This window comes from Arachis ipaensis, chromosome B6, assembly GCF_059453495.1.
Source record: "Arachis ipaensis isolate K30076 ecotype BB chromosome B6, ASM5945349v1, whole genome shotgun sequence".
Lineage (NCBI taxonomy): Eukaryota > Viridiplantae > Streptophyta > Magnoliopsida > Fabales > Fabaceae > Arachis > Arachis ipaensis.
The window spans coordinates 6,793,448-6,858,619 of record NC_142441.1 but is presented as its reverse complement, the minus strand read 5'-3'; the positions used below and the strand labels follow the sequence as shown (position 1 = coordinate 6,858,619).

Here is a 65,172-nt window from a genome sequence, read left to right as displayed (position 1 = left end):
TATCCTGTTGTTAACCGCTGGTGTTTCGGGTGATGATCAAAAGTTGGATCAGATTCCGGTAGTGTGTGAGTTTCCGGAAGTGTTTCCCGATGATATTGAGGAATTTCCACCTAACCGAGAGGTCGAGTTTGCTATTGAGTTGGTGCCTGGGGCGGGACCAATCTCAAGTGCTCCTTATAGGATGTCACCGTTAGAGATGGCCGAGCTAAAGTCTCAGTTAGAGGAATTGTTGGGTAAGAACTTTATCCGACCAAGTGTTTCCCCGTGGGGTGCTCCAGTATTACTGGTAAAGAAGAAAGATGGAAGTATGCGGCTCTGTGTGGATTACAGGCAGCTGAACAAGGTCACCATAAAGAATAAATACCCATTGCCGAGGATTGATGATCTCATGGATCAATTACAAGGAGCTGGGGTTTTCTCCAAGATCGATTTGCGATCCGGTTATCACCAGATAAGGGTGAGGGGTGAGGATATCCCTAAGACTGCTTTCAGGACTCGTTATGGTCATTACGAGTATACTGTAATGTCTTTTGGGTTGACGAACGCTCCTGCAGTGTTTATGGATTACATGAATAGAGTGTTCCGTCCGTTTCTGGATAAATTTGTTGTTGTCTTCATTGACGACATATTAATTTACTCCAAGACCGAAGAAGAGCATGCGGAACACTTGCGGACCGTGTTGCAAATTTTAAAGGAGAAGAAACTCTATGCGAAATTGTCTAAGTGTGAGTTTTGGAAGGATGAGGTAAAGTTTTTGGGTCACGTGGTGAGTAAGAGGGGAATAGCCGTAGATCCAACTAAGGTAGAGGCTGTGATGGAATGGAAGCAACCAACCACAGTAACTGAGATAAGGAGTTTTCTGGGTTTAGCTGGCTATTACCGAAGGTTCATCAAAGGCTTTTCACAATTAGCTTTGCCGTTGACAAAGTTAACTCGCAAAGACACTCTGTTTGTTTGGACTCCTGAGTGCGAGGAGAGCTTTCAGGCATTGAAGAAAAAGTTGACCACTGCACCTGTGTTAGTGTTACCTGAGCCGAACAAGCCTTTTGAGGTGTACTGTGATGCATCGTTGAAGGGTCTAGGGTGTGTGCTGATGCAGCATCATAATGTGGTGGCGTATGCCTCACGACAGTTGAGACCTCATGAAGTTAGTTACCCTACGCACGATCTGGAACTTGCTGCGGTCGTATTTGCCTTGAAGGTGTGGAGGCATTATCTCTATGGGGTTAAGTTCCAAGTCTTTTCCGATCACAAGAGTTTGAAATACCTCTTTGATCAGAAAGAGCTTAATATGAGGCAAAGGAGGTGGATGGAATTATTGAAGGACTACGACTTTGAGTTGAATTACCATCCGGGAAAAGCGAATATAGTGGCGGATGCGTTAAGTCGGAAGTCGTTATATGCGTCTTGGATGATGCTTCAAGAGGAGAAGTTGCTCAAGGGATTCGAGAGTCTAAAAATTGGTGCTCGAGAAGTATCTGGAAACTTGTGTTTGAGCCGATTAGAAATCTCAAGTGACTTTAAGTCCGAACTCCTAAAGGCTCATGAAAATGATGAAGCATTATGGAAGGTGTTACCGGCTATCGAGCAAGGAAAACAGTGGAGAGTGTCGGAAGAAAAAGATGGGTTATGGAGATTCAAGGGTAGGATCATTGTGCCGGATGTTGGTACTTTGAGACAAGATATCTTAAGGGAGGCACACAAAAGTGGATTCTCCATTCACCCGGGAAGTACTAAGATGTACCATGATTTAAAGGTGATGTTTTGGTGGCCAGGTATGAAGAATGATGTGGCGGAATATATTTCAAAGTGCTTAACTTGTCAAAAGGTAAAGATTGAACATCAAAGACCTTCCGGGATGTTGCAACCTTTAGAGGTTCCGCAATGGAAGTGGGAAAGTATTGCAATGGACTTTGTGTCGGGATTGCCAAGGACTAGGACTGCTTTTGATGCTATCTGGGTGATTGTGGACCGACTGACGAAGTCAGCTCACTTTTTGCCCATTCGGATGACTTACACCCTTGAGGAGCTAGCTCGGTTATACATAAAGGAGATTGTGAGACTCCATGGTGTACCTGCTACTATAATCTCTGATAGAGATCCTCGTTTCACTTCGAGGTTCTGGGGTACATTTCAGAAAGCTTTTGGAACCCGATTAAGCTTGAGTACAGCTTACCATCCTCAAACAGATGGTCAATCTGAGAGGACGATCCAAACACTAGAGGATATGTTGAGAGCTTGTGTTTTGGACCAACCGACGAGTTGGGATCGGTATATGCCGTTAGTGGAGTTTGCATACAATAATAGTTACCATGCGAGCATCGGAATGGCTCCGTATGAGGCATTGTATGGGAGGAAATGTCAATCTCCACTATGTTGGTATGAAGCTGGAGAGAAAGGCTTGTTGGGGCCAGAAATGATAGCTGAAACCACTGAACAAGTCAAGAAAATCCGAGACAGGATGCTTACGGCGCAGAGTCGCCAAAAGAGTTACGCCGATCAGAGGCGGAAGCCCTTGGAATTTGAGGAAGGAGATCATGTTTTCCTGAAGGTTACTCCGACCACAGGAGTAGGTAGAGCGATTAAAGCAAAGAAGTTGAATCCTCGATACATTGGTCCATTTCAGATCCTGGAGAGGATTGGGCCGGTGGCGTATCGGGTGGCTCTACCACCTCATCTTTCGAACTTGCACGATGTGTTTCACGTGTCACAGCTTCGGAAGTACACTCCTGATGCTAGCCATGTGTTAGAACCTGAATCAGTTCAGTTAAGAGAAGATTTGACGCTTCCAGTGGCTCCAGTTAGAATTGACGATACTAGTATCAAACGATTGCGTGGAAAAGAGGTTTCATTAGTCAAAGTGGCTTGGAGTCGAGGCGGTGTTGAAGAACACACTTGGGAACTTGAGTCGGAGATACGAACGGATTATCCGCACTTATTCTCAGGTAATTGAATTTGAATTTTGTGGGCAAAATTCCCAATTAGGTGGGTAGAATGTAAGACCCGGTTAATTAATGGCTAATTAACCCATAAATGAGAATTTATTCTAGAAAGCCAAAAATGTTATTTTTATGGCTAAATGTGATAGAGGAAATTGAAACGAGAATTTCGGTACCAATTTTATAGAAATCGGACCAAGATTGGACCGAACGGGCCAAACCGGACCAACCGGACCCAAAGTGGGCCCTTGGCCCAACATAACTAAACCAAAACCCTAGTTTTCAGCACTCTCTCTCCTCACACAACACCAAAACACGCTGAAAATTGAGATGGAAGGGGGAAGAACACTCTCTCAACTTCCTTCTCTCACTTGATCTTCAAACCACCATAACTTTTGATCTAGAGCTCCGATTGCCGCTCCGTTTGCGGCCACGCGTTCACCGCGGAGAGCTCTACAAAACCCATACAATCAATCTTGAGGTAAGCCACGTTTTACTGTTCGAAATTCCAGCCCTTGATTTCGAGTTTCATGAGCAAAAATGTTGAGATTTTGGGTTCTTTGATGTTATAGGACCCAACTCTCTTGAAGGAGAAGGTTAATCTTGTCTCCTTGGACCTTGGGTGTGGTAAGATTCTCAACCCTAGTATAATTTGTTGTTCTATGATGTTTGGGTATTGAGATGTTGTGTATGGGTATGATGATTGTGGCTTAGGTTGTGTATATGTGAATATTGGAGCTTGATTGGTGATTTTGGAAAGCTTGGAAGAGGGTTTTGTGTGATAAAATCTATTCTTGGAGGTGTTGATACCTTGAGAGCTTGTGGACAAGTGGTTTGGAAGTGCTCCGGTTGAGCTTGGGGAATCGGCTAAGGTATGGTTTTGGTTTCCCGTATCTAATATGTAATGTGGTAGGAAATACTTAGGCTAGAGGCCCTAAGATAGGCATTGAATTGTTGGTGTTGTTGAATGGTTGAAATATATGATGTGTTCATATATGTGATTATGAATATTGATGCCTTGATTGTGTGAAATATGAGAAATGCATGTTGTGATATATGCTTGATGGATGATTGAGGTTGAATTGATGGGTGGTACCATGTTGATGGTGAGTATGATGTTGATTATGTATAATGATGGTTAATTGGAAATGGTATTATTGGAAATTGGGATGAGGAAGGATGTATGACATGATATTGTGTTTGTCCTTTAGCCATTTGATTGAGAAGTGTTAAAATGGTTGGATGTGGTTTTGGAAACCTTGGTAAAGTGTCAATGTGTGAGTTGAGGATGGCTTGTTGTTGATTTTGGTACATTTTGAATGATTTCAAAGAGAAGGGTTGAAATTGGCATGTTTGATTGATTTTGAAAAGAGTTGAAAGTGGCTTGTTTTGAAAATGGCACCTTGTGGTTTTGTATGAAAACATGGTTTTTGGGCATACTTTGACGGGACATAACTTGGACTACGGATCTCTGATTTGTGCCAAATCTGTTTAGAAATGAAATTGGATTCGGGATGTCCATGCCGTTCAAAGAACGGGTGAAAAACGATTTAAAATGAGGGAGTTATGTCCGTCGGAAGATTGGGGTTTGAATCTGTAAATTCTGCAGCTTTTAACTTAGAAAATTTTTAGCAGAATGACCCCTCGCGCGTAGGCGCACTTGGTGCGTACGCGCCGTTCTTCGAGAAAGCGTCATCCACGCGTGCGCGTGGAGTGCGCGTACGCGTGGACCTGTTTTCATCCCAAAGTTGATTTTTGAGTTTTAAAAGCCAAATTTCATACTTCTAAGCCTCCGATCTCACCACTTATGTCTTAAATCATTATGATATGCCTAGCATGAGAAAAAGGGCTAGTGAATGTGGTAACTTGCGAGTGAAGCAAGGGAAAAATGAATGATCATTGAGGATCAAAGATGATTATGTGAGATGCGGAGAATGGCGGTGGAAGTGCTTGTTGTGCCATGGGCCGAAGGGCCGTAATTGTTAATGAATTGGCTGGTTATGGATTTAACCATGAGCCGGATGGCTAGATTATTGCCGTGTTACGGCGGAGCCATGTTTATGGCCAAGTATAAATGCATATATGATGTTGATTGAATTGTGAAGGTTTGCACTTCCACCATTGGAGATGAGGGTTTCCCTGGGTAGTAGCAATAGCTAGCCACCATGTGCTCCAGGTTGAGACTCGAAGCTCTTTTGACCCTATGTCGTAAGTGTGGCCGGGCACTGTGAAAGGCCCGGATGAGCTCGCCCCCATAAATATTCACCAGTGATGGTGATGGATAAATATTCACCAGTGAGGGTGATGGATATGGATCATGATTATGATCAAGTTTATGATGAGTATAACTCGAGTTGGGGATGCACGACAGAGGGACAGTCCAATGGCTAGCTACCAGGACTTGTCGGGTTGGCTCTATAACCGACAGATGATATCATCAGCCACTAGGGACAGGCATGCATCATAAGCATACTACATGAATTGTTTGAGATTGCCTATTTGACTGCATATTACTTGCTAATTGCCTAAATGCCTTATTTGTTCCTATTTGTAAATCTCTTGTCTGATATAACTGTGTTTGCTATATTATACTCCTGCTGGTTGTTGGGAGGTCTGAAGGAAGTAGAAAGGGAAGTATTAGTTAGACTGAAGGATCTTTAGTTAGTTGCCGCTTACGGTTTAGCTTGTTTATAAGCTTTGATATTTTCTGGAGGAAGTTCTAGGATTGCCTTCGGCTTTCCTCTATTATTACGTATTATATATGTGGAAGCTGTTACCGTACTGGGGACCTCTGGTTCTCACCCATGCGGATTTTGTGGTTTTCAGATGCAGGACGCGAGGCTTCTCGTTGAGGCATGCTGGGGACTTCTGGATTAGCGAAGATTCTTGTTCTCGGGACTCTATCTTGATTTATATATCTTGTTTAGATACTTTTATCTCCATTAAATAATACAAACTGTGATGACTCCTTCTAGAGGGGATTTTGGAGATTAGGTTTTCGGTATTTGTGTCCCTTTGGGTTTTCCTTGGGGTTTTCCTTATTTTATTATATGTATATATTGCTATGCTCGAACCGGTTACCTTCGCAGCCGGATTTTGAGTCTTGATATTCCTGTTTTTGATACTCTTTATATATATGATCTTGCGTTAGCTTATCCTTGCTCGTTGTGTTAGTGATCGGAGTGTTGCGCTTTTGAGTTGCGGTTTTTGTTTACCCCTTTTTTCCACAAGGCTCCTAGTTATAATCAATCATTCATACTACTATACGTACTAAATTTTTGTTTTAGAGGTCGTAATACCTTGCCATCTCTGAATTATGACTTAAGCATAAGTCTCTGTATGGTAGGGTGTTACATTATGGTATCAGAGCAGTTCGTTCCTGTAGAGCCTGAGGAATGGACTGACTATGCTTCTGTGCATTCTCTGTATGTGTGTTATGTGCTGTTAGTATATCTACTTGATATAGTTGGCATAAACGTTCATGAGCATGCATTTGGGACTTTAAAGTACTAAACTTCCGATATTGAGACTGATCAACTTAATATCGATTGTTTGGTGTGTATAGGAACCAGATGGCGCCTCGTGGACGCGGTAGAGGCCGTGGGAGAGGTCGTACTAATGCTCGTGCGCCGGAGACTAACCCTAATGACCCGGTGAACTTTATGACTGCGTTGGAGAATATGGCTGCTGCTATGCAAGCCACTGCTGAGGCTCTTGGTCAACAGATGAACAACCATGGTAATGACGGAAGTGGAGTTCAGGGCCCGATGACACTGGCGAACTTTTTGAAGGTTAATCCACCTAAGTTCAAGGGAACTACTAGCCCGACTGAGGCCGATACATGGTTTCAGGCTATAGAGCGAGCACTGCAAGCACAAGTGGTACCTGAAGGACAGCGTGTCGAGTTCGCTACCTATATGCTCACAGGTGAAGCGTCGCATTGGTGGCAAGGTATCCGTCGTCTTCTGCAGCAGGGTGATGATTATATCACCTGGGATGTCTTCCAAGAGGAGTTCTATAAGAAGTACTTTCTGACTTCTGCTAGGACGGCCAAGGAGCTTGAATTGTTGCAGCTGAAGCAGGGTACTATGTCCGTATCTGAGTATACTGACAAGTTTGAGGAGCTGTTCAGATTCTCTCGTATGTGTCAAGGGACTCCGGTGGAATATGAGGAATGGAAGTGTGTTAAGTACGAGGGAGGACTCCGGAGTGATATTTTTGGTTTTGCTACTGCGATCGTCTCCTGGAACTTCCCGGGTCGGAGGCTGCTTTTAATTGCGTGCAGATGGACCTCGGGGTGGAGATCTGGTATGCTGATCGCGACCTTGGTAAAGCGAGTCATATATTCCTTTAAGCTTTCGTTTGGTCCTTGCTTGATAGTGTTCAGGTAATCGAAATCGTGCAAGTATATTGCAGATCCAGCGAAATGTTCTTCAAATAACTTCGCCAACTGATGAAAGCGCGAAATGGAACCTGCAGGCAAAGCACACAACCAATCAAGTGCAGGACCGTCTAAATAATTCGGAAAACAACGACATAAAACTGTATCTGATGCACCATTGACGATCATTATTGATCGGAATTTCTTTAGGAACTTCCTCGGGTCTCCGAGTCCATCATAAGGCGTGAGAGTCAACGGCAGAGTGAACCTCTTCGGTAGTTCGAAGTTCATTACTTCTTCTGTAAAGGGGCCTACAGGGTCCTCGGACTCTTCTTTCTCGTCTTTGGGCTGCTGCCCTTCGTGTCGAGCAGTTTCTGAAACATGAGTCGGTTGGGACTGATGTTCCTCGTCTTCTGCCTGTTGGCGGTGAGTATCGTTGTGCTCAATCCGAGCATGATTTAGCTCAGCAATTTGAGCAGCCATTATTTGGTTCTCGTCAGCCATTCGCTGATTGGCTTGTTGTAGCTCAGCTACCATTCGCATGAGTTCGGACAGTGAAGGAGGCGGTACGTCAGCCATGGATGCGGATGGAAGTGATGGGACCAAAAGAAAAAATATGATTTTCTCGGCCCCACGGTGGGCGCCAATTGATCTTGCCTGGGAAATAGGTCGGCTTCAACTCCTCGAGATCAGCCGAGCTATATGCTATGAGGTTAAACGTCCGCTCCTCTGGGTCCGAGTTCCTTATGTTCGTTGTAGATGTGAGAGTGCGAGCAATACAAAGGGGGTGGAGTGTACCTGCAAAGGCACTCCAATGCTTAAGTCAGTTATGATGTCCAGTTCAGAATTGTTTCTTAAAAAATACACTTTACCTTTCTTTTATAGATATATGTTCGTCCGTTACATTCTAGGTGATAAAATTGATTTCGTAACCGATTTTACCTTTCCGTTTGGGACGTCGGTTTTGATAATATTAATGCCACCGAGTTATAGCTCATAAGGGCCGAGCAATAACGGCAAATGGCGAGTTATGGTGATGGACAGTAACGGTTACGAGGCCGAGTTATAGCTCGTATTAATGGTGACCATATCACTTCCCATAAAATCTATTCTCATTTGTAGATGTGTTTGTAAGGATTGGAACACATTCATTTCTGATCCAAATTTTGCCAAGTTACTCTTTACTTATACACCTCCTACTATCATGATCCGACACTACCATTCAAAAATCTTTCACCTTATTGAATATGACCGAATTGAATGGCATGAAAGGAGAAACAATCTATTCTGCCTCCGTTTGTTTGAGGTCCTGGAACCCAATAATAGTAGCAGCATAAAACTTGATCCTTAAATTTGAAATTCCTCTCCCTAATCCAAAATCAATCCAGAGTAGAAGAATTCTTGTTCATGTGCGTTCTTGTAATGGTCTTTTTCTCATGAGTTCTACAAAGGAAAGTGACTTTTCACTTGTTTGCAACCCAATAACAGGTGAATTCATAAGACTTCCAAAACAACCTCCAATTTTAACACACTGTGAGCAAATATCTTGGTGTTTTGGTTTTCACCCAAAAACAAACCAATACATGGTAATGAGAATTCATATATTTAAACATGATCATCGTATGGTTGTTCAAATGCACACAGTTGGAACATCGACTTGGATAAATATTGAGGTAGATTATCCCAGGCATTTGACATATGTGTTCAAACCTCCTACTTATTTTAATGGGGCACTTCATTGGATTGGTAGAGATGTTGATAGAAATGCCTTGATATGGATTTTTGATTTTGACACAGAGCAGTTTCAATTCTTCTCTAACACGCCCGAGGGTCAAGGTAAAGGCACCATATTAAAATTCAGGGATTCTCTTTGCTTCATGTATTTTAATGAGCTGCTTATCTCAATGTGGATGATGGAAAGATATGGAGTTAGAGAATCTTGGACTCCCATTTTCCAGTATTCCATAACCAGATCTCAGTTACCTAGTTGCATGGCCTACCTTGATCGTGAAAGTCAAGAGTTTATGATTTTTGCGACTCCTTGGTATGATTTCAAGGCTCATGGCAAGTTTCAAATGCTCGAACATGTTCCTACTCTTATCCCACTGAACAATATTATCATCGTAGATAATGTGAAGGTGCAGAATATTTACTCATTGGATAATTCAAATTGAATTCTACTGTTTATTAGTTATAGAAAAAAATCTTTCATTTTGATTTTTTTTTAATTAATAACAAATTTATGCTTAATTGTTTTAGATTCATACTATAATGCTCACATTTTATTTTGGATGCTTAATTATTGTCTATAACTTCTCAGTAGTGTTTATAAACTGTTAGCAAAATTTCTTTTTCTAAACTATTATAATTTGAAATATAATTTAAATTAATTCAATGTAATTTATAATCCCTATTTTAATTTTATTGGTTTAATCATCTTTAACAAAATAAAATTTTAAATTTTGAATATTAAAAAATAATGAACTAAATAATTCAGTTATTAGAATAATCAAATTTGTTTATAGTAATATAAAAAAATATTTTATAAAATGTAAAATATATATTTGTATATAAAATGGTTAATTAGTAATTCACCAAAAAAAATGGTTAATTAGTGACTAATTTTTAGTATATTTATAACATAATTAAATAATTATATATTAACCTCGTTTACTACATGCACATTAAAATTCAATCATCGAATTAATAAAGAATGATGATGGTTTCAGTGGCTAAGAGAAGGGGGTTGAATCTTAGCCCCCTTTTTATGTTGTTAACACTTGCTGAACTCAGAGGATGCTTTTCTGTTTCGTTCGTCTCTGGACACGAGACTTTTTGTTTTTGCTCGTCACTTGCCACGAGACTTTTTGTTTTGTCTCATCACTTGGCACGAGACATTTTAGTTTTTGCTCCTGTGCAGTAGAAAACAGAAATGAAGTAGGAGAGAAGAAATATTGCACCCAGATATATCCTGGTTCAGCTGCTAAGTGCAGTGCAGCCTACATCCAGTCTCCATCACAACCATGATGGAATTTCACTATAATCAATCTGATTACAACTTGTAAAGTGCTAACCTAACTTACAAGGGGATTCCCACAGAATCATGAAACATAACATAGATGAACAAAGGAACTCTAAGATATCTATGGCTTTTTCTTTTAATTTTGCACTCTCTGCCTTTTTCCGCTCTATGGCTTTTTCATACAAACCTCACTGTTTGCCTTTTTCCATGAGACTCAAGACATGACAAAATTAAACAGAAAAATACAAAACAGAATACATTGAAGGAGAAGAGAAAACTATTAGCTCAGGTAGCTCTGAGAACTCTGTGCCTTGCACTCTCAAATTTTCTCCTTGCTTCAAACAGTGGTTGTCCACCCTTATTATAGAAGAGGGGAGCCTCCACTTATTAAAGCCAAAACCGAACCAACTTCTTCCTCCTTCAACACAGAACCGGTTCGGCCACATAGAGAGAGAAGAAATAATCATGTAAAACCCAACATGCAATTACCTCTGGACCTTTCTTGATCATCACCCTTCATCAATCCGAGCTCTCTATCCTTGGCTTGCTCTCCAAGATGGATTTCTGGCCCTTGATGCTTCATGATGATTATGACTTCATCTGCTTCAATCTCTGCCTCAACCATCACTTCGCCACTCTAGCTACTTGCTGTGGTGGTTGAGCAGAATCAAAGACAAGCCATGCTTCAAGAATCTCCCTTGCTGGCCGAATCTTCATCGTCTATTTTTGAGCATGAAAGGCTCAAGATACCTCACCAAATCTAACCAAATATGGTGAATATCTCAGCCACAGCTCATTTTTATTTTAGTATGTTTTCTTGCCATCATTAGCTTGATGGTCTTGATGCATGCAACTTCTTCCTTTTCTTGGTTGATGAGCACAGCGTTCATAGTTTTCTGGACAAGGACCGAAGGAAGAAGAAGAAAGAGATGAGAGAGAATGTGTAGTTAAAGTAAAAGCAATTAAATGAAAATGAAACATATTGATAGATTGCTTTTACTTCCCTTGCTTTGAGTAGCGTATAGCATTAATCATAATGATTCCCATCAAATCAAAGTCAAGTTATCTCTCATGTTTCCAATGCTAACATATTAAAATTTGAAATCCATTCTTAATAAAGAGATGGAATCCGTTGGAAAGCATGAAACCATTTAGCTTTCATTTAACCTTGGTTTCGGACCAAGCTTGGAAACTTTCATCAAAATAATGTTGGGCTTGGTAGCATTAAGATTTAATCTGGCCCAAATGATAACATTTGCTTTCCTGATGAAGATTGGATTCGGATCATGCATGGAAACATTCATCAAAATTCAAATTGGGCTTGGTAGCAATAAAGCTTAATCTGACCCAATGAAATTTTGATTCCTTCAAACTAATTGGGCTTTTGAGTTCTGGCCCAATTAATTACAACAATTCAGCCACATTATGTAGGGAACATATAGCAAGGTCTGATTGTGTATTTTGATTTGGGCCTGCTGCAGTTTTTTTATTTTTCGGCCCAAATTAAAATCTGCACAACAAAATTATTAATTTTAGAAAGTATGAATTAAGATCAAATTAATAATTTTGTAATTAAATATTTTAATAATATTTGTTCATCATCAAAATTAAATAGGAGTTTTCCAAACTCATCAATCTCCCCCTTGATGACAAACATTATTAAAATTGAAATGGAAAAGAAATTTAGATATTGAGTAAAAAAATACTCCCTTTGAGTTTGAATTTCTCCCCCTTTCTAAATGTCACATTGCTCCCCCTTGATGTGTGCTTATTTTACCAAGGGAAATATTAATCCTGTAACATTTGAATCAAGCTTCAAGTAACAATGTTATTTAGCATATTTTATGATGCTAAATGCTTGATTTATGAGCAGTTTTAATTGATATTCAAAACTCATTTGATATCATAACTGATTTACTGCTCAAACATGAACAAAAACTTATTCAAATATTTTCCAAACATTTCTTGTTAGAAAATCAGAGCAAAACAAAATGATGGGAAAATTATTTGAGCAAACAAACAGGGCAGTTTTAATCTATTACACAGTTTAAAGGAACTGCCAAAAAATAAGTTTTCCAAACCAACAAGTTTATCAATGATATGTTAACAGCTAGGCATCTCAATACATCAAACATAATTATAAATGCCAAATGAGAATTAACTAATCATGATAAACCAAATGCAGTTTAAGCAACAACTATAGCGAATGCAATATCAACATGCATTCTTTGAACAAGGGTGATCATGAATTTTCAGTTTGAAAATTTCAACCCCTGTTCCCCTGTTTTTCTAGCTCTCCCCTGTTTCGTTCCAATTTCAATTTTGGAACCTTAAATTCCTCCCCCTTTTGTCATCATGGGGGCACCTGCACAAAACATTGTTATAGAAAACAGAATATGCCATATAACAGTCCAAAACATAACCAAACGGTGTCATCAAAGTATCACCTAGGTAGCTATTGTCAATTGCAACCCTAACAAAAAACAAAAAAACTAATTGAGCCAAATTGTGCCAATATCAAATAGTAACCAGAGAGTTAATCATCAAAAAGATTAAAGTCAGGCTCCTCCTCGACGCCATCACTGCCAGCTTCTTTTTCAAGACTTTCCAACATTAGACTGACCCTCTCTTGGCATTTCTTCCATGCCAATTCATTCTCATAAGCAAGTTTGCGAGCAGACTTGTGAAATTGAACCATGAGATCGGACATATTGGTGAATTCTGTGAGAATTTCTCTGAGGGAACCAGTCGTCTTTGAGGATTCTGGGCGGCCTTCAAAGTCATCATCAGATGCTATTGATTTCTTTCCCCTTTTTGCAGCTCCGCCTGCTCTGATCATGGAAACCTGGTTCTCTACATCCTCATTAGTTAAATCTACCTTAAAGTACTCAAAAATGCATGTAAGAAACATTCCATAAGGTAGATTAGCCTTTTTTGTACTTTTCACAGACTCCCACATGTGACGAATCATAATATAGCTAAATGAAATAGAAGTTGAAGTAACTAAAGCAAATATTATGAGACAATCAGATACAGTTACCCTGTTGTGAGAACCACTTTGAGGAGTGAGAATGTGAGTTATGATGCGGTGCAGCAGAGAGTTAGTTGGACCCAAAGCCTTATGATTCGGAACAGTTCCATCTAGGCCAGACAAATTTTCACAGATTTGATGAATCACCTGTTTGTATGTAACTCCTACTTGTGAGTCCCATTTATCACTCATATAAACCTTTGGCCCTTCATCAATGTATCCAAGGGCAGAAGAGATGGTTTCAGAATCCAGGATGATCTGAACCCGTTTCACATAAGAGTGAAGGCTACCATCAATAAACCTTAGATTTGCATAGAACTGTCTGACCAGCCCTGGGTACACCATTTTATGAATATGAAGCAGAGGTGACCATTTTAGACCTTCAAACATGGGTTGTAAATCAATTCCTTTGGAGGCCAGAGATTTTAAATTCACTAGGTAGGAGAGACACAAGTGTCGTTTCTCTAGGACTTCATTGTGGAATTCAAAAGCAGCACACGTAGAGAACCTGGAAGGATCGAAATGTGAGTGTGGTTTGTGAAACTTGTTCTTGAACTCCATTGACCCAAGGTTCGTGGGTTCTCTGGTCTCATGGAACTCGAAACCCTTCGTCTTCTTGGAACTCTTTCTGGATGCATGTGGGGTGGTTCTTTTCGGCGATGATGGAGAGGGTGAGGTATGAGACTCCTCTACTTCTTCTTCAATGCTGGGCTCCTTCGTCTTCTCGCTCTTCCTTCTTCCAGAAGATTTTTGAGCGATAACTTTGCGCCTCATAGTCTCGGTTCGCTTGGAGGGGGGTGAAAGAGAAGAGGAAGAGGTGGAATGGATGTGAATGTGGGTATGTGATTGGGGTGTAGATGGTTTCTGAGATTGGCGAATTCTCTCACTCTTCCTTGGGGCTGTTTTCTTTTTCATAATGAAGAAGATCAATGGAGATGGAAGTTGGAGAGGAAAAGGTGGCCGAATAGTGAGGTGAGTGATAGGAGGTTAGAGAAGCATTAAATGCTTAATTGGAAAGAGAATAAGAGAAGTTATTACCCATTAAGAGAGTGGTTATTATCCAAGGGGGTTTCAAAAACTGAAAAGAGGTTTCCCTAAATCAAGGGATTAGTTGGAGGGAAAGATTTGATTTGACAACATGCTTCTTCCAACAAGATTTGATGAGACAACCAAGGGATTTTGTTGATTTAATTTTTCAAAAGAAATGAAACTAACAAAACTGTCATGGTGGGGTCAAGGAATTTTGGTGGGGCCCATAAAATTTGAATTCTGCGTTGCCTCCCCCTTGACCACAGCTCTTCCATTATGTCATTTATTGTTTCTCGTCCAAACCTACGAGCAAAAACTGAGCAGAGTCAAATATTCACAAATTTTCAATGAAGCTTAAATCAAACATTCCCAAACTTTTTCTCAAGGTACAGAATCTGTCTTCACAGAGGGGTTTTGTAAAAATATCAGCAATTTGATCTTCAGATTTTACAAATTGAATATCAATAGTACCCTTTTGCACATGTTCTCTAATGAAATGATATTTAATTTCAATGTGCTTTGTTCTTGAGTGCAAAACAGGATTTTTTGAAATATTTATTGCACTCATATTATCACAAAATAGGGGTATACTATTGATTTTTAATTTGTAATCTTTCAATTGTGTTTTTAACCAAATTAATTTAGTGCAACATGCAGATGCGGAAATGTATTCTGCTTCAGCGGTGGATAAAGGCACTGTGGCTTGTTTCTTGCTTGACCACATGTTGAGTGAGCTTCCAAGGAAGCAACACATGCCGGACGTGCTTCTTCTATCCACTCTATCTCCCACATAATCTGCATCACAAAACCCTACTGCACAAAATTTATCAGATTTAGGATACCACAAGCCATAATCACAAGTTTCCTTAATGTATCTAATGATGCGTTTAACGGCCTAAGATGGGATTCTTTTGGGTGAGATTAAAATCTTGAACATACACCCACACTTTGAACAATATCCGGTCTAGAGGAGGTAAGGTACATGAGTGAACCTATCATTCCTCTATACCTTATTTCATCCACATCTTGGCCATCATCATCCTTTTCAAGTTTTGTGTTAGGATGCATTGGAGTGCCCATTGCTTTGGAATTTTCTAGGCCAAACTTTTTAATAAGTTCTTTTGCATATTTTCCTTGGTAAATAAAAGTACCACTAGGAGTTTGTTTAATTTGGAGGCCAAGAAAGAAAGTAAGTTCTCCCATTAAACTCATTTCAAACTCACTAGTCATGAGTTTTCCAAACTCTTCACACAAGGAAATGTTGGCCGAACCAAATACAATGTCATCAACATAAACTTGAACAAGGAGTATATCATCATTAGATGCTTTAATGAATAAAGTAGTGTCGGTGGTACCCCTTTGAAATTTATTTTCCAATAAGAAGGCACTAAGCCTTTCATACCAAGCTCTTGGAGCTTGTCTAAGACCATAAAGAGCCTTAGTTAATTTGAAAACATGATTTGGAAACTCTTTATGTTCAAAACTGGGGGGTTGTGCCACATACACTTCTCTATCAATAAATCCATTAAGGAAAGCACATTTAACATCCATTTGAAACATTTTGAAACCTTTATGGGCGGCATAGGCAAGAAGCAATCGAATTGCTTCCATTCTAGCTACCGGAGCAAAAGACTCATCAAAATCTATACCTTCTTCTTGATCGTAACCTTGGGCCACTAATCTAGCCTTGTTACGAACAACTTGTCCATCCTCACCAAGTTTATTTTTAAAAACCCACTTAGTACCCGTTACCTTCATATCATCCGAATAAGGTACTAATGTCCAAACCTCATTCTTGTCAAATTGAGCTAGCTCCTCTTGCATGGCCTTGACCCATGATGGATCTTCAAGAGCTTGTTTGACATTGTTGGGCTCCATTTGTGACAAGAAAGCAAAGTTTCTAGGTTCGGTTTGCCTTTTGGTGGAGGATCTTGTTGTTACGCCATGAGAAGGATCACCAATGATGAAATCATGAGGATAACCCTTCATAGACTTCCATTCTCTAGGCTTTCGGACAGGTGTAGAACTTTGATGAACTTCTGGTGGTCTCACTGTTTTAGTTGCTCGTGCCTGTTCAGGAGACAAAATGGAAGTGTCTCCTCCAATCTGACGAGACAGAACAGGGCTGACAGATTCTTCATTCTGGACAGATTTGGGATTTTCTTTGCTTGTTCCATTCTCTTCACAATCTGAATCAATATCCTTCACAATACTGGGAATTAAGTTAGAATCACAAAAAGTAACATGTATGGATTCCTCTATTGTCCTATGCTCCTTGAGATAAACTCTATAGGCCTTGCTTGTGGTGGAATATCCAACAAACATTCCTTCATATGATTTTGGATCAAATTTTCCAAGGTTTTCCTTATTATTAAGCACAAAACATTTGCATCCAAAAACATGAAAGTACTTAAGATTTGGAGGGGTTCCTTTCCATAGCTCATAAGGTGTTTTCTTTAACCCTTTTCTAATAATTGTTCTATTCAAAATATAGCATGCTGTGTTCACAGCCTCAGCCCATAGGAATTTAGGAATTTCATTCTCACATAACATAGCCCTAGTCATTTCTTAAAGGCTTCTATTCCTTCTTTCAACCACCCCCATTTTGTTGGGGGGTTCTAGGGCATGAAAAATTATGAGAAATCCCTAAGTCATCACAGAATTTTTCAAAATCTTGATTTTCAAATTCTCTTCCATGATCACTTCTCAAATGGGCAACTTTCAAATTCTTTTCATTTTGAATTTTCTTACAAATGGTGGAAAAAGCATGAAAGGCATCATTCTTATGAGCAAGGAAAAGTACCCAACCAAATCTAGAGTAATCATCTACCACCACAAGACCATAATGTTTACCTCCTAAACTTTGAGTTCTAGTAGGACCAAAAATATCAATATGTAACATTTCCAATGGCCTTTTGGTTGAGATTCCATCTTTTGATTTAAAAGAGGATTTTACTTGTTTGCCTAATTGACAAGCGTCACAAGTAAGATCCTTATCAAACTTGATGTTTGGGATTCCTCTAACCAAATCTCTTTTGACTAGCTTAGAAATTTGATACATGCTAGCATGTCCCAACTTTCTATGCCAAAGCCATTTTTCAGATTCATAAGATGTGAAGCATGTTACATTTTGTTCCTTTAAATCCTCAAGAGTTAATCCATACACATTGATACATCTTTTAGCTTCAAGAAGAACATCCCCAGTTTTCTCACACACAACTAAACAAACAAATTTCTTAAAGATAACTTCAAAACCCAAATCACAAAGTTGACTAACACTAAGCAAATTATGTTTCAAGCCATGTACAAGGAGAACATCATTTATACAAGAAGAAAAGTTTTTACCAACTTTCCCAACAGCCACAATTTTTCCTTTTGCATCATCACCGAAAGTGACAAGTCCTCCATCATAGTCATCAAGTTTTATGAAGAAGGTTGCCTTTCCGGTCATATAAACTTTTATAAACTTTATAAACTTTGTCACCAACCATTCTTTCACCGAAAAAGCATTGAATGGGAAAGTGTCCATTCTGATTGCATAGTCTACAAAACCTTGGAGTTGCCTTTTTGTTAAAGTAGGTGGGATCTTGAAATCTTGTGTCATTAGAAGATGAAGCAATATTTTCAAAATGTGAATTTTCAGATTTATAAAACCCCAACCCAGCCTTATCATAAAGAGGTTTTTGACTAGCCAAGATGTGATTTAAACTTTCAGAACTTTGTGTAAACTTGGCCAGGTCTTCCTTAAGTCTTTTAACCTCTTTAAGAAACTCTTCATTTTGCTTAAAACAGTCCACATATGCAAGAACACAATGGTTACTTTCACAGCTCCTAACTTGGGCTCTTAACTGTTTATTTTCTTCAACAAGATCACAAGCAGTTTCGGCCTCTCTCACTTTTTCTTTTAGAAAACTATTTTCGGCCTTAAGAATGATAATTTGTTGTTCAAGTTCTTGATTTTCCAGCAGAAAACATCTTATTTTTTCAGAAAGGTGGTCTATCATAAGATGAAGATCTTCAGTGTTAGGGTTATGAAAGACTACCTGATCTATGTGGTCTGCCATGAGACATGTTTGTGACTTGGTCTCGGTTTCTTCATCATTATCATCAGAGTCATTCTCCAAGTCTTCCCATGTGGCCATCAGTCCTTTCTTCTTTCCTCTTTTCGGCTTTTTCTCCTTCTTCAGCTTGGGACAATCAGATTTGAAATGCCCCATTTCCTTGCAATTATAGCAAGTTACCTTGCTAAGGTCTTTCTTTACTCTCCTTGTGCTGCTGCTTTGCCTTTGAGCTTAGCCATTTTCCTGAATTTTTTTGCAAATAAAACAAACTTATTTTCAGAAGAGTTATCACTAGATTCATCATCCAGAGGGTTAGTCATAGAAGAAAATGCAATTCCTTTCTTTTTTGTATCCTTTTTTAAATAGGTATTTTCAAAAGCAAGAAGATTTTCTCTCAAATCATCAAGTGTCATGGAGTCTAAGCTATTGCTCTCAGAAATAATTAAAGCTTTAGTTTCCCACTCTTTTGTGAGACATCTCAACACTCTTCTCACTAGCACAGATTCAGAATGTGTAATTCCAAGAGCATCTAAGCCAACAATGATAGCATTGAACCGTTCGAACAGTTCATCAATGGACTCTCCTTCCTTCATTGCAAACATTTCATACTCTCTATTCAACATGTCTGTCCGAGTCTTCTTTACAATGGTGGTTCCTTCATGGGTGATTTGCAACTTATCCCAGATTTCCTTTGCCGTTGTGCATCTTGATACCCGTCGGTACTCCTCAAAGCTGATAGCACAATTGAGTAGGTTTACTGCCTTGGCATTTAACTCCACCTTCTTCCTATCTTCCTCGGTCCAGCTTGCTTCTGGTTTAAGAGAAACAACTCCTTCGGCACTTGTAACAGTTGGATATTGAGGTCCTTCCAAGATGATTTTCCACAGTCTGTAGTCCACTGCTTGCACAAATATCTTCATCCTCTCCTTCCAATAGGTATAATTTTTTCCATTGAAAAGAGGAGGTCTATTGCTTGATTGACCTTCAGTCAGATTGTAGGACACCACATTTGCGCCACTGTTTTCTGCCATAAGGATCTTTACTCCAAGCTGCAAAGCTTGATCTCTTTGAGACCAAGCTCTGATACCAATTGATGGTTTCAGTGGCTAAGAGAAGGGGGGGTTGAATCTTAGCCCCCTTTTTATGTTGTTAACACTTGCTGAACTCAGAGGAGGCTTTTCTGTTTCGTTCGTCTCTAGACACGAGACTTTTTGTTTTTGCTCGTCACTTGCCATGAGACTTTTTGTTTTGTCTCGTCACTTGGCACGAGACATTTTAGTTTTTGCTCCTGTGCAGTAGAAAACAGAAATGAAGTAGGAGAGAAGAAATATTGCACCCAGATATATCCTGGTTCAGCTGCTAAGTGCAGTGCAGCCTACATCCAGTCTCCATCACAACCATGATGGAATTTCACTATAATCAATCTGATTACAACTTGTAAAGTGCTAACCCAACTTACAAGGGGATTCCCACAGAATCATGAAACACAACATAGATGAACAAAGGAACTCTAAGACATTTATGGCTTTTTCTTTTAATTTTGCATTCTCTGCCTTTTTTCGCTCTATGGCTTTTTCATACAAACCTCACTGTTTGCCTTTTTCCATGAGACTCAAGACATGACAAAATTAAACAGAAAAATACAAAACAGAATACATTGAAGGAGAAGAGAAAAATATTAGCTCAGGTAGCTCTGAGAACTCTGTGCCTTGCACTCTCAAATTTTCTCCTTGCTTCAAACAGTGGCTGTCCACCCTTATTATAGAAGAGGGGAGCCTCCACTTATTGAAGCCAAAACCGAACCAACTTCTTCCTCCTTCAACACAGAACCGGTTCGGCCACATAGAGAGAGAAGAGATAATCATGTAAAACCCAACATGCAATTACCTCTGGACCTTTCTTGATCATCACCCTTCATCAATCCGAGCTCTCCATCCTTGGCTTGCTCTCCAAGATGGATTTTTGGCCCTTGATGCTTCATGATGATTATGACTTCATCTGCTTCAATCTCTGCCTCAACCATCACTTCGCCACTCTAGCTACTTGCTGTGGTGGTTGAGCAGAATCAAAGACAAGCCATGCTTCAAGAATCTCCCTTGCTGGCCGAATCTTCATCGTCCATTTTTGAGCATGAAAGGCTCAAGATACCTTACCAAATCTAACCAAATATGGTGAATATCTCAGCCACAGCTCATTTTTATTTTAGTATGTTTTCTTGCCATCATTAGCTTGATGGTCTTGATGCATGCAACTTCTTCCTTTTCTTGGTTGATGAGCACAGCGTTCATAGTTTCCTGGACAAGGACCGAAGGAAGAAGAAGAAAGAGATGAGAGAGAATGTGTAGTTAAAGTAAAAGCAATTAAATGAAAATGAAACATATTGATAGATTGCTTTTACTTCCCTTGCTTTGAGTAGCGTATAGCATTAATCATAATGATTCCCATCAAATCAAAGTCAAGTTCTCTCTCATGTTTCCAATGCTAACATATTAAAACTTGAAATCCATTCTTAACAAAGAGATGGAATCCGTTGGAAAGCATGAAACCATTTAGCTTTCATTTAACCTTGGTTTCGGACCAAGCTTGGAAACTTTCATCAAAATAATGTTGGGCTTGGTAGCATTAAGATTAAATCTGGCCCAAATGATAACATTTGCTTTCCTGATGAAGATTGGATTCGGATCATGCATGGAAACATTCATCAAAATTCAAATTGGGCTTGGTAGCAATAAAGCTTAATCTGACCCAATAAAATTTTGATTCTTTCAAACTAATTGGGCTTTTGAGTTCTGGCCCAATTAATTACAACAATTCAGCCACATTATGTAGGGAACATATAGCAAGGTCTGATTGTGTATTTTGATTTGGGCCTGCTGCAGTTTTTTTATTTTTTCGGCCCAAATTAAAATCTGCACAACAAAATTATTAATTTTAGAAAATATGAATTAAGATCAAATTAATAATTTTATAATTAAATATTTTAATAATGTTTGTTCATCATCAAAATTAAATAGGAGTTTTCCAAACTCATCAAATGAGGTACAAGAAATTAAGATCAAGAGATTCATTACTAAATGAAGAACTAGGCATCAATCTACTGTCCTTCCATATTAAGTACATACTCCATATATAATAATCTGATTTATATAGCTAGATATATTATTGTAACAATTGCATTATACCGAGGCAAAATAATTAAAGCAAATTAACGAAGATTTATCTTGATAATTGAGTACCAGAATAATAATACTAATGCTAATAAGAGATGGCTTAAAGTCAATCTTTTTTTTTTAAAATAATCTTAACGTAGAAAGAAAGAAAAAAAAAAGGTGGTTTGTTGGCATAAAGCCATAAACAGATTGATTAATTGGTGTTTACTTAATTTAAGGTTTATGTCACGAGGCCTACTCTAAAAAATATCAAAAATATTTTTTTAGAATAGTATTTATTTAGTCTCACTTTAAAAATATAATTTATACAAAAAAATAATGATTTAATTAAAAGAAATAATATTGTTTTTAGATAAAAATTACATTTTTATAATAAGTCAAAATTAAATTCTATGATCCACTATTTAATAGTAAAACAAAACACTTTTATATAAAGACAATTTTAGAGTTTTGATTGGAGTATAATATGATTGTATTTAATATAATCGTGTATGATTAATTAATAATTCATCAAGATTATTAGCATTTACATTCTATTTATATATCATTTGTAGTAATTACTTCATTCTTAAATAGGGGCGGAGTTTATTTGAAACAATGGGAGGTTATCCTCCCAAATTTTTTATAAAAAAATTAGTAGTAATTCTTCAAAAAATAAAAAAATAGTTCAGTTGATTCAAATATTTTATTATGACTTAAAGCATTTAAGTTTAATTCTCATTTCTTATTTTTATTGCACAATAATTTTTAATTTTAAACATTAAAAATATGTTAGATTTGGACTGAATTGAGTGGGTCTTTGTTAGCTTTCACAACACATCAAAATTAAAAGATAAAATTAAATCAAATAAAAAAAAAGTTATCTAACAAAATAAAAGATAAGAATAAAAAAAATCATCTAATAAAATAAAAGATAAAAATTATCGTTATAAAAACAAGCTGCTTTGTTAGTAGCTTCTCTATTCGCATTTCGCAGCTCTCTATTCAACAAGCAACACTCTCTCTACTTTTGAGTTCAAATATAAAAAATTAGGTATTTTTTATTTATTTCATTTAATATTATTTTATATTTTATTATTTATTTAATTTATTTTTTTATATGATAAAAAATATTAAAATATCTAATAAGTATTGATATTATTGTATTTGTATAAATTAATAAAAAAATTCAATAAATATTATAAATTACTGAAAAATTTAGTTCTAATTCAATTATTAAAGATTTCAAATCACTAAAAATTTGAAAAATACTATTATAAATTATTTTATATTTTTTATTTATAAAATTATTTATTTATTATCTTATTAGTAATAAATATAAAGAACAATTATATTTATAAATTTAATTTTAATATAAATATTATTATTAAATTTTCGACCTTTCTAAAATTTTGTTTTAAGTTTTGCCACTGTTTCCAAAAGAAGATGAAGCTAATACTACTAATCATGTAATCATATCATCTTTAAATTGATTCTAATCATTAGCTAAATCGAGTCTTGTAGTTTCTTAATTCAATTCAAGTCAAAGAAAGAAAGAATCTTCAATTCCAAGATCATAGTTAACAATAATAATGATTGAACTGAACGTGGCGGCAACAAGCTTCAAAATAATTAAAGGAAATTAACAAAGATGTATCTTGATAATTGAATACTAGTATTATTGTACTAGTGCTAATAAGACATGGCTTAGAATTTTTTTTTTTTTTTTAATAATCTTGATGTAGAAAGAAAGAAAAAGGGCTGGTTGTTGGCATAAACAAGTTGATTAATTGGTGTTTAATTAATTTAGGGTTTATTTCATGATACTTAATCCAATAAAAATGTCTAAAATATCTTTTTATGCTGATATTTATTTAACCTCATTTTAAAAACGTGATTTACAATAGTTTATACTTTTACTTGTTATAATATTTAATTTTAGTTTAGGTTTGTTTATATTTTTCTTTCTATGATATTTAATTGAATTTAAATATTTTTAATTTAGTTAAAGGATTGAATTTTATATTTATATATTTATGATTAGATTTTTTCTCGACCTAATATAAAATCTATAAATACTACTTATCAAACTATTGTAGTATTTATCAATGAGTTATAACTCAAATGACATAATCTCTCTATATTCATTTAAGAGGTTGCAGGTTCGAGTCTTCTTATTTTTGGTAAAAAGAAGAAATTCTCTATTAGATATTTAAAGAATTTGTCTTTGACAACCTAGATCAAAGGATTAAAATTGAAGAAACCACCACACAGAATTATCTTAAGTTGAATCCTTTAATCTTTTTCATGCAACAAGCTAAGTAAATCACTCACCTCACTTAATCCCACAATAAAGCAACTAAAAATTGTATTCATTAAAAAAATTGTTTAGAAAGACTCACAAAAGTATTTAAATAGATCCCCAACAAACTAACTAAAAGATAAAATAACTTATTTAAATTTCTTAAAAATAAAATAACTAATTTAAATAGATTTAATCTTATTATATTAGATCAAGTTTGATTTAAACTTAAAATTCATAAAAATATCATTAGCAGAACTAAATCAAATCTTTTAACAAATCCTAACAATAAAGTAAACTAAAATATATGCCTAATAATTTCGAAAATTAATATTAAATTGGTGTCTTTCACCGGACCTTTTGCTATAAATTGTCGTTATTTTAGTACTACGACGAACTCTTAGTCTCCTTAATATTTAAGACTGGCATGATAGTATTCATATCTTCGAATGTGATAAAATTATTATTCTGTCGTTTATCTCTAAAATAACAAAAATACTCTCCTAAGCATATATTTTCTAAACACTTATCACTAACAACCCTATTTAACATGTTTTTTGGTGAGCCTCAAGTTAGTTTATATTTTTACTTTTGTTATAATATTTAATTTTAGTTTAGGTTAGTTTATATTTTTACTTGTTATGATATTTAATTTAATTTAATCTATTTTTTATTTGTTTAGTATATTTTTATTTAGATAAAGGATTCGTTTTTATATTTATGGGTTTATAATTAGATTTTTTCTCGATCTAATATAAAATCGAATAATTTTACACATTCAAAATTTTTTGTTTAATTTAATTAGACTTGAATCATAAAAAAATTTAAATATATAATATTACTCTTTAAAATTTATACATATTAGTATACTACTTATGAAACTATTGTAGTATTTGTGATCAAGTATACAATACACAAATAAAATTAAATGAATCATTTTTAATGATATAAATTGATTTCTTTCTATTTAATTTTATCTTATGTTTATTTTAATTTATTTCATTCTTTTTATTATGGTATTCTATTGTATATCCATGACCTAGGATTAGTCTCATCTTATTCTCAAGATGTAACTTGATTATTAAAAACAAAAAATAATGTGACCGATGTGATTGATTGTGGTTTTTTATAAAATTTAGGGTAAAGTACTAAATTGGTCCCTAGGTTTGGGCGTAATTCTGTTTTAGTCCTTAAGGTTTAAAATGTTCTATTTGAATCCAAAAAAGTTTCATTTAGCATCAATTTAGTCCCACAGTGAGGTCAAAATTAAATAATTAACAAGATGTCCTACATAACAACAGTACAAGAACAAAATCGATAATCTGAAGAACAAGTATAAGTTCCAGAGGCATAAAATCAACCATTGATACATCAATACATTTATTTATTATTTTTTTATAATATAAATAAAATATTTTCTATAAAACTAAAGAAAATGATAAATAAATGTATTGATGCATCAATGGTTGATTTTGTGCCTCTGGAGCTTGTACTTGTTCTCCAGATTATCGATTTTGTTCTTGAACTGTTGTTATGTATGATATTTTGTTAATTATTTAATTTTGACCTCACTGTGGGACTAAATTGATGCTAAATGGAACTTTTTTGGATTCAAATAGAACACTTTAAATCTTAAGGACCAAAACAGAATTATGCCCAAACCTAGGGAACCAATTTAGTACTTTATCCTAAAATTTATTTAAAAGTTTATTTACAAATTATATTCATAACTAATTTTCACATTAAGCTAGCAATCCTAGTATAATTATTATGTAGATTTCATCCTTAAAAGTCGGCATTAATGTGCGCAATATTTACCGTATTTTTTATAATAGAAATAGATTGAATTAAATAAATTTTTTGTATAACCTCGTATTATGTATTTACCAATATAAATTTTTTTCATTATTATTACTCAACATTGCATCAAATAGAAAAAAAATCTTCATATTCTCACCAACATCATAGTTGCCTCGGCAAATAAAAAAATTAATAAAAATTTATTTATTAGGCTCTTTTAGGATTTGAATCCTTTGAAAATTTTTAATATTTTTTTTAGAGAATATACATAATTTTATCAAAATAGTCTTATTTTCTATGGGTATATATAATCGTATAAGATAAATTTTATTTTTATTATAAATATCTTTATATTTTGAATATTTGTAAACAAAGATAATAATTTATCCATAAACAAAAACCAATTGCAACAAATCCATACACATCATACTCAACAACTTTTCCTATTATTTTACACCCACCTACACGCATATTCCCTATTCTTTAGCTTCAGTAACCCTCAATTTTCTTTGTTGGCCTACATTCCTTTATCCAAATTACTACCCATTGCACCACTTCTTGTCATAACTGGTACTTCCTTAAAAATCGAAGCAAGCATAACAAATTAACAACCCTATTTAACATGTTTTTTGGAGGGTAAGGAAACTATCCCTAAATGCATAACTACTTTGTAATAACCGATATCACTCTTAACCATTTTCTGTATTATTGCATACAGTACCTGTTCCGTCCTGAATGATCCGAGAAGTGTGCTTGTCCTTGAGATCTGCTTGGTCTGGACGAACTTATACGTCGGCCGGGGCAAGCGCAGTAGCTGATCCTCGGATACCTCTGAAACACGGCGGCGGGAGTATCTGCAAAAAGCACTCCGACGCTCAAGTAAGAATATGCGCTGATTATAGAAAGAAAATACAATAATCAGGAGTGAAAGTTGTGTCCTGTGATGGGTTACGTTTCCTTGTGTTTTATAGGCGAGTAGGGTGGAGTGGCTCCGATATTTACGGTTAGAGTTGTTATTAGTATCTTTCTGTTGAGAGGAGTTACCGTCCATTCAGTTTAGTGGATTCTGTTGTTATGGGTCATCATTGGAAGATAAGGCTGACTCAGCCAGAGGATACTGCGGCCGAGATTATAGGTCGGTTTTAGTTCCGAGAATGTCGTACACATCATAGCCCCCAAGCTCGGCTGGTGTTGCATCTAGGAACGGCAGCGGAGCTTTTGAGTGTTTTGAATATTTGGTTTCTCCTTTTGCGCGGTAAATGCTTGGTGGGCCTGCTTGTTGTGTCGAAGGTGTTTTTTGGGTTTTTGGTGTTTAGAAAACTGTGTCGCTTTTATTGTGCGTTGATGTCGTTTTGGTTCCCCACGTTTGTAGTGGGTATGGATTTAAGTTGCCCACTAAAATAGTGGGCTTGCAATAAACGCCTCTTTTGGAACTTACGCCTTGCTATTTCGTCTTCCTTCCCATTTTATCTCGCTATGTCTTCGAAAGGTTAGTGCTTTCTATCTTTTACTGTTACAGTTTCTATGAGTCCATGGCAGGGGAGAAATTGAAAGAGAAGTTAAAGGTTGTAGAGGTTAGGGAAGACAATCCTTACCACTGGGTTAATGAGGACGTTAGGACCCGGTCGTCCTCCTTCACTAGTGTTGACTCCCTTTCTGAGTTAAGAGGAGTAGATTTCGTAAGGAGAGGTTCTGAGGTCACTGTTAAACTCCTCCCGTGCTCTAGTGATGATAGGGTTTACGAGAGAAGGGGAGATTGGTTGTATTTTTATATGTATACTCCATGCATGGTTGAGCTTGGTGTGAGATTTCCGTTTTCTCCCTTTGAATGTGATGTTCTTACCCAACTGAACTGCGCTCCTTCGCAGTTACACCCTAACTCCTGGGCGTTTCTTCACGCTTTTCAGGTTTTAATGGATTATCTATCTTTCCCTTGTTCTTTGACATTGTTCTTCTCATTGTTTCAAGCAAAGGGTACTCGAAAGGGTTTGTGGGTTTGTTTTAGTAGCTTTCCTGGTCATTCTGTATTCCTTCTTTACAAATTCTCCTTTAAAAACTTCAAATCTCTTTTTGTCAAAGTCCGGTCGGTTGAGTCCGAGTATCCGTTTTATCTGGATGACGAGCTTTGTGAAAAATTTTCCCTTTATTGGTGCTCTGAGCCGAGTCAGATTCTTGAGGCTTCTGAGCGGAGTGAAGAGGAGGAGTTTTTGTTGGATTTTTTGGTTGAGAGTGTTGCTGCTGGGGAGTGTATGTCTATTGCTGATATTCTGCGTTTTTATGATTCTGGCGATGTTGAGGGTTTGAAAATGTATATAGGTAATGTTTCGTTTGCTTTTTATTTGTATAACTGTTTGTATGGTTTTACTGATGTTGGTGATTATCCTGTAGGTGGGCGAGTACCTCTCTTGGACCCTCTGAAGTTACAGACCTTTTTAAACAAGAAAAAGGATAAAACTGTTGGTCCCGCTGACGATTGGATTTTTGATGGTATAGAATTTCACAAATGAATTCTCGTTGCAAGTATAGTTTCTAAACCAATCACTAATCCTTTCATACAAAAAGTTGTTTGTCACTAGTACAAACCCCTAAAATTTATAAACCGAAGTATTGGACCTCGGGTCGTTCTCCCTAGGAATTACAATAAAGTGTCTTGTTATTGGTTATGAGTTATTTTGGGGTTTTGGATAAGAAGCATGAAAAGTAAATGGCAAGAAAGTAAACTAATGGCTAAAAAGGTCTTGGCAAGGGTTGGTGATCAAGGATCTCTATCCTAATCACTAACCACAATATGAGAATTGGCAAGGATTAATCTCATTAAATCATCCTCTAACTAGTAGTAAAGGAAAGTCAAATGAGCTATATCAATCCTACTCCATAAGTCCTAACTCTCCACTAATTCAATTAGTGAGAACTAGAGTTAATGGATCCCAATCATCAATTACTTGGACATTAATAACTCAAGAGTTCCTAAGTTACCTTTCCAAGCCAAGAACATAAAACTCTACTCTAAAATCCAACCAAGCATTTCATCAAACACTTGGAAGGCACAAAAGGAAAACATAGTAAATCAATCACAAGAATTAATTCTAACTACAATCAAATGTAAAGAATTAACAACAATTAAAGGAAACAAGATCTACATGAATTACCTCTTACTGAATTGAAAGAAAATGGAATGAACAATAGTAGGTCTACAACAAAACATAAGAACAACATAAAGGAAATTGCAATGTAACAACAAAGAATTGAAAGGTAGAAGTAGAAGAAAGCAAAGATTAAAACCTAGATCTAAGATTATTGAACTAAACCTAATCCTAATTCTAGAGAGAAGTGAGAGCTTCTCTCTCTAGAAACTAACTCTCACTACTAAACTAAGCTAAAACTAAACTAATGATAACTAACTTCTAAAGTATGAAAGTATGTAAAAGTATGTTGATTCCCCTTCAATCCTTGGCTTAAATAGCATTAGAAATGAGTTGGATTGGGCCCACAAGGCTTCTAAAATCGCTGGCCACGTTTGCATTAAGTGGGTCATGTGCCACCATCGGTGCGTCCGCGTAACGTGCGCGTGCGCGCCCCTATGCGCGATGCAACTATGGCAAATCTTATATCGTTTCGAAGCCCCGGATGTTAGCTTTCCAACCCAACTGGAACCGCATCAATTGGACATCTGTAGCTCAAGTTATGGTCGTTTAAGTGCAAAGAGGTCGGCTTGACAGCTTTCCGGTTCTTTCATTTCTTCATGAGTTCTCCAACTTTTCATGCTTTCTTTCTTCATTCCCTTGATCCAATCTTTGCCTCCTAAACCTTAAATCACTTAACAAACATATCAAGGCATCTAATAGAATCAAGGTGAAATAAATTTAGCTATTTTGAGTCCTAAAAAGCATGTTTTCACATTCAAGCACAATTAAAGGAGAATATACAAAACCATGCTATTTCTTGAATAAATATGGGTAAAAGGTGATAAAATCCCCAAAAATCAATACAAGATAAACCGTCAAAATAGGGTTTGTCAACCTCCCCACACTTAAACCAAGCATGTCCTCATGCTTAAGCCAAGAGAGAAACAAAGGGTATCAACATTTATTCAATGTAAATAAACTTTATGCAACCTAAACTATATGCAATTATCTAAATGGATGCAACTAAATGCAAAAAATGGTTTTACCTACTTGGTTAAAAATCAATCCTCCAAGTCATACATGCACAAGTAGGGTCAAGATCATATAACGATTCATGAATCCTACCAATTCGAATATCAAAATGAAGTTCAAGTAGACTTGCAAGAAGAACGCTCGTGAAAGCCGGAAATAAAGGAGTCGAGCATCGAACCCTCACTGGAAGTGTTTGCACTCTAGTCGCTCAAGTGTGTAGGGTCAATTCTCTCAATTCTCCCCTAATCATGCCTTCCAAGATTTGTTTTTCATCTAACAATCAACAATTATTCAATGCATGCATACATGTATCATGAGGTCTTTTCTTTAGGTTGTAATGGAGTTAGGGTCAAGGTAGGATCATATATGGCTAGTGGACTTAGGATTTGAATCTTTGATTAACTTAAACTTTTCCACCTAACCTATATAATGACCTATACAATTAAGTACTAATCTAACTACCCCTTCCTCACTTTTTCACATACTCATGCATCCCTTTTCATTTCACAATACTTATGCATTGATCTTTATTGGACTTTACTTTGGGACATTTTGTCCCCTTTTTATTTCTTTCTTTTTCTTCTTTTTCTTTTCTTTTCTTTTTCTCTTTTTTTTTTCACATTTATTTTTTTTTCTTTTTTTTTCTTTTTCTTTTATTTTTTTCTTTTTTTTTCAAGAATATCAATGCATAAGGTCTTACATTTAATTAACGCATGAGTATGTACCCAATTCCCAATATTTACAATAATAATACAAAACTACCCTTTTATTCACCCAATGTCCCAAGGTTCCCACACTTGAATGATACTCACACACACTAGCCTAAGCTAATCAAAGATCCAAATAAGGACTTTTATTGTTTTCCGCTTTAAGGCTTGTAATGTGCTAAATTAAGAACAAAGTGGGTTAATCGTAGGCTCAAATTTGGCTAACAAAGGAAGATAGAAGGTAAGGCCATTTGGGTGAGTGAGCTAATGAAATGATGGCCTCAATCATATAAATGCATGAATACACCAAATAATGGACATAGAGAATCAAACAAATCAAAGATCACAATCATAGGAAGAAAATAATGCACACAAGAAGGAAAAATAAGTGGTTATAAGATGTAACCACGCAATTAGGCACAAATCTCACTTGCTTATGTTTTTAGCTCAAAAACCATGTTCCAAAATAAATTCTTTCAAGCAAGTTCAACAAAAATTTTCAAATTGGTAGGTTACCCTAAAACGGTTTCTTGGAAAGAAAATCATCACCCTAACCAAGTAGTCCTAATAACAAAGAAGTGGTAAAAATATGTACAAATTCTAACTAACATGCAACCTATCATGCAATGCAATAGCTAATCTAATTAAAGAAAATAAAAAATTTGGTGTTGAAAAGGAAATTTTTACCCATGGAGATCGGTCAGACGACCTCCCCACACTTGAAGATTGCACCGTCCTCGGTGCATGCAAAGAAGAGCAAGGTGGACGGGTTGCTACAATTGATGAGCTTCTTCACAAGGCTACGCGGAGGACTTGTTTGGTGCCCCATTTAAAAGCTTTTCCTTTCTCCCTTCTTGGTGGCCAACCTAAAAGGAAAGAAAAGGAAAGAAAATTAAGCCTATAACAAAGATATCAAGGCAATTAGAACATAGGCGGGGCTAATGCCAAATAAGAGTATGATTTCCTACTACATGTTAGCTAAGCATGTGAGTGAGAAAATAATGTAAGCTAAGGCATATCATTAAGCTCGATGCAAGAGTAAAGTTAAAGTATGAAGAGTGTGTTGAGCATCAAGTTCAAATGAGAAGAAGTGGGTCATGAAAGACAATATGAGGTCATATCAATGCATAAAGACACAAAAGTCGTACAAGATGAAGCATTGATTTAAAAGTTTCATCACCCAACAATATCAAACAAGTCAAGAAGCACCAAAATAATGTAAGAAAGTCTCAACAATTGAGTAGGAAAGTTCAACACCATTATTAAAATGGAAAACTTAGAAAATAAAATGAGAACAAGGTAAAAAAAAACAAAATTAAAATGCAATGAATGAAAATAAGCAAATGCAATAAAAGAAAATGGAGGAAAAGAGAAAAATTTTTTTTTTTTTTTGTTTTTTTTGTATTTTATTTATTTATTTATTTATTTATTATATTATTATTTTTTTTATTAAAAAAAAATTTTCATTTATATTAAAAGAAAAAAATTTTCTAAGAGAGGAAGAAGAAGAAAAAAAAATTAGAAAGAAAGAAGAAGAGAAGAGGAAAGAGGAAGGAGAAAAGAGGAAGGAGAAAAGCAGGGAGCAAATCCGCACGCGCGCGCACAGCGCGCTTACGCGTGGATGCAGCAGGGACGATCCGCGCGCGCGCGCACAGCGCGCTTACGCGTGGATGAGCTTGTGCTCCCAGCACAATGCTGGCACAACGCGCGCACAACTCTCTGGTTTTTGTACCAGAAGTTGCGGAAGTGCAATGTGCGCGCGCGCGCACAGCGTGCTAACGCGCCGATGGCCGTTTTTTTTTTTTTTTTTTTGCACCAATCTCAGCATTCTAAACCTCCAAGCATCTACCAAAACACCCTAAAACCTTATTTAACATACTAAACTACCAATTAAACTCAACTATCTAAACAAAACATGAAATTAAACTAATTCTATCAATATGTACAAAAGAGAAAATGAAAGGATTTTACCATGGTGGGTTGTCTCCCACCTAGCACTTTTGTTTATTGTCCTTAAGTTGGACTTATGGAGAGCTCCTCATCAAGGTGGCTTGTGCTTGTATTCATCTTGGAACTCCCACCAATGCTTAGTTTTCCATTGTGCCCCAAGATTCTTCATGGATTGAGCCAAGTCTTGATGGAGTTCTTCACAAGCTTGGGGCTCCCAAAGTTGATCCTCTTCTTGTAATCCGGGATCCCACACTTTGTTTTCATACCCGTCTTGAGGTTGATTATCATTATTAGTCCAACCGGGTGGTGAGTAAGGTGAATTCTCTATATAGTGGCCAACAATCCTCCTAGACCCATCTATTTGAGCACTACTCCAACCTTTATATCTCATGTTTGATGCATCAACCATAATGAGCCTTGATTTGCAACGCCAACCACAAAACCTTTTTCGTTTACGCTTCATCCCACAAAGCTCCCTAAGTTGGCCATCCGTTTCAAGCAAACCATATTCAAGTGGGATAATAAAGCTAATAGAAATAAATTTCACCCACTCAAATGAAGGAGTAGATGGCAACCTAGGCAAAGACAACTCCAAGAGTTTTGATAAAGCGTATTCAATTCCCATCCTCCTTTTTCTAAGGATTTCCACCTCTTCACAAGACTTCTCAATTATAATCCTTTGTTCAACAATTTTATATAAACCTTTTCTCCTACTCAAGTCATAGATGGGAGGGTAAGAAAAATTTACCTCCACATTGCTTTCCATCTTGTTGGGAGAAGGTTCTTCATGCTCAAAGGATTCTTCACCACTAAGGTTTGATGCTTGATCTTCATCACCAAGGGAACTCACTTCTTGCTCTATCCCATCCAAATCTTCATATGGAATATGTCTTGGAAGGTGTGCACTTTCCTTCCTAGCATCAATTTCAATCATCTTGGAGGGGTTTTCTTCAATTCTAGATTTCCATGGAGGCTCCGCATCTCCTAAGTCTTCAACCAATTCTTCCCTTTCTTCAATAATCATAGCTTCCTCCAATTGTTCCAATACAAAGCAACTTCTCTCATTCTCCACCAATCTCTCTTTTATGTTATGCTCTTCATTTGATTCCCCACATGTAGCCATGGGAGTTCCTTGAGAGTTCAAGCATTGGGATGCTAACCGGTTTACCACCTCATCCAAGGCGGCCGTGAATTGTTGCACATCCCTTTTCATTTCCTCTTGTCCTTGAACAAGAACATCAAGGATGTCATCCATTGGAGGTTGGGGTGGATGGAAGGGTTCATCAATTTGGGGGAAGGGTTCATAGTAGGAAGGTGGTTCTTCTTGGTAGAGTTGTGGTGGTTCAATAATTTCCACTCTTTCCACTTGTTGCACAACACGCTCCATGGTTGCTTGAAGTTGATCCAATGTTTCCTTGAGATGATCCCTTGACTCTTGTTCCTCTTGGATAATATGATTAGGATCATATGGCTCTTGGATTGATGGACATGAATATTCTTCCATGGGAGGTTGTGGTGGAAAGTGGTATTCATCTTGTGGTTGAAAATTTTCATACATTTGTGGTTGAAAATTTTCATACAATTGAGGTGGTTCATCTTGGTAATAACATGGAGGGGGTGGCTCTTGGAAGTGGTGATGTTGAGATGGTGGTGGCTCTATATGTGGTTCATATGGCTCATACGGTTGTTGTAATGGTGGATATGGATGAGGGTCATATGAAGGTGGTTGGTGAAAAGTGGCTTTTGAGTATGGTTGAGGGTTATGTTGAGGGTATGGCTCACAGGCATATGGTGGTGGTTCTTGAAAGTCACAAGGGAGTTCACCATAGCCATTAGATTGATATGCATCAAAGAATGGCTCTTCTTCATAGTGTATTGGTGGAGGTTGTTGCCATGAAGATTGATCATGTGCATGTGGCTCTTCCCACCTTTGGTTATCCCATTCTTGATACACATCTTCATTGTAGCCCCCATTACCTACAACATAGTTGTAATCACACTCATAGCCAAAGTGAGAATTCATGATAGCAAGAGAAAATAAAAATAAAATCAAATAAGAAGCAAGAAAATTAAATCCTAAAAACTAGTAAGAACTAACAAAGAAGCAAAAGGCAAACATATTCACATATATACAATAACCAATAACATAACACCATTGCAATTCTCCGGCAACGGCGCCATTTTGACGAATGGGTTTTTGATGGTATAGAATTTCACAAATGAATTCTCGTTGCAAGTATAGTTTCTAAACCAATCACTAATCCTTTCATACAAAAAGTTGTTTGTCACTAGTACAAACCCCTAAAATTTATAAACCGAAGTATTGGACCTCGGGTCGTTCTCCCTAGGAATTACAATAAAGTGTCTTGTTATTGGTTATGAGTTATTTTGGGGTTTTGGATAAGAAGCATGAAAAGTAAATGGCAAGAAAGTAAACTAATGGCTAAAAAGGTCTTGGCAAGGGTTGGTGGTCAAGGATCTCTATCCTAATCACTAACCACAATATGAGAATTGGTAAGGATTAATCTCATTAAATCATCCTCTAACTAGTAGTAAAGGAAAGTCAAATGAGCTATATCAATCCTACTCCATAAGTCCTAACTCTCCACTAATTCAATTAGTGAGAACTAGAGTTAATGGATCCCAATCATCAATTACTTGGACATTAATAACTCAAGAGTTCCTAAGTTACCTTTCCAAGCTAAGAACATAAAACTCTACTCTAAAATCCAACCAAGCATTTCATCAAACACTTGGAAGGCACAAAAGAAAAACATAGTAAATCAATCACAAGAATTAATTCTAACTACAATCAAATGTAAAGAATTAACAACAATTAAAGGAAACAAGATCTACATGAATTACCTCTTATTGAATTGAAAGAAAATGGAATGAACAATAGTAGGTCTACAACAAAACATAAGAACAACATAAAGAAAATTGCAATGTAACAACAAAGAATTGAAAGGTAGAAGTAGAAGAAAGCAAAGATTAAAACCTAGATCTAAGATTATTGAACTAAACCTAATCCTAATTCTAGAGAGAAGTGAGAGCTTCTCTCTCTAGAAACTAACTCTCACTACTAAACTAAGCTAAAACTAAACTAATGATAACTAACTTCTAAAGTATGAAAGTATGTAAAAGTATGTTGATTCCCCTTCAATCCTTGGCTTAAATAGCATTAGAAATGAGTTGGATTGGGCCCACAAGGCTTCTAAAATCGCTGGCCACGTTTGCATTAAGTGGGTCATGTGCCACCATCGGCGCGTCCGCGTACCGTGCGCGTGCGCGCCCCTATGCGCGATGCAACTATGGCAAATCTTATATCGTTTTGAAGCCCCGGATGTTAGCTTTCCAACCCAACTGGAACCGCATCAATTGAACCTCTGTAGCTCAAGTTATGGTCGTTTAAGTGCAAAGAGGTCGGCTTGACAGCTTTCCGGTTCTTTCATTTCTTCATGAGTTCTCCAACTTTTCATGCTTTCTTTCTTCATTCCCTTGATCCAATCTTTGCCTCCTAAACCTTAAATCACTTAACAAACATATCAAGGCATCTAATAGAATCAAGGTGAAATAAATTTAGCTATTTTGAGTCCTAAAAAGCATGTTTTCACATTCAAGCACAATTAAAGGAGAATATACAAAACTATGCTATTTCTTGAATAAATATGGGTAAAAGGTGATAAAATCCCCAAAAATCAATACAAGATAAACCGTCAAAATAGGGTTTGTCACCCGCCGAGCATAAGGAAGGTGGCAGGCAAGCTTTTTCTTCTGTTGGTTGTCCGGCGTCTTCGTTCAAAAGAAAGAGGGATGACATATCTTTGGAGGTTATTTCTGAGGCTGACCAGGAAGTCGTTGGTGGTAGTGATTCTGTCTTTGATCGACAGAAGAAACTTCATGGCTTTATTCCGGGGTCGAACTCTCATTCTCTCTGGAGTGAACAGTTCAACTTTGCTGAGCTTTCTGACCGGGCTTCTCAATACCCGGGGGATATGCTTATGACTCGTCGTATCGGTATGGAAAGTCTTGGCAAATTTGTTCAGGTTTGTTTGCATTATTGAATTTTACTTTGATCTTTCTTTAGGGCTTTGTTCTTATTTTGGTGTGATGGTTGTAGATCATTGGTTCTCGCTTGATGTGTGTTGGTCGCACTACCGAGCTCATTGGTTCCGAACAGCAGGGGGTTGTAGAAAAGGCTGCCGCTGTTGAGAGGACATATAAGGCTAAGATTGATGAATTAGAAAAGTCGGTAAAAGAGAGGGATGATGTTGTTGTTAGTGCTGTTGCGAAGGCAAAGGAATCAGAGGAAGAGGTAACTCGGCTGAGAGATCAGATTCGATTATTGCAGTCTGAGGTGATGGAAAATGATGTCGCCAAGGGTGGTCTTACGGCTCGTATTCTTGAGTTGGAGGAAAATAACATGGAGATGTTTTCTTATGGATTCGACCGAGCTGTGAGCCAGATTTCTTTGTTGGCTCCGGAGTTTGATATTGGTCGTCTTGATATGACGAAGGTAGTAACAAATGGGAAGTTAGTCGTTGACGGGACGGCGGAGGAGCACGATGAGAATGTCCCCCCTCCCTCTTGGTTTGGTTATTTGCTTTCTTTATAGATTGACTTATGTAGTTGGGAACGAGGTATTTTGAGTTTGAACTTGTTGACTGGTTTCGACCATGTTTAGGTCGGCTTATGTTTTGTGTTTGTTATTTTGCTTTATTATAGTAGTAAGTGCGATAATTGGTAACGGTATCATTTGTGTTTTTTGAATATTTTGACGAAGTATGACGTCTTTGATTGAATTTGAATATTGATAATAGAGTATATTGTGCGTCAGGCCTCATTAAAACCCTCTTTAGGCAAAAAAATCCTATTTTTCGGGGAAAAAAGGCTCTAAAGGGGAAAAAGAGTACCCTCATCCGCAATTTGTACAACTTAAGATTGGTACATCTTTAAAGAAGAGATGTTCCAGGTTCCAGATATTGGGTTGCCTTGTAATGTTTGCAGCTGGTAAGCTCCCATGCCGAGCACCTTGTTTACTCGGAATGGACCTTCCCAGTTTGCGGTGAGCTTCCCGTGAGCTGGGGGACGTCTAGCTTCTTCTGTTCGTCTGAGGACCAAGTCACCTTCCGTGAATGTCTTCGGCAATACCCTTTTGTTGTGTTTTCTTTCGATTATTTGTTTTACTGCTCTTTGTCTAATGGCTGCTAGCTCCCTGGTCTCTTCGGCTAGATCAAGTTCGGCATTCCTTGCCTGTAAGTTGTGTTGTTCGTCGTATAGCTCGGTTCTCAGGGTGGGGACTCCGACCTCAATGGGGATTAGTGCTTCGGACCCATAGACTAGTTTGAAAGGTGTTTCGCCCGTAGTTGTTTGTATTATTGTGTTGTATCCCCACAATATTTCTGGGATCAGTTCCGCCCATTCTCCTTTTGCGTCATTTAGTTTTTTCTTTATTGCCTGCAATATTACTCGGTTAGTAGCCTCGGCCTGCCCGTTGGTTTGTGGGTGCTCGACCGAGCTAAAATGATGCTTTATGTAAAAGTTTTTTAGAAATGAGCTGAGTTTATTATCTGTAAACTGCCTACCATTATCAGATATTATCTCCCTGGGTATTCCAAATCGGCATATAATGTTTTTCCATATAAATGATCGTACCTTTTCGGTTGTTATCCGTGCTAATGGTTGCGCCTCTATCCATTTTGAGAAATAATCGATTGCTACTAAAAGAAATTTTACCTGGCCCGGCGCTATTGGGAATGGACCGAGGATATCGAGCCCCCATTTGTGAAATGGCCAGCTTACCTCCATGCTATGTAGTAGCTCGGCTGGCTTTGTGGAAATAGCTGCATGTTTCTGACAGTTGTCACATGTTTTGACTTTTGTTATGCAATCCCTTTTTATGGTTGGCCAGTAATATCCGGTTCGGACGATCTTAGCTGCCAGTGCTCGTCCCCCGATGTGGTTTCCACAGACTCCCTCGTGGACTTCGTCCATTACTTCTTTTGCTTCGTCTTTGCTTAAGCATTTTAGCAGGGGTTGTGAGAGCCCTCATCTATATAGTTTTCCTTCTATGCTCGTGTAAAAGCTTGCCTTTCGTCTGAAGTGCTGTGGTTTGAGTTCGTCTCTTGGTATAGCGCCTGTATTAATGTATTCAAGGAAAGGAGTCCTCCAATCATGGAGGCGGTTAATGTTCGTCACATGTAATAAATCAGTGCTCGGCTTTTTTAGTGAGAGTTGTGTTAGTGTGGATGCTTGTGTGTCTGCCCTAGTGGCTGCGAGCTTGGATAGTACATCCGCTCTCACATTTTTTCCTCTATAAACATGCAGTATGCTAAATGCGTCGAATTTTGAAATAAGATCCTTTGCTATGAGCCAGTATTGCTCTAGCAAAGGATCTTTTAGCTGAAATTCTCCTTGGATTTGTTGGACTACGAGGAGGGAGTCGCAATGTGTTGTCAAGCTTCGTACTTGGAGGCTCAAGGCGAGTTTGAGTCCTGCAATGAGGGCTTCATATTCGGCTTGGTTGTTGCTGGCTGGGAAGTGGAACTGGAGTGCTTGTTCGGCTATTACCTTGTCTCCCTCTTTGAGGATTACCCCTGCTCCACTTCCTTCTCGGCTGGATGCTCCGTCAACATGAAGTTCCCAAGACTTGTCGTGTTCATTAGTCGTTAGTTCTGAGATGAAGTCGGCCAGCACTTGTGCTTTGAGTGCCGACCTAGGTTGGAACTGGATGTCGAACTCTGAAAGTTCAATGGACCATTTGGTGAGGCGTCCGGCCAGTTCTAGCTTCGTCAGTATCTGTCTTAGTGGTTGGTTTGTCCTCACTATGATTGTGTGGCTTTGGAAGTAGTGTCTAAGTCTCCTTGCTGTGATTACCAGTGCTAGGGCGAGTTGTTCTATCCTCGGATATCGTTGCTCTGTTGGTTGCATGACTCTGCTGACGAAGTACACTGGCTGTTGTGTTTTCCCTGTCTCACGCACAAGGGCCGAGCTTATAGAATAATTTGAAATAGACAAGTATAAATATAATGGTTTACCGATTTTTGGTCTTTGCAGCACGGGTGGTGTTGATAGGATTGCTTTAAGCTCGGAGAAAGCTTTCTCGCCTTCTTCTGTCCAGTGAAACTTTTTGTTCTTCGATATTGTTTGGAAAAGGTGATATGCTCGATTTGATGCCGCGGGTAAAAATCGAGATAACGCCGCTATCCTTCCGGCCAGTTGTTGCACTTCTTTTATTGTTTTAGGGCTCGTCATATTGAGGACTGCCGAACACTTCTCGGGGTTCGCCTCGATTCCTCGTGAGGTAAGCATGAATCCGAGGAACTTTCCTCCTTTTACCCCGAAGGCACACTTTTCTGGGTTTAGTCTCATATTATAAGCTCGGATTTGTTCGAATATCTCGCCGAGGTCTTCGCAATGTGATTCTTCTCTTCTGGTCTTGGCGACCATGTTGTCTACGTAGATTTTCATGTTGCGTCCTATTTGGTGATGGAAGACTTTGTCCATTAAGCGTTGATAGGTTGCCCCTGCATTCTTTAAGCCAAATGGCATTACTCGGTAACAAAAGTTTCCGTGCTCGGTTATAAATGCTGTTTTGCTTTGGTCTTCAGGATGCATGAGTATCTGATTATACCCAGAGTATGCATCCATGAAGCTTAAGCTTTCGAAACCTGATGCGTTGTCGACGAGCTTGTCAATGCATGGTAAAGGGTAGGCATCTTTAGGGCATACTTTATTTAAATCTGTAAAATCGACGCACATGCGCCATTTACCTGAGTTCTTTCTTACCATTACCACATTTGAGAGCCATGTGGTGAAGCGGATCTCCCTGATGAAATTGGCTTGTAAGAGTTTAGTGGTTTCCTCTAAGGCTGCCTTTGATTTCTCCGCTCCGAGGTTTCTTTTCCTCTGAGCTATAGGTCGGCTTGATAGGTTGGTGGCGAGTTTATGACAGATGACGTCCGAATTTATTCCTGGCATGTCCGCTGGGGTCCAAGCGAACAGGTCAGAGTTGGCTTGTAGTAACTTGATGAGATCTGCCCTGTCTTGCCCTTGTAGTGCTTGACCGGTGTATGTTACTTGTTCTGACTTTGATGTTAGTTGGATTTTCTGAAGTTCGTCCGTTGGTTGGGATCTTTCCTGCGTGTCTCCCCGGGGGTCAAGTTCGGCTAGGGATAGGATTTCCTCTCTAGTTTGGACTGCTTTAACCTCGTGTTGCCTCTGTCTCGTGTCCGATCTTTTTAGGCTAGAGTTGTAGCATTGCCGAGCTTGTTGTCGGTCCGAGTGGATCGTTGCTATCCTGCCGTCCTGTGCCTGAAACTTAACGCATAGATGAAAAGTTGATATCACTGCTCTGAACATGTTCAGAGCAGGTCTCCCGAGAATAATATTATAAGGACTAATGCAGTCAACTATCAGGTATTGTATATCAAGGGTTCGGGATAACGGATTTTCACCTATTGTCGTTTTTAGCCATAGATACCCTTTTATTGGTACCCTTTCTCCGGAGAACCCCACTAGTTCTCCAGATGAGGGTTGTATCAGTTTTTCAGATAAGTTCATTTTTAAGAAGGTAGAATAAAAGAGAACGTCTGCACTACTACCTGGGTCTAAAAGGACTTTTCTTACCAAAAGATCGCCTGTTTGGATGGAGATTACCACTGGATCGTCTAGGTGTGGGACGGCCGAGCATATGTCTGTTTTGTTGAAAGTGATTTCTAGATCTGGTGTCTCCTGATTGTTTAGTGATGCTGTCCCTTCGATGGCCAGCATAGCTCGGTAACTGCGTTTCCTTGCCGATGTTGTTTCGCCGCCTCCGGTGAATCCTCCAGATATGCAATTTATGACTGCTTTGGGTTGGTTACCATTTGACCATTTGTTAGTTTCTTTGTTGACTGAGGTCGGTTGTCGTTCCTCCTTGTCTCTATTATCCCCTTTATGTTTTCTTCCTTCAATGTACTTGTCTAGTAGGCCTTGTCGAGCAAGTCTCTCCAAGAGGTCTTTGGCTATTATGCATTCGTCGGTCGTGTGTCCGTATTTCTGGTGGAAAGCACAGTGTTTACTTTTGTCTACGAACCTCTGGTCTTGATAGCTACCTGCTCTTGCTGGAGGTTTTATGATTTTGGCGTTGAGTATTTCTTTGATTATCCTTTCCCTTCTCGTGTTGAATCTGGTGTAATTGTCGAATTTCGGAGTAAGTTTGAATGGTTTGCCGAGGTCTTTGTTATGGGGCGACCTTGGTGTTCGGTCCTCTTCTCTCCTGGATCTTCTTTTCGTTTTGTTGGCCTCGCGTAGTTCTTCGATTTCCATTTGTCCTGCCGCCCTCTCCCTGAACTCTTCCAATGTCCGCGGTTTGGTGATCGCGATGGTTTCCCTAAACTTTCCAGGTCGGAGGCCGGCCTTAAGTGCGTGTAGGTGGACGGCGGGGTCCAGGTCGGGTATCTCCATTGTCGCCTCTGCAAATCTGGTCAGATAGTCCTTCAAACTCTCCTGAGGACCTTGGCAAATTGTGCCAAGATAATCCGATCCGTGGACGTATATTCGTGCCGCAGCAAAATAGTCGATGAAAGACTTTGCCAATTCTTCGAAAGAGGAGATCGAACCTGCAGGTAATTTCGAAAACCAAAGTAAAGCGGCCTCGTCAAGGTAAGTCGGGAAAGCTCGGCAAAGTACAGGTTCATTGTTAGGGCCGTTAAAAAACATCATAGACTGAAATTTCTTAATGTGAGCCCGGGGGTCACCAATCCCCTTATAGGGCTCGAGTGAGGAGGGTAGTGTGAAGTGTTTTGGCATTTGGAAATTTGTGATTTCCTCAGAGAAGGGATTATCCAACGTCAGTCTCTCCTTCGGGGGGTTGGCGATTAACAAGTCAGCCGCACTCTGGGGTGAGCTTTTGGGATTGCCTTCATCTTGTTTGTTGGCGCTGTTTTGTGCCGACAGCTCGGCCAGTCTCTTGACCTCCGCTTGAAGTTCAGCCATCTGGGCCATAAGGTCGGCCTGTGTGAGCTGAGGGACTCCGTTGTCGGCCATACCTATGGTCAGGGTAATCCTGCAAAGAAAAACTCAAGAGACAGAAATATAGTAGAAATGAGTGGGGTTAGCTTGACTTCGGCCCCACGGTGGGCGCCAAATGTTCCGTCCTGAATGATCCAAGGAGTGTGCTTGTCCTTGAGATCTCCTTGGCCTGGACGAACTTATACGTCGGCCGGGGCAAGCGCAGTAGCCGATCCTCGGATACCTCTGAAACACGGCGGCGGGAGTACCTGCAAAAAGCACTCCGACGCTCAAGTAAGAATATGCGCTGATTATAGAAAGAAAATACAATAATCAGGAGTGAAAGTTGTGTCCTGTGATGGGTTACGTTTCCTTGTGTTTTATAGGCGAGTAGGGTGGAGTGGCTCCGATATTTACGGTTAGAGTTGTTATTAGTATCTTTCTGTTGAGAGGAGTTACCGTCCATTCAGTTTAGTGGATTCTGTTGTTATGGGTCATCATTGGAAGATAAGGCTGACTCAGCCAGAGGATACTGCGGCCGAAATTATAGGTCGGTTTTAGTTCCGAGAATATCGTACACATCAGTACCTATTATACCCTTATCACTTTATTATAGTAGATTTAAGTTATTATCATTAAGCTGTTTCATTTATTTCATGGATTATATATATATATATATATATATATATATATATATATATATATATATATATATGAACATAAAAGGAGTAAACTTGATTTTTTTTTTTACTTTTATTTAGTCTTGTATTAACTCATGTTAGTTTTATTTTTTTTAAAAGAAAAAATTTAAAATTTAAAAGGTTTATATAATAATTAAATTTAGAGTATATACCCATTTTGGTCCTCAAAGAATTTCAGACTGGACACTTTAGTCCCCAACTAAAATTAATTATTCGATTGGTCCCTAACAATTAATTCCGTCAGTCACTTTGGTCCTTTACTCAGTTAACTCTAACGGAGGACAAAATAGTCCCTGACAACTCTAATAGGAGACAAAATGGTCCCTGACAACTCTAACAAGGAACAAAATGATCCCGAACCTCTTTATTCGAAAACGACACTGTTCTTCCCCAATTTTTATCATATTTCACATAACCCTAACATTCATACTCTCCTTCTTCACCTTCATTGTCTTCTTTTCCATCTTTTTCTTCCCCCTCTTTAGCTCCAAGATTAAGCTATAGTGTAATTGTCACACGTGTCGCACCTACCTCAACATGTCATGGACCGCACACTTCCTAAATCTTTGTGACTGGTACATCCACCTCCTCTGCACTTCACCCTCCAAAAGCATCCACTTCCACGCCTTTGATAATATCACCTCTAACCCCGACACATCAACGACATCCTCAAAACCAAGTTCTAAAACTACTCCAAGGGCATGCCTTTCTCCACTCTTCGGCAAGCAATATAGATTGTTGGACATTAGGACATCATGAGAAGATTCTCCTTCGACATCATATGCAAATTCTCATTTGAAATAGACACCGAGTGCTTCATTCCTTCTTTTCCAAAGTCAAAGTTGGCAGACAATTTCGATCTCGCATCCAAGCTATCAGTATAACGAGCAATGTCGCTATTGCCGCTCATATGGAAACAGAAGCGATTACTGAATATTAGTTCGGAGAAGAAGCTGAAGGAAGCGATCGGAGTGGTGGACAATGTGGTCATAGAGATGCTAGGGCAGAGGAGGAGGGAGATGGCAACGATGACAACGAGTCTTAACAAATCAGACTTACTGTCTAGATTCATGGGATCTATCGAAGACGATAACTAGTTGAGAGGCATAGGCATTAGTTTCCTAAGTATGAATTGGTTGAGAACAAGTTGAGGATTTTTTTTCTTGTGAACATTAAATTTATAGAGTGTGTATTGTGTAGTTTGAAGTTACAGTGTTAGACTGCTAGTGTTATACGAGATATGATAGAAATTGGGAGAGAACAGTGTCGTTTCCGAACAGAGGAGATTAGGGACCATTTTGTCTTCCGTTAGAGTTATCAGGGACTATTTTGTCCTCCGTTAGAGTTAACGGAGTAAAGGACCTAAGTGACTGACGGAATTAATTGTTAGGGACCAATCGAGTAATTAATTTTAGTTGGGGACTAAAGTGTCCAGTCTAAAATTTTTTGAGGACCAAAATGAGTATATACTCTTAAATTTAAAAGTAAAATCAAAATCAAGTAATTTGATTTGAAGTTTGAATTACTTCGTAAAAAATCGAAGCCGCAACCTTATTTAACATACTTTTTCGAATTTTATATTTACAGGTTTAAGATTAGATTTTCTCTCAAATAATTTTTTTTAAAAGTTAGGATTGAAACTCGAACCCGCGATTTTTAGATGAATGTGAAAAGACTATGCCATTTGAGGTAAAGTGATTTCTTTTAATCCAATTTTATTTTATTTTTATTTTGATTTACCTTTTTTTTTAAATCAAAGATAAAAAAGACTTGAAACTGCAACTTCTTATTTTTATTTTAGTATTTGGCATTTGTATATATCCTTGATCTAAGGTTAGTCCGATCTTGTTCTTATTTGATTAATGAGAATAGAAAATAATGTGGCCGATGCTATTGTTTGTGGTTTTTTAAAAAGTTTATTTAAAAGTTTCTTTACAAATTATATTTATTCGTAACTGATTTTCTCATTCAACTAGCATGATTTTTATAAGAATCAGTAAACTCTCCTTGAAAGCATCAACTTTACTTGCTTCAATCATCAGGTGCTTGCCTTTTTCCAGCAATCATTGCCACGTGAGAGTGATGGAAAAAATGATCAAATCTCTCTTCCAATGCTTCTTTGCATGCTGCGTGAGGTAAGCCATATTTTGTTTCTTCACGGAGTAACACAAAATAACATCGTGAATTTCTCCTTTCTCTTTCTCTGAATTATTTTGTACTTAATTGATAGGAAATCCCAAATACGCAATTCTTGTTTTGCCAGTCTTCTAGTCGATATAATTACCGACATCTTTCTTAGACTTCTCATGAAATCTGTTCTCATTTGTAGATGTGTTTGCAAGCATTGGAACACATTGATTTCTGATTCAAACTTTGCCAAGTTATTCTTTACTTATACACCTCCTGCTACCATGATCTGACATTGTTATTCAAAAATCTTTCACCTTGTTGAATATGACGGAATTGCATGGCATGAAAGGAGAAACAATCCATTCTGCCTTAATTTGTTTGAGGTCCTAGAACCCAATAATAGTAGCAGCATAAAACTTCATCCTAAATTTGAGATTCCTCTTCCTATTCCCAAATCATTCCAGTGTAAAAGAGTTTATGTTGACGTGCATTCTTGTAATGGTCTTTTTCACATGAGGTGGTCAATAGATCGAGACATTTCATTTGTTTGCAACCCAATAACAGGCGAGTTCATAAGACTTCCAAAACACCCTCCAATCTTGACACCCTGCGAGCAAATATCTTGGTGTTTTGGTTTTCACCCCAAAACAAACCAATACAAGATAATGAGAATCCATATATTTAAACATGATCATCGAATAGTTGTTCAAATGCACACAGTTGGAACATCGACATGGATAAATATTGAGGTAGATTATCCCAATCATTTGATATATGTGTTCGAACATCCTACTTGTTTTAATGGGGCACTTCATTGGATTGGTAGAGATGTTGATAGAAATGCCACAGTATGGACTTTTAATTTTGACACCGAGCAGTTCCAATTCTTCTCTAACACGCCCAGGGGTCAAGGTAAAGACTGCATAGTAGATTTCAAGGATTCTCTTTGTTTCATGTATTTTAATGAGTTGCTTGTCTCAATGTGGATGATGGAAAGATATAGAGTTGGAGAATCTTGGACTCCCATTTTTCAGTATTCCATAACCACATCTCAATTACCTAGCTGCATTGCCTACCATGATAGTGAAAATCAAGAGTTTTGGATTTTTGGGACTCCTTGGCATGATATCAAAATTCATGGCAAGTTTCAAATGGTTCGTCTTGTTCCTACTCTTATCCCACTTAAAAATATTATTATTGGAGATAATGTGAAAGTGCAAAATATTTACTCATTGGATAATCTAAATTGAGTTTTACTGTTGTTAGTTGAAAAAAAAAACCTCTCATTTTGATTTTCTTATTAATAGCAAATTTATGCTTAATTATTTTAGATTCACATTATAAATTATAATGCTCACATCTTATTTAATTGTTTAATTATATATTGTCTCTAGCTATTCAATAGTGTTTGCAAAACTGTTAAAAAAATATATGATACCATATTAGAGATCTTGATTACCAAGATCAGAATGTACAATAAAAAAGAACATGAATTTTGTTATATCTAGATTGTACAAATACATTACTATTAGTGTAACTAAGTCACACGAGGACCACTACCATTCCTCCAAACACTAACAGAATTAACTAAGTCACATTAACTAACTAACCACTCATAAAAACTAACCCTCTCACTCTCCCAATAGCAAAATTCCTTTTTCTAAACTATTATAATTTGAAATATAATTTAAATTAATTCAATTTAATTTGTAATTCCTATTTTAATTTTATTGGTTTAATCATCTTTAACAAAATAAAATTTTAAATTTTGAATATTAAAAAATAAAGAACTAAATAATTCAGTTACTAAAATAATTAAATTTATTTACAGCAATATAAAAAAATATTTTATAAAATACGAAATATATATTTGTATATAAAATAGTTAATTAAAGACTAATTTTTAGTATATATTTATAATATGATTGAATAATTATATATTAATCATTGTCGTTTATTATATACACATTAAAATTCAACCATCAAATTAATAAAAAAACACTTAAAAAATAGTAGATTATAAACAAATTTTTCTAATAAAATTTTACTGTAAAAGATATCAACGAACTTTTGATAAATTTTTGATAACTTTTTTTACAAAATTTACTGACAAATTCTAACATTTCTCGATAATTTTGTCGATAAAATTGAAATTGAAATTTAAAACTATCATCACAAAAAAATCCTTCAATAATCATTAATAAAGCCCTCCAAAATTAAGCCCTGATTGCATAAACACAAAGTCCGCTGGCACAAAACACACCATATTCGATGATGAAACTTCATTCAACACAAAATCACCGTTCATTTTCTCCGATCCTTCCTTTAAGCTTGCTCTTCTTCTTCTCTCTCTCTCTCTGATTCGAGTTGAAATTAGGGCAAAACTCGCGTTGAAAATGTGACTTCTCCGTCGCTTCTGCTTTGTCGCCGCTCGCTTGCACGAGCTCCCTCCGTCACTGCTCGCTTGCACGAGCTCCCTCCGCCGCCGCTCGCTCGCATGAGCTCCCTCCTCTGCTGCTCGCGTTACACGAGCTCCCTCTGCCGCCTCTCAGCTTATGTCTCTCTCTGTCTCGCGCCATCCATCCTCGCCGTTCACAGCCTCGTCGAGTCATCGTGTCACCAGATCTAAAACCTACATGTATGTCTTTATCTATTTTAGATTCTGGAATTTCTATTGATCTATATTTTGTTTGGAATTCAAATGTTCATACGTTATTATTGCATCTAAAACTCAATCTGTTCCACTTTTATTTTATGGTTTAGATTTTTGTTCTTGAATCCTCTTCAAGGTTCGAATTTGGTTTTGAAAGTAGCTCCATTAATTGTTATGGCTAAAAGTTTGCGTTGAAGATAATCTATTGTGTCTTTTAGAGTTCTGCTTCTGAGGTAACTATAATTACCAGTTCATGAAATGCAACGTGCCAAGTACATAGATTTAAATTACTCTGTGACTGATTAGAATGAGGTTTTCAGAGGAGAGATGTGTACTAAATAAAATAGTATCACTTAAAGAAAAAAAATTGTTACACTGGTATTGTTTATAATATATATTTAATTCACATTTTGAAAATTCTAAGCATTGATTTACTAATTTATGTTGTTTTGCATCATTATTTTTTGGAGTGATCTCAGTCAACCCAATTGTTGTTCTGATTGAGATCTCTAAACCTTATCTTGAAAGAATTTTCTTACCATTAAAACCGACTTTATCTGTTTGGGTTCTACTGTTAGTATAATGAAGGAGCCTTGTTAATTCTATTTTGTTTCGTGATTCATGGTTTCTATGAGTTTGTATGTACTATCTTCTATTTGATAGGTTGGGACTCCAATTTGTATTCCTTCTAGAGACTTCATTGACATTGGCCGCATTGCCTCCATTGAAAATAACCACACGCCAGTTGATTATGCAAAGAAAGGGCTGAAAGGAGCTATTAAGGTACATATGACTACAGAAAGTTGATTTTTCAGATCTTAAGCAAAATATACTACAAAATATCTTAAACAATTTAAGCCTTACCTATGGTCAGTTTTTAGCTGTGTCAGCGAGAGAGTAGAAATAAAGGATAAGTGGCTGCAAAACAAGGGAACACATTTTATTTATTTATTTTTATTTATTTATTAGTTTGGTTTTTTATTTCTCTTTGTTTTGGTCCTAAAATCATATCCAATTCGATTTATTTCCTTTTGAATTTTAATGTTCAAAACAGAATGTTGAAGTATTCATGGACGCATTTAGAGCAGTAATTGAAGAGAGGTAACGCGTCTATTATTTTGTGGAACTTCAGGAATGATTTGACCTCGAATGCCTTTTGTATTAATTCAAACCTTGCAATGTGGTTTGATCTTGAATATTTATGCTTTCACCCTGAATATGAATATTTTAGGGTTATTTAGATTATATCTATGAGTGTAAGAGCATTTGGTGCAACAGTAAGATTTCTACCTCATGACATGATGACTGAGTTGAATGTTGACTAATATTGCTATATATATGTATACATGTAGGGATTAACAAAGACACTAGACTTTATAATTGACACAGCATTGGTGATCATCCTTTTGATCCTTACATAGCACTTCTGAAAACATTTGCTATCCTAGTAATAGGTGGGGCTGCAAATGAAATCAAGTTCAGCCCTGCAAGCCTATTCTTCGGTATTACATATATCTGCGCATATTGTTCATTGTTTCAATTTTTCTGGTTTGATGCAGGATTAAAAACAAATGTCATGTTTTCTTGTCCCAGTATCTTCTTTTCTCAATTTGGCTACGCAGTTAGGTTAGATGAATTTCGCTGTGCACACCAAGTGTTTGATGGTTTGCTTATTTGTTGGTTTGAGCTAACATGCACATCTAGAGATTCAAAAGAATACTGAATCTCAGTTATCCAAACACTTTCATACTGTATTATCTTTTGCTTTACATGAAGTAGTGAAGAACACCTGTGTCTCTGTGGATAAGTTTTTTGTTATGGTAAGTTTCTGAAAAGATTATGTATTTTGAAGTTCAAACAAATTTTCTTTTTATTAATATTCTGGATGATTTTAGATTAAGGACCTTGATATATCAAGGAAGAAAGCAGATCTTGAAGGCCACACAACAAGAGCAGATGGTCTGAGGTAGTTGTTTCGATTAATTATGTTTCTCTAGGTTCCTTTCAATTGATTTTTCATTTTTACTCAATGCTCTTGGCTAAAATATGTCCGACATCCTATTTTGATGCAGAAAATCTTTGATGGACATCATTTTAGATCAACTAGCTTACAACATAGATACCATCCCCCTATTTCTTAAGGTTGAGTGTGAACATTGTCTCTCTGCTCCTCTCACCCTTTTTGCAAATAGCTGTCTGTATAGGATTATCCCTTTCCTTTTGAAACATTTTCTTCTAGTTATACTAATCAAGAATCAAAATAAATCTCACTATATGATATTTACATAGTATTGATGACATGACAGTTATGTTATGGCTAATCGTTCTATTTTTACTGAGCGTGATTGCAGACCTTCAGTGAACCAAAATGGAAACTGGAAATAGTTGTGCATTACCTGTGGAAATACATGACTAAGGTAATCAGCAGCTAGATTGTTTGAAAATCTACTTGCTTAACATTATGTATTGTTACTTTTGAAATGGAGCCTCAACGGATAGTAAGCTACAGGTTTCATAATCTCTATTTAATTTTGTTTGTTTTATACATAATTGCAGCCTTCTGTTCACACTCGAAAGTCAAATGGCTGTCCTGAGGATGCAACATTTGAAGTGGCTTTGAAATGCTTCTCAAATAAAACTGGCACTAAAAGCACTATTAAAAAAATTGGTCCAGATGTAATGCAGTTCCTTGTTGGTCACAGGTATTCCTTTTTTGTTATTTTAGTCGGAAGGTGGTTCTGTAATAGAAGTAATGGTTTGATTCCTGTTATTTAAAAGCTTTACTATCTTCCTAACCCTCATACATGGATTGTAAGCATTTTGCATAATGTGATTGGTGAATTTGGTTATAACGAGAGAAATTTTTCGGGGTTATTGGTTCAGTTCTTGATATTCTATATGGCTATAAGGCATGATTGTTTGATTTCGCTTTTGCTCTTGCCGACTTAGGTTGTCTATTTTAAGCTGAATGTGTTTGTAGAGCCTCTACTTTGCTCTGCTTTAGAATTGTTCCTAGTCCTACTCCTAGAAATTGATTTTGTAACTTTTAAAAATTTTTGTTGGAAGTCCATGAATTAAAATATATAGAAGGCCAGATTTTTATATTTTCAACTTTTGAATTGAGAACTAATTTAGTAGTTTCATTTCATGGCAAATTAGTTAATTCATATGGTCCCTTTAAGCTGCTGGAAGCACCCCACAACTGGTGGCAAGGAGCATGAGGACCTAAAAAATTTCTTGTTTGAGGGAATTTGCTTAACTAATGTTAAGCAAAGACAATAGTGGACAAAGAATATGTACCTTGGAAACTTAATTTGAAATTGTGCTCATTGGCCTTTTCTTTCCATAAAATTTATGTGTTTGGTCTTTTAAAAATTAAATCGTTATTTAATTGGAATTGATTTGTATATAATAAAATAATATATTTATATAAATATACATTTAAAAAAATATTTTACTATTTTTAAATTATTTTACTTAAAAAAGTAATAGTTTGATTGATTTTTGGATTCTTTAACTTATTTATTATCAACCAATTTTTATCTTAAATCAAATTGATTTATTGACTAGTTTTTAGTTAATCCAATTGAATTTGGATAGTTCAATTTGATTTTCAGAATTATGATTATTTCCTAAATTTCTTTTACAAAAGTATGTCTAACTTTTATAATTGTTCAACTAAAAACTATATACACACTAAAAAATTATATACACACTAAAAATTAATTACTAAATTAATGATCATATATATATATATATATATATATTATTAGAGATATAATGAAACTAGCACGTTAGGTAGAGTTTTGGTGAGTTTAAGAATTAGACTAATTAAATTTGATCAGCTCGAGTTAGATTGAGTTATTATATTTTTTGTGATTAAATTTAAACCGATTAAATTTAAGTTGGAATAGATTGGATATTTAAATTAAATTAGTATGCAAAAATTAAAAAATGTGAAAAAATATTGCATAACACAAAAAAAATTATGCTGAAAAGTGGAAAAATTAATGACTAAGATGAGATTAAAATTAGTAAAATTTAAATTATATAAATATTATAATTTTTTTAATATAATGTGTTAGGTAATTTGTTCATCGGGTCGGTTCAGGTTCATCGATCCCCTAGATTTGATTTCCGAACAAATTAAGGTTGAGTATAATCGAATTTTACTCGATTATCCGTCAGGTATAATGCTCAATATAAAATCGGATTTGGTTGGATTTAATTAGATAATCGAATTATTTGTATCTGCTCAATTAGATAATCAGGTTATCCGTACTTATTTACATTCTTACAAAAAATTAACTACTATATATTTGTTAACTACTATATATTTGTGTATAATTATATGTATTGTTTAATTTATTTTTAATTTATATTTTGTATTTTAACATATATTCCATATAGATAGTTGATTTGATTAAAAGTGTTAGCGGATCGTATTAGATCGGATATGATCAAAATCTCGAGTTAATATATATATACTACACTCATCGAATCCAATATTTACATTTTCTCTACTCGGATATGATTTGAAATTTATATTTGCGGATGGGATCAGATTTCATATATATCCGCAGAAAAAAAATTAAAATAATTTTTTAAAAAAAAATCAATAAAATTCCTCTTTTCGCTCTAATATTTTTTTTCATTCTTTCAAATATGTTTATTTCAAAAATATTATTAAACTATTTTTTCTTAAATAATAAAAATAAAATAATACAATATATATAAATAATAATTATTAATTGAAATAAAATATAAATACAACGTATTATTTGGTGTAGATACAGATAAATACTATAAATGTGTGGATATAATCTAATTCATGAACACTCCTAAATTTTATAATTATTTTTTTTGTGTATAAATAATATTATTGATATTTATACATATTAATTATATTTTTTTAATTAAATAATTAGCTACCAAAATAATTAAATTTGACATAATAAAATAATTAAATTTATTTACAATAATATAATGAAAAATTATAAGATGTCAAATATATATTTATAAGCAATAATTGATTGATAACTAATTTTTAGCATATATTTAATATTATTGCTATTATAACGAGGACTGTGATATTTGGAATAATCATTTGGTCTCTCTCAATCTATCTCACATTTGGTTTCTTTTGATCACTCTCACAAATTTATAAGAATAATTTCGAGATGGTTGTCGAGTAAAGTGAAATTTAATTTTTTTTTTTAAGTTTTTTAAGAATTTTGGTAACTATTAAATTATAATAATTCCTTTTTTATTTGTGGTGTTGTATAAAAAATAATTCATAAAAAATATGATTTAATAGATACATTATGTTTGATAAAATACAAATAATAATAATTGTTTATGTAATTTTTTCTCCTTCACACTTATTTATTTTAGATGAAGTAATAAGTTTCTTTACATTGTGCTTCAGAAAGGTGAAAAAATGTTGTTTTTCGGTTAAAAAAAATGTTATGGTAAATAAATTCAAAGGTAAGTATGATTTTAGTTCTTATGGTATAGGTTGAAAATTTTTTCGTCTCCAATTTTTTTTTTTTTCATACAAAATCGTCCATAAGATTTAACTTAATTTTAAAATTGTTATTCAGACCAAAATACCCTTCCTCTTCTTCCCCAAAATAACCGATTCTTTTTCTTCATCACAGCAATACTTAGTACCCAGTTCTTCATCTCAATCACAATCATATCTCTTTTTTTTCTTCTTCTTAGACTAGAATTTCAACAAAATTTCAACTACAATTTTAACAAAGCAACATAATTTCAATAACAGCAACAAAATTTCAACTAACGAATATCAAAAAACCAAAACAAAGAAAAAGAATACAACAACAACAAAATTTCAACTAAAAGATATCAAAAAATCAAAACAGAGAAATAGAAGAATGAAATAGAATCAGAAACAAAACAGAAACAGGAAAATAATAGAATCAATACCCAAGATGAAATCAATACCCAATATGAAATTAGAGTCAACAACAACAGTATGATTAACAAAATCAGAATTGAAATGAAAGCAGAATAATTAGAAACTGAAGCAGAATAATCAAGTTAATCTGAAACAGAATTGGAACCCAGCGGTGTGGAGCAACGGCGAGCTAGCGAGGAAGAAGAGTAGTGGCGAGGACACGAAGCAGCTGAGGAGCTTCAGCGACGGCATTGAGCTCAACGGACGGTAGTGGTGGCAGCTGGCGCGATAGTGGCGTCTCTCTCTCTCTCTCTCTCTCTCTCTCTCTCTCTCTCTCTCTCTCTCTCTCTCTCTCTCTCTCTCTCTCTCTCTCTCTCTCTCTCTCTCTCGTCAGCGTCACGGTGGTGGATCTAGCGATGACGGAACAACTCAAGACGACGACGACGACGACGCGGCTTAATGGTGGCGACGAACCCAGTATGATGACAACGGCCTCCCTTCCCTCTCGCGTGATTCCCTTCCCCACCTTTCCCTTCTCCTTTCTTCTTTCTTCCCCCTTTTGCGTGATCTCTTTCCCTCTTTAATTTAACCTGTTTTTTATTTAGTTAGGGGTAATTTAGTAATAAAAATAAAATTTTTCTTCCCCGCCTTCCCTTCCCCTTTCTTCTTTCTTCCCCCTTTTGCGTGATCTCTTTCCCTCTTTAATTTAACTCTTTTTTTTTAGTTAGGGGTAATTTAGTAATAAAAATTAAATTTTTGGTAAAAATGATGATTTTTTTACTAAATTAAACCTTAGGGACAATTTTGTATAAAAAAAAGGTTAAAGACGAAAAAAAATTTCGACTTATACCTTAAGAATCAAAATCATACTTAACCCTAAATTTATTCATATTTTAAGCAAAAGTAGGTTGTCTTATTACTCAAAATCTTTGCTGATTTTGCTGTTCTAAATTCTAATGCACAATTGATGCTCACTCCTAAATCAAAGATTCTAATCCCTAATAAATAAAAAATTATTAGAGATATAATAATTAATGATATTTTTTTTATTAGTTTAAATTTTTAGAATGAATAATTTTATGATATGATATTAAAACTCTATGTCTAAAAGATCTAGAATTTGATCTTTATTAAATTTCAATAATAAAAAATAGTATAAGACAAATAAAAAAATATTTATAAAAAAATCAAACAAATTCAAAAGAGACTCTTACTTAGAGAAGATGTTTAAGCTTTTGAAATGTAAGTCTTCAACAAATATTAAAACATTACATGATCAATAAAATTTATAATTTTTATCAACATTTTATGAATATTAAATTTTAAATTCTAAATTCTAAATTCTAAGTATTAATAGTATAAGAATGAAATATTAACTAAAATATTGAATATTGAGTAATATTAATAAAACTATTGATCTTTAATATTTTTTTTATTAGAAGAAGAGAAAAAATAAAAGGAGAGCAAATTAGCAACCATACCAATACCATGAATCTCGTTATTTAGGAAATTTAAATTCTGTAAATTTTAAATTTTCACTTTAAAGGATAAAATATGATTTCTCACTTTTAAATAATTTCTCTTTTATATTTTTTTTAGTTTTACTTATAAAAATAAATAATAAAAAATTATATTTATCCTTTAAAATAAAATTTAAAATTTAGAGAAAATTCTTTAGACATTTTGATTTCAAGGATGATGAAAAATGCTATTGTTATATTAGTTGTGGCAATAACATCTCTCTTCTAGTTTACAATTATTTAACTTGGTGATCCAAAGATATTTAAATTATAATTTTAATTTAGTTTTAACTCATTCAATGTCTCGTACATTTAAATTTAATTTAATATCTTAAATAAGTGTTAAACTAGATGAATAAATAACACTATTCTTATTAAAATATAGAAAAATATTATTATTATTTAAAATTAATTTATCATAAATTTAAATTTTATATAAAAATCTGTGATTAATTAATAAATTACTATTTATACAAAATAAAATTTTAAAGATTCAATATTTATTTAAATAAATAAATGAGTTATCTTTTAACTAACTTAAATTTATTTATTTATTATTTTGGATCTAAGTCATCTAACACTTGTATTGAAATTTTTTTTATCGAATAGATCGAATAATTTTTAATTTTAGACATTATATTACACAACTAATTCAAAATATGAAATTGCGAATGATTTATTAAATTAGTTATAGTTTATTTGATAGTACTTATTATTTAAACAATAATATTAGAAAAACAAAAAAAATAATTAAAATTTTATTAATAAATATTAAATAAGATAAGTTATAACTATTTCTTTTCTTCCTAACATTATTGAATAACAAACGAATAATCATAATAATTTTAGAGCTAATACGACAAATTCTGACTTTCATAAAGATGCTTTTATTAGAGACAATCTTACCTTATACCAATACGATACGTACTAGGTTCAATGGGTTTGGCCGATCCCATTGTTACTCTCAGTATCTACTGTTTCTGGATCCACCTTTACAGCGTGCTGGCCATTTTCGGTTTCTTCTTTTTCTTTATTTAATATTTATGCTTAGCTTAGGATCCAAATTCTTTTTTATGTATCTATCTCCACAGTCTTGGCTTTACAATGTAATCATAAATAAACACAAGCAGGAGCTCTTCTTTCTTAGAAGGAAAAGAAAGTAAAAACTCTCAAAAAAGTTGCGAGTATTTAACGTATCGTTTATTAATAGAAAGTAGTAACGTTTAGGTTTAATTACTCTGTTGGTTCCTATAGGTTTGTAAAATTTTCAATTAGGTCCCTATACTTTTTTTTCTTTTTAATTGGGTCCCTGCACTAATTTTTTTTTTCAATTAAGTCCCTTTTAATAGTAATTGGCTTAATTTTATAGGGACCGAATTAAACAAAAAGAATTGGTATAGGGACCTAAATAAAAGGAAAAAAAAAGTGTAGAGACCCAATTAAAAAAAAAATTTGGTGCAAAGACTCAATTAAAAAGAAAAAAAGTATAGGAACCTAATTGAAAATTTTGTAAAACTATAAGGACCAACAGAATAATTAAACCTAACGTTTATTAGTGCATCTTGGTTCGCTTCTCATAATACATTTGGAATCTGTAAAACAAGGAATGTGAAGGGTATCGCACCAAAGTTGGATCTAAGGATTATGGGAAGGTCTTCATTTTTTTTTTTTTTTACTTTCAATGTCTACAATATAAAAAGTTTATATTTGTTTATGATGTAAAAATATTGATACTAACTTTACAGGTTAACAAGAGAACCCCTTCTTCCCTATAGACAACTGACAGAGTGACAGTAATAAAAAGAGCTCAAAGTGAATCTAAACAATCTAAAAAAAAGATTAATTTGATTTGATTTTATCTTTTAAGATAAATTTTCTAATAACTGATTTATCAATTTCAGTGTGAAAAATGTGTAATTTATTTTGTTCCTAATTTTTTAACAAAAACCAAAGGTGATATTTCAGTGGATACTTTATTCTCTTTCATCATATTTTTGAAAAATTTTAAACATTAGTTATCAATTATTCATACTTTGTTTATGGTAGAAATGGCAGCACATGTTAATATTGGTATAATCAGCCTTGTCCTTTCTTGATCTCTTAGATGTATTTTTTCTCTTTAGTTTCTTGAAACATGATATGCAAAACTTCTTTTGACTTGCTTTATTAATTTGAATTTGGTAGAAGTTATGAACTTATGATACCAGCAATTCTAATTACCCAAGGTTATGGTTTCAAAAGTGCAGTTAGAAATAAGTGATTCTCTTCTATATATCATTTGGATACTGATAGTAATTGATAGGACATTAATGCGGTTGATACCTCAAGTTACTTTCAACTTATATTAATTTTTCAAGTTAGTTTTGTACTACTCTGCCTTCATACTTTCATTGGCTATGCTTTTAGCATCATATTGTTGTTCTATTTACATTACTTGATATGCTAACCTTAACTATCTATCTATCTATTATATATCTCTAGTTTTACAACTAAAATATGCTACATATCACTTTCTTATTACAATTGGAATAAAACTTTTCGCTCCAAAATTAAAGAATTCTCTTCTCATCCTTACTAATTTTACAACCAAGATATTCACTCTCATTGTAATTGAAATTAAATTTTTTCCTCCAAAATTAAAGAATTCTTCTCTTCTCTTTACTAATTTTACAACCAAAATATGCCACATGTCACTCCCTCATTACAATTGAAATCAAATCTTTTTTTCTAAAATTAAAGAGTTTTCCTCTCCTCCCTCTTTCTTTCTCTAGTTCTCTCATTCCTTCAACCACTCTATCTATTTTATATATCATTATCAATATCAATATCATTACTAATTTGACAATCAAAATGTGCAATATGATATTTTTTAATTGTATTAAAATTAAAATTAAAATATTAAAATTGAAATTAAAATATACTTATATTATGTATCATATATTACCATCTAATTTAATAATCAAATGTGTCACATGACACTCTCTTATTAAAATTGAGAGAAAATATTTTTTTTTCAAAATTAATAAACTCCTTTTCTAAATTCTCTCATCTACCTCTCTCCATTTTTCTATTTCTCTCTACTATTTTTACTCTCTATATAATTTATATTTTATATTAGTAATTTGAATAATTAAAATATGTCATCCGATACTTTTTTACAATTAAAATAAAATTTTTTCTTCCAAAATTAACAAAGTCATATCCTCACTCTCATTCTTCGTCTTTATCTTTCTCTCTCTTTTCTCTCATTCTCTGTTTTTTCTATCTTTCGCTTTTACAAAAAACAAAATTAACAAAATGATATAATTTAAATAAAAAATATTATTATTGTTGTTATTATATACATAATTTTTTAGTTTTAAATTTTTACCGCTTATATTTTTAATATATATTTTTATTTCTCTTTTTTTAAATATTTATTTACATATAATTTGAAGAGAATACTAATGTTATAATTAAAAGTTAGAATCAAGATTCAATTGTTTTAAAATAATTAATTATGAGTTAATTTTATAACTATTAGTATAATTTTTTTGTGCTAATATCTAATTATATTTTTATATACATAGAGAGAAAAAATATTATTTTCAAATAACAAGTATAAAAATTAATTATTTTTATTTGTGTAACAGACTTAATAGTTAACACCTAATTAAATATAAAAGTATACACCTTAAATTGTTTTAAATTTTACATAACAAATGTTAAAATTAATTATTAATAAAAAATTAGATTTTTTATATAAAAATAATAACTAAAAATCTTATTATTTAATTTTTTATCTACAAATATCTTAGTCTTTTTCACTAGAGACTTTTATCAATGTATAACTTTTTTTATAAAAGTAATTTGATTTTATAAATTTTTTATATCCTGCATAATTTAGCTGAACAAAGTCAACTTTAATTTTAAAAAATTTATATTTTCGTAATATTATTATAGATAAAAATACTAGTTGTTTTCAATTCCCAGCACATAACACAACGTAAAAGGTCCAAGTATTGCTGCATTTTGGCTGCTAACTTTTTTTCAGATTACGGGTGGATTTACTTATGAAGATGAAGTAAAGTAGAAAATATGGTGACAATACAAAGCTACTTGTTTATATTCTTTTTGTTGTTAAAGGGGTTGCTGGATTTAGTTACTACAAAAGTATAAGCAGTGGCTTACGGCTGATATTGATAATATTGATATATACACATTTTGTGGATATGGATGTGTCTTACGATAGATTTGATTAATTGAGATGATGGACAAAAATCTTCTATCTCAGTGTATGTATATTACTGTTTTATGGAATAGTAGCAACTTTTTAGAATTGAATTGAATTTGCAATTGTTTTGAGAGAATGTTATTTGTAATATTGGCACAAAATTGTTTGCTGGATATGTTTTATAGGCCTACAGTGCAATTTATTTAAGCATCATATTCTATAGTTTAAATATAGGCCTGTAGTGTTATAGTTTTCAAATAATAATGCACTATTTTAGTTTAATTTTGGTGTGTTTATGAAACTATAGATAAACTATAAGTTAGAAGTCACCAAAAAAAAAAAACTATAAGTTAGAACCATTTAGGGTGAAAAAGATCCGCAGAAGAGAAACGGGCTAATTCTATCCCATCAACATTTCTATGATATGTATTACACGTTTAGCTAAAATCAATTTATTAATTACAATATTACATTTAATATTGCTTAATATTTTTTTATAGTATAATATTTACATGGAAAGGAAAACTGAGTCATGAAAGAGAATTTCATTTTGTTGGATCTACTAAGTAACAAGACTTTAGACAAATAATATATTTTTGTAAAGCATGTAATATGTATGTATATATATATATATATATTGATTATTTTATTCTTCATATATTGGTATCACTTTTTCATTTGCAATACGAATGCAATTTATATTACGCACCTCACCTTTCATTTAATATGTCTTTTTTTTCTTAATTTGCCGAATTTAGAAATTAAATGATATTGAGTACGTATGTGCTTATTCAAGTTTTTTAGTAGTTAACAATTTACATTTTTAATCTTTCATCAATGAATTAGTTTTTTTATTATAACTATAAACTTCTCATTAATGAATAAAAACCTGTATCAATATCTCCTTATAATTGATGTTATTTGATTCGAACTCAAATGTAAACTAAAATTAATTACATATATAAAATATTTATGTTTAATATATATACATTTAAATAATAAAAAAATTTACTTAATGTAGTACCGATGGAAAATAATTTTGAGAAACTATGTTTTTTTTATTTATAGTGCAAAAAGAAATTACATTTTTTCTAAAAGCTAAAAAGTTGTTCGATTTGATGTTGGAATATTAGTTAAAATTCAGATAAAATTGGTTTATTGCTGTATGAAGAGCAATATTTTTGTATATAAAATACAATAAAAATTTCAGAACAAAAAATTTAATTGAATGTTCAAATGTAATTTTAAATTAATTGAGAATATATATATAATTTTCAAATATTTGTATATTAAATAAAAATCATAAATAAGCTTTTGTTTAAGAAATAAGCTTGCTAATAGTAATTATATTTGCAAACAAGTAAAAAAAACAAAGAAATAATGCTAATAATTACATTTATCAGAAAATAATTTACGAATAAAAAAAAATAGTACTATTCACACATATTATATTATGATGTGTTGTACAAAATTATAAACTTGCAGATTTATAATCCTGCAATATTAAAGAACGAAAAAAAAAAAAACGAAAGTTACGTTTTAACATAAAAAAAGAAAAAAAAATCCCCTGCAAGCTAGGAGGGTTGCCTTGGAATATATACTACTATACTAGTATTATGAATATTATTATATTACTATTATTATTATTGTTATTAGCACTACAACAGGTTATTATTATTATTATTATTATTATTATTATTATTATTATACGGAATTGTATATTTATTATTGTTATATTTATTTACTGTTTTAGTTATACTATCGTTACTGTTAGTTAATATTAAGAATATTAGTATTATTAATATTATTATATTATTATTAGCACTATTATTGTTGTTATTATTATTATTAAAAATTTAAAACACAATTTGTGTTTTGGTTATTATTAAAAAAAGTTCGAAAATACAAAATACAATCTACATTTTTTAATTTGTGATTTATACTGATATTATAGCAGTATAAAATTATTGTATAACATTAATATATTTTATTAAAAATATTATTCGTATAATAAAATTAACTATTAAAATTAATTATTAATATATTTATATATAAATATATATATATATAATCTAATTTATTTTTAATGTATATAATAGCCACTAAAAAAATAACGCAGTGTGACGAATCGTACATAAGGTACATAACGGATAACCATATTACAATTCTGATTTCTCACCACCACTCCACCACGCTGCACTTTTTTCATTTTCCTCCAAAAGAGCCAATAACGACTTTTCTTCCATCTTCCATCTAACGCTGCAGATTTACAGTCCTACAATGCTAAAAACGAAAAAAAAAAACAGGTTATTATTATTATTATTATTATTATTATTATTATTAGTAGTAGTAGTAGTAGTTGTAGTTACTATTATTAAATACTACTGCTGTTATTATATAATATTGTTGTGTGCAATCTCGTCGTTGTTATTATTATTATTATTATTATTATTATTATTATTATTATTATTATTATTATTATTATTATTACATGAGACTATATATTTATTATTGTTATAACTGTTCAGTGTTTAATGTATATTATTACCATAATCTTTTTTAATCTTTTAACGAGTCATTTATATATTACTTCATGCACACGAGTTCATTCGATAATAATTTTTTAAATTTTAATAATATTTACTTCATACATATGGTTAAATAGGAATTATATTACAACTTAAATATCATTCTGCAGTTGATAATTTCCTATTTTATATATTATGTCTTCATTTTTGTTATTGTAATATATTCATTTGTCACAACTTTCTTTTACATGACTGATTACACAAGTTTTTAGATTAAAAAATAATATACTCTAAAAATGTGTAACTATTTGCAATTAAATAATTTATTTTATTTATAAATCTCTTCAACAATTTTTTCATATACAATTGTATAAGAAGTTTTTTGATGAATAAAAACCTGCATCAATATCTCCTTATAATTGATATTATTTGATTCGAACTCAAATGTAAATTAAAATTAATTACATATATAAAATATTTATGTTTAATATATATACATTTAAATAATAAAAAAATTTACTTAATGTAGTACCGATGGAAAATAATTTTGAGAAACTATGTTTTTTTTATTTATAGTGCAAAAAGAAATTACATTTTTTCTAAAAGCTAAAAGGTTGTTCGATTTAATGTTGGAAATATTAGTTAAAATTCAGATAAAATTGGTTTATTGCTGTATGAAGAGCAATATTTTTGTATATAAAATACATTAAAAAATTCAGAACAAAGAATTTAATTGAATGTTCAAATGTAATTTTAAATTAATTGAGAATATATATATATAATTTTCAAATATTTGTATATTAAATAAAAATCATAAATAAGCTTTTGTTTAAGAAATAAGCTTGCTAATATAATAGTAATTATATTTGCAAACAAGTAAAAAAAACAAAGAAATAATGCTAATAATTACATTTATCAGAAAATAATTTACGAATAAAAAAAATAGTACTATTCACACATATTATATTATGAATTTATGATGTGTTGTACAAAATTATAAACTTGCAGATTTATAATCCTGAAATATTAAAGAACGAAAAAAAAAAACGAAAGTTACGTTTTAACATAAAAAAAGAAAAAAAAGAAAAAAAATCCCCTGCAAACTAGGAGGGTTGCCTTGGAATACTACTATACTAGTATTATGAATATTATTATATTATTATATTACTATTATTATTATTGTTATTAGCACTACAACAGGTTATTATTATTATTATTATACGGAATTGTATATTTATTATTTTTATGATTATTTACTGTTTTAGTTATACTATTGTTACTGTTAGTTAATATTAAGAATATTAGTATTATTAATATTATTATATTATTATTAGCACTATTATTATTGTTGTTATTATTATTATTAAAAATTTAAAACACAATTTACGTTTTGGTTATTATTAAAAAAAATTTGAAAATACAAAATACAATCTGTATTTTTTAATTTGTGATTTACACTAGTATTATAATAGTATAAATATTTATTTTATTGTATAACATTAATATATTTTATTAAAAATATTATTTATACAATAAAATTAATTATTAATATAATATATATTTATATATAAATATATTAATAATTAATTTTATTGACTAATTTTAATATATTTAGTACAGTCTATTTCCATGTATAAAAAAATAGCCAGTAAAAAAATAACGCACTGTGACGAATCGTACATAAGGTACATAACGGATAACCATATTACAATTCTGATTTCTCGCCACCACTCCACCACTCCACCACGCTTTTTTCATTTTGCTCCAAAAGAGCCAATAACGACTCATAAAATGGTATATAAAATGCACTATTGTATAAGAAATATGTGTATATAGGTATTATTCATTTCAAATAATAATCCACTATTATATAAGAAGCTTTTTAATGAAGAAAAACCTGCATCAATATCTCCTTATAATTGATGTTATTTGATTCGAACTAAATTAAAATTAATTATATATATATAATATTTATATTTAATATACATTTAAATTAATAAAGAAACTTACTTAATGTAGTATCGATGGAAAATAATTTTGAGAAATTAATTTTTTTTTATTTGTAATTCAAAATGATATTACATTTTTTTCTGAAAAGCTCAAAAGTTGTTCGATTTGACGTTGGAATATATATTAGTTAAAATTCAGATAAAATTGGTTTATTGTATGAAGAGCAAGATTTTTGTATATAAAATATATTAAAAAATTCAAAACAAGGAGCTTAATTGGATGTTGAAATATAACTTTAAATTAATTGATAATATATATAATTTTCAAATATTTGTATATTAAATAAAGAAATTATAAGTAAGCTTTTGTTGAAGAAATAAGCTTGCCAATAGTAATTACATTTGCAAACAAGTAAAAAAAAAGAAGAAGAAATAATGCTAGTAATTACATTTGTCAAAACATAATTTATTAATAAAAAAATAGTGTTATTCACACATATTATATAATGGTGTATTATGTAAAATTATAGAGCTGCAGATTTACAGTCCTACAATGCTAAAAACGAAAAAAAAAAACAGGTTATTATTATTATTATTATTAGTAGTAGTAGTAGTAGTAGTAGTAGTAGTTGTAGTTACTATTATTAAATACTACTGCTGTTATTATATAATATTGTTGTGTGCAATCTCGTCGTTATTGGTTTAGGGTTTATTATTATTATTATTATTATTATTATTATTATTATTATTATTATTATTACATGAGACTATATATTTATTATTGTTATAACTGTTCAGTGTTTAATGTATATTATTACCATAATCTTTTTTCATATGTAAAAAAATAGCCATTAATAAAAAAATAATGGTACATAAGGTACTAAGGAATCATCAGCAGTAGTACGTTCTCACGCATAATAACCACTTTCCACCACCACGCCACCATGCTGCCACCATGCAGCAACTTTTTCATTTTACATATTATATATGTATTTAATTTATATTTTTAATATTATGCATACATATAAAATAATAAT

General features: G+C 34.1%; 4 protein-coding genes across 9 annotated transcripts; 3 read left to right on the top strand and 1 right to left on the bottom strand.

Moving 5' to 3' along the window:
- Window positions 1-8,903: 8,903 nt before the first annotated feature.
- LOC107646327 (uncharacterized) lies at window positions 8,904-9,494 on the top strand. The gene has a single exon (XM_016350518.1). It carries the CDS (start codon window positions 8,904-8,906, stop codon window positions 9,492-9,494), a length of 591 nt encoding a protein of 196 aa, XP_016206004.1.
- A 17,752-nt stretch (window positions 9,495-27,246) lies between these two features.
- Window positions 27,247-37,143, top strand: LOC148554493 (uncharacterized). Its single transcript, XM_088490346.1, has 4 exons — window positions 27,247-28,030; window positions 28,103-28,201; window positions 36,282-36,574; window positions 36,649-37,143. The coding sequence occupies exons 1-4, from the start codon at window positions 27,247-27,249 to the stop codon at window positions 37,141-37,143; spliced, it is 1,671 nt and encodes a 556-aa protein (XP_088346472.1).
- A 1,433-nt stretch (window positions 37,144-38,576) lies between these two features.
- LOC110263677 (uncharacterized) lies at window positions 38,577-43,968 on the bottom strand. Its single transcript, XM_088490344.1, has 3 exons — window positions 43,754-43,968; window positions 42,766-42,828; window positions 38,577-42,576 (listed from the first exon to the last, which is right to left on the bottom strand). The coding sequence occupies exons 1-3, from the start codon at window positions 43,966-43,968 to the stop codon at window positions 38,577-38,579; spliced, it is 4,278 nt and encodes a 1,425-aa protein (XP_088346470.1).
- Window positions 43,969-47,581: 3,613 nt separating this feature from the next.
- Window positions 47,582-50,887, top strand: LOC107645571 (negative regulator of systemic acquired resistance SNI1). Of its 6 annotated transcripts, none has more exons than XM_088491719.1 (9): window positions 47,586-47,990; window positions 48,116-48,238; window positions 48,669-48,788; window positions 49,060-49,106; window positions 49,565-49,626; window positions 49,901-49,971; window positions 50,078-50,147; window positions 50,357-50,422; window positions 50,562-50,887. In XM_088491719.1, the coding sequence occupies exons 5-9, from the start codon at window positions 49,582-49,584 to the stop codon at window positions 50,778-50,780; spliced, it is 471 nt and encodes a 156-aa protein (XP_088347845.1). In that variant the 5' UTR covers window positions 47,586-47,990; window positions 48,116-48,238; window positions 48,669-48,788; window positions 49,060-49,106; window positions 49,565-49,581; the 3' UTR covers window positions 50,781-50,887. The 6 variants fall into 6 exon arrangements, with proteins under 6 accessions (XP_088347843.1, XP_088347847.1, XP_088347845.1 ...); XM_088491718.1 differs by having other exon boundaries at window positions 47,612-47,990; window positions 49,358-49,626; XM_088491717.1 differs by lacking the exon at window positions 48,116-48,238 and having other exon boundaries at window positions 47,582-47,990.
- The last annotated feature ends 14,285 nt before the right edge of the window (window positions 50,888-65,172 follow it).

Excerpts from the sequence above, each read along its gene's own strand:
- LOC148554493 (XM_088490346.1), top strand. The coding sequence starts at position 27,247 with ATGGCAGGGGAGAAATTGAAAGAGAAGTTAAAGGTTGTAGAGGTTAGG. Across the intron at positions 28,202-36,281 it reads TGACGATTGGATTTTTGATG|GTGGCAGGCAAGCTTTTTCT; the intron begins GTATAGAATTTC and ends AGCATAAGGAAG. Across the intron at positions 36,575-36,648 it reads GTCTTGGCAAATTTGTTCAG|ATCATTGGTTCTCGCTTGAT; the intron begins GTTTGTTTGCAT and ends TGATGGTTGTAG.
- LOC107645571 (XM_088491717.1), top strand. The coding sequence starts at position 49,582 with ATGTTTTCTTGTCCCAGTATCTTCTTTTCTCAATTTGGCTACGCA. Across the intron at positions 49,627-49,900 it reads TTTCTCAATTTGGCTACGCA|ATTAAGGACCTTGATATATC; the intron begins GTTAGGTTAGAT and ends GGATGATTTTAG. Across the intron at positions 50,423-50,561 it reads TGTGGAAATACATGACTAAG|CCTTCTGTTCACACTCGAAA; the intron begins GTAATCAGCAGC and ends ACATAATTGCAG.
- LOC107646327 (XM_016350518.1), top strand. The coding sequence starts at position 8,904 with ATGGTAATGAGAATTCATATATTTAAACATGATCATCGTATGGTTGTT.
- LOC110263677 (XM_088490344.1), bottom strand. The coding sequence starts at position 43,968 with ATGTCCAACAATCTATATTGCTTGCCGAAGAGTGGAGAAAGGCATGCC. Across the intron at positions 42,829-43,753 it reads GCGGTCCATGACATGTTGAG|CGCATATTCTTACTTGAGCG; the intron begins GTAGGTGCGACA and ends TTCTATAATCAG. Across the intron at positions 42,577-42,765 it reads CCCGCCGCCGTGTTTCAGAG|GATTACCCTGACCATAGGTA; the intron begins GTATCCGAGGAT and ends TTTTCTTTGCAG.